This window comes from Urocitellus parryii, chromosome 2 (assembly GCF_045843805.1).
Source record: "Urocitellus parryii isolate mUroPar1 chromosome 2, mUroPar1.hap1, whole genome shotgun sequence".
NCBI classification, from domain to species: Eukaryota; Metazoa; Chordata; class Mammalia; order Rodentia; family Sciuridae; genus Urocitellus; species Urocitellus parryii.
Genome location: NC_135532.1, coordinates 32,168,285 through 32,240,373, shown reverse-complemented (window position 1 = coordinate 32,240,373; position 72,089 = coordinate 32,168,285). Strand labels below are relative to the sequence as shown.

General features: G+C 41.8%; 4 pseudogenes; all 4 read right to left on the bottom strand.

The window, feature by feature from the left end:
- Window positions 1–53,516: 53,516 nt before the first annotated feature.
- LOC144253338 (RNA exonuclease 1 homolog pseudogene) lies at window positions 53,517–55,238 on the bottom strand (annotated as a pseudogene).
- Window positions 55,239–59,595: 4,357 nt separating this feature from the next.
- On the bottom strand, window positions 59,596–61,317 carry LOC144253337 (RNA exonuclease 1 homolog pseudogene; annotated as a pseudogene).
- A 4,367-nt stretch (window positions 61,318–65,684) lies between these two features.
- LOC144253336 (RNA exonuclease 1 homolog pseudogene) lies at window positions 65,685–67,406 on the bottom strand (annotated as a pseudogene).
- Window positions 67,407–69,517: 2,111 nt separating this feature from the next.
- LOC144250010 (high mobility group protein B1 pseudogene) lies at window positions 69,518–70,216 on the bottom strand (annotated as a pseudogene).
- Between the last annotated feature and the right edge of the window lie 1,873 nt (window positions 70,217–72,089).

The following is a 72,089-nucleotide window of genomic DNA, read 5'->3' as shown; positions in this document are numbered from 1 at the left end:
ATAGAATATTTTTTTCTGATACAAGCATTTAAGGCTGTAAGTTTCCCTCTAAATATTTTTTAATGCAGCCCGTAAATTTTAATATGTCCTGTTTTGTCTTCATCCAGTTTTAAATATTTTAAAATTTTCATTGTTATTTCTTCTTTTACCTGCATGTTGTATAAAAATGTGTTGATAATTTTGAAATATGTGGGAGTTTTCCTGAGTTTTCTGTTGCTGTTTTGTTTTTCTTTTTTTTTCCCTTGTGGAAGTGTAGTCAAATTCCATGGTAGTAAGAGAGCATACTAATAATTTCAATATTTTTAACTGTTTTGTGGCCCAGCATATGCCATATTTTGGAGAACGTTATATGTGCATTTGAAAAGAAGGTGTACTCTCTAGTCATTGAGTGTATACACCAATTAATTGAGTTTTTTATAATATCCTTCAAGACCTTAAGCTTAGTGGTTTTCTCTCTAGTTGTCCAATTAATCATTGAGAATAAAGATTTTAGATCTCCAATAATTTTTGAACTATTTCTTTTTTTAATTCTCTCACATTTAGCTTCATTTAAGGTCTTTGCTGTGAAGTTTCTATATAATTGTTATCCTGATTGGATGGTTCTTTCCATCACTATAAAATGTCCTTGTTTATCTTTTGCGAGGTTTCTCATTGTAAAATCCATTTTGTTTCATAATATAACCACTCCACTTCTCTTATAATCATGATTTGCATGATATAACTTTTTCCAACCTTTTACTCCCAACATATTCATGTCTTTGAATCCTAAGGTATGTCTCTTATTACAGTTTCATTGTTCTATCATGTCTTTTTATTTAGTCTGACATCTGTCTTTTGAGTCGCATGTTCAATCCATTCACATTTAAAACTTAACACTGTGTTTGGGCTGATGTCTGCATTTTTATATTTGTTTTCTATGTCTTAATTTTCTTAATTTAATATTTCTCATTTAGTTCCTAATTTTGGAAAAAAATTCATGCATAATGTGTGCATATACCTAAAACCATTTTAATTCTTTTTTAATTTTTTACTAAATTGTTAAGCTATTTTCTTAGTGCTTGTTATGGAGATTTTAAAAATGTATTTTAATATTGTTCAGAACAATAATAACAATTTTGGTAAAATACAGATCCTTTGCTCTCATGTTTCTCCTTTTCCTCTCCCTTTCTTTATGCTGATATGTTGTACTATTATCTTTATGTGTGTTATAAACTCAACAACAGTGTTATAATTATTGCTTTATATAATCTTATGCCTTTTAAGAAGCTGAGAAAAATATTCACAGAATCTTTTGTATTTACCATTTCTGTCACTCTTCATTTCTCTGGTAGACTTCAGTCAGTGCATGATGTCATCTCCTTGCAGATTAAAAGATTTTCTTTACTGTTTGTTGTAAGACATTTCTGGGATTAAGAATTACTCCATTACAAACTGAGGCTGACAGTAATAGTATCTAAAAGGCGAAAGCAAAGATTGAATTAATCATGTATCTAAAGCACTTGGCACAATACCTGGTATGTAGTAATTATCCACTACAGATTATGAAGCTTTGGTCATGAATAATTGGGATCATGTTATTGGTCCTGTTTTTACTCTCCTTTCATATCCCAGTAGTTTCCAGCCTTTTGGGGAGGATTTTGTTTTCCCCATGCTCATTCCTGCTAGGTAGGTAATTTTTCTAACACCAATGCTAATACAAGAGCTGCAAAATTAAAAGTTATTGCCTGCCAATGGTCAAAGTTCAATGAACAAAGTATGAGTTCGGTGACTCATACATATGCAGTTCATCAACTGTATTCCTATCACTTTCGGAGCAATTTTTCTTTTTCTCTTTCTAGATTCTTTTGATCAGGAACTACAGAAGATAGGGCTCTCCTGGGCAAATGCAGAATGTTTACATGTGTCTCTTGTGCTCTGCTCTTGGAGAGGAAGTTACTCCTAGTGAATATACTCTTATTCTTGTTCATGATGAGGGATTTTTCTGTGACTCTCCTCCATTCCTTTATTCCATGCCGCTCATTCCTTCATGATTATTTCCTGCCTCTGGATACAAATATTTATGTCTCAGGATCCATTTTGTCTTGGAGCTGAACTTAGATTGTTTAACACAGAGCTTTACTGTTAGCTGGGTCATATTAGTAAATGTATGTTTATTTATATTTGTTAGTGGCATTCAACCATTCAACCGCTTACCATTGTACTGGACTTTGGCATAAAAAATAAAGCATAGCTAATTCAAATTTAAAACCTAATTATTTATTTGAAAGCATTTGTCCATAGCAGTGTTTCCTTTAGAGAAAACTGAATAAAGTAAACTGAATCAAATAAACATCTTCTTTGTGCTCTTGTGAAATTTATAATCTAACACAAATGTTGTCAATAATAATAATTATAGGCTATATTTGTGCAATGAGCACATGAACCAAGAAATCATTCTAAGTGCTTTGTATATAGTACCTCATTTAAAATGCAAAACAATCTTATGGCTTGGTACTGTTATTGTACCAATTTTACAAATGGGAAAAATATGTCTCAAGGAGTTAGTCCAAGGGAAGAATCAGGATAAAATCAAGTAAGTTTGACTCTAGAGCCTAGGTCTTACCTGCAGCAGTGTACTCCATAGCATCATAATCATAAACATTTATAGGGTACTTACTATCTAGCAACCACTCTTCTAAATACCATGCACAGATAACTCTTAATTTTGACCACAGGCCTTGAAAGTTGTGATGATACAATGCCCAATACCAATGAACGATAATGTTACAATAGCCACATGGTAGTAATTAGTGGGTCCAGGCTTATAAATAAAAAACATAAAATCTAGTAGTACAGAAACACCTTACAATCCCTGATTCTTCTAAGTACTGGGTTTAGGTAAGGAAGATGTAAATGTATTTTTCAATAATTTCTTTTTTTTAATTTTTATTGTTGGTTGTTCAAAACATTACATAGTTCTTGATATATCATATTTCACACTTTGATTCAAGTGGGTTATGAACTCCCATTTTTACCCCGTATACAGATTGCAGAATCACATCGGTTACACATCCACTGATTTACATATTGCCATACTACTGTCTGTTGTATTCTGCTGCCTTTCCTATCCTCTACTATCCTCCCTCCCCTCCCCTCCCCTCCCCTCTTCTCTCTCTACCCCATCTACTGTAATTCATTTCTTGAACATTTCAATATTTATTTTCTTCATTTTTCCAGAGCAGTTAAAGGTGGTAGGAAGCAGACTGACAAGGACAGTCACATGAAGTGATATTCTCCCATCTACTCAATGAGAGACTCAGGTAGATGCCACTAAGTAACTGTTGTTTTGCAAGCATAAGCTAGTAAAAGCACAGTGAATGCAAGAGCAGTATTTGTTAACATTTTTTTAGGAATATCTTTTTTTTAAAAAAAAAATGATTTTAACCTTTATTTTATTTATTTATTATGTGGTACTGAGGATCAAACCCAGGGCCTCACCCGTGCTAGGCCACTGAGACACAAACCCAGACCCTTCATTAACTTTTGATCTTAGCAGAACTGAATGAATGCAATTCATTAAAGTAAAAAATAAAGATTACATCATTACATATTTTCTAAATATTAATTTTTTAGTTGTAGTAGGACACAATACCTTTATTTTATTTATTTATTTTTATGTGATACTGAGGATTGAACTCAGGGCCTTGCACCCAATAGGAGGGTGCTCTACCACTGAGCCACAACCCCAGCCCTACATCATTATATTTTAAAAAGGAAATTATACTGGCCTACTGAGTTATTTAATTATGTATTTATTCACAAATAGCTATTGTAACCAAAAAAAATCATTCATTACTGGGGTTACTAAATTCAAATATAAATCTAGTCAAAAACAAAAATAACAAAAATTTTTTCCTTTGTTTCTAAATGAAAAGAACTAGCAGGAATGATCTAATTATCTTCCTATCTTCCAGTAAAGTTTACTAAGCATCATGGTGTACTGTAACAGACAGCAAAGATTCCCATGCTTCTTTCTAAATGCAGTTCTTCAGATTTATCAATTGAAATTGTGAGTATAATAAAATATCATATAATAGTGTACAAGCTTTAAAAGTGAGTTATCTTTTTTTTTCTCTCCATGGTAGAAATTATACTTCAAATTTAGAAGTTATCTGTGATTAGTTTTTAGCCATTTTCTGGGGGGAAAAAATCAAGTTTAAGTTTCCTGCATTTAAATTAATTTTAAAATAAGCAACTATAAGTGAAATTAACTGGAGAAAACTACAGTCATGTCCATAAAATATTAAACAGCATATTTACATTTGCTAAAGTTTTACATATTTAAAACAATATCCTAAGTAGGCAGGGAAAAGTGCTTAAGCATAAGTGAAACTTTAAATTATCTAAAAAAGAGTTTTAAAAGCTACTACTGGCTATCATATATATAAATCTTCCCCAAAATCTAAAAATAGGAATGTGCTCAACAGAACCCAGAGACATAGACAATGGCTCACTAAACTTTCCTAGCTAGGAAAATGTGACTTTCCCATACATCATTCAATGAAAAACAGATGGGAGGAAATTGGTTGCCAGAGAGAGAGGAAAGATATACAGCATGTTGTAATTATGAGCTTCAGATAAACAAGGGGAGGGAGAAGAATATTTTAAAACAAAAATGCAAAGCTTCTTCCACAAAAACTCTCTCTCCTGAGTAGGGCAAGCTAAGGACAAAATGACAACTTCTAAGGAACATTAAGTGCCTCTTGAATGGACTTTTTTCCCATATAGAACCTGTTCCCCTTCTTTTGGATATAACACCCCAAATCTTTTGCCACTCCTGGTGCTTGCGATTCAACAGTCCCATCCAGGTTCTGGGGAGGGACCATGTGATATATGTTGGACCAGTCCTTTGAGGCTTAGCAGGGCCCACCATGTCAGAAATGAGCATTCAAATAGGTCCAATGTAGAGTAAACCCTAGTGTGTGTATAGAAACTACCTTATATAAATACGGTCTTTTTTCTTACAGGTGACTGTAGGCCTAAAGCTGCTGGCAATCATACTGATAATGGGTGTAGGTAAAATGAAACCAATATACAGAGGAGCAGGCTGAAGAGATAAGCAATAGGACCTGATGATAGCATTTCATTTCTTTTTAAAATAATTTTATTTTATTTACTTGCTTTTTATGTGGTGCTGAGGATCAAATCCAGTGCCTCACTGGTGGTAGGTAAGTGCTCTACCACGAAGCCACAACTCCAGCCCACATTTCAGCTCTCTGATCAAATTGCTCCTGAAGCATATGATCCTCTGGAATTTTGAGTCATGTGAACCAATAAACTCCCCTTTTATGCTAACCCTGTGCAGGTTCCATTTTCTACCTGTCAATACCAGAAAAGTCCTTAATAATCAGAATCCAGAATTGGGGAAAATGTTGGAAAAACAAAAACCAGAGCTACTGCAGTATAAAAAATGCCTACTTCTATATTCGCTGCCATAATAACCTCCAAGAACCAAGTGTTAATATTCCCACCTCACAGAAGAGGTCAAGTGGCTTGCCCAGTATCATGCAGATGGTACCTGGCAGCACTCAAGGGTTCTGAATTCGCTTCCCATGCGCCTTTCACTTATAATTTTTGAATCCTCAGATAAAAAGACTGTAAAGTGCTCAGCGGCACTTCAAATACCACAAAAAGGCACAGTTTACACATAACTTATCTTCCTAGTGTTTCGATTATATTAAAATGAGAGAAAGGGTGTGAGTTACATAATAAAAATTATAAATAGCTGTAATATAGTTGAACCTTACCATGGAAGCCAAGCCCTGGGCCTGGAGCTGCTGAGCACCAGCCCAGGTGGGTGGAGCCCCAGCTCCCGGCACTGGGCCTCCAGAGTCACTGGGCCTCCAGAGTCAGCCTTGCCAGCGTGAGCCTGAGGCGCAGGATGCCAGGGCCAAAGCAATCCACAGAGGGTTGATGAGTCCTCGGGGAACCCCAGAGCCAGTGCAGACGCCCAGGCCCCGAGGCCCTGCAGACCACTACCCTCAGCACTCGGGATTAGAGGACCTCAACCTCCCACTTCACCCTGAGGGGCGGGTAAACAGAGTGGGGCAGACCTATGGGATTGCAGAGCTAACCAATAGTGTTGGCCCTTTTCTAAGCCATGATTGGCATAAATTTTAACCAATAGCATTAGTACTTTTCCAAACCCCTGATTATAAATATGGGCCAATAGTGTGACCCAAATTCTATAAAGTCCCTCAAAATGGCACACCCAAGCCGTAATTCCTGGAGGGCACCCTCTTGCTCCTGCCAGAGTTCTGTTTATATTCTTTACACTTGAACAAATCCTACTCTTTACACTCACTATTGCCTTCTGTGGTCCTGTGAATATCCTTCCTTGGATTCATGAGACAAGGACCCAGAAACAAGTTGCCCATGAGGCACAGGGGGCAAAGCCCATCATTTAGAGCTGCAACACACCACCCAAAGGCAGTGAAGAAGAATCAGGGCTGCGACCCTTGGAGCTAACAGTAGGCATACCCTACAGTGCTGTGATTAGCTGCTAACACTAAAAGGGGCTTTCTAAGCAGCAACAGAGGCCTGCAACTTGCACAGTTCCCATCCCCTAAAAGAACTGGAGAATCAAGTTTCACTTATGGCTTAAATGTTTTAAGTCCTTCCAAAATTCATGTTAAAACCTAAAGCCCAAGGAGATGATAGTAGAGGTAGGTCTTGAGGGAGGTGATTAGGTCCCGAGGGATCTGCTCTCGTGAATGGGATCAGTACCCTCCTTCTGTCTCCCTCCTTCCCCATGTATAAAAATGATTAATGAATGAAATCATTATATAATATTCAAATACATATTTTATCATCTACATAGAAGAGAGAACATGTTGATATTCACCTTTCTCTAACTTATTTCAATCACATAAAATCTTCCAGTTCCATTCATTTTGCTCCAAATAATAGAATAGCCTTCTTTGCATGGGTAAAAAATATGTGTGTGTGTGTGTATGTGCATGTGCATGTGTGTGTGTGTGTGTGTGTCACATTTTATTGTGATGGGCATCTATGTTGATACATGGTACTTTAAAAACTCTCATTGTAAGTAACAATTCTAAAACACATTAGTCTGTATTTATTATTTATGGGATTGCAAACATTATTTTCTGAGGGTTCTTCTTTTTTGGAGGGGTACAGAGGATTGAACTCAGGGGCACTCAACCACTGAGCCAAATCCCCAGCCCTATTTTGTATGTTATTTAGAGACAGGGTCTCAATGAGATGCTTAGTGGCTCATCTTGCTGAGGCTGGCTTTAAACTTGTGATCCTCCTCTCTCAGCCTCCCAAGCCACTAGGATTACAGGCGTGCACCGCTGTGCTTGGCTCTGAGGGTTCTTAATTCTTGGTTAACTTGCCTGCATTGCCCATAAGCTTTAATAACTGAACATGACAGTACACTGTGGTCACTTGAAAGATCTCCTGGGTTTCAAGCACATTCTTAGCAGCCCACATTAAGAAGTAGCATCCATATGTCATCCCTAGGTCATCAGGGTCAATCACTACAGTCAACAACTTAATATTTTTTACTTCCCCATCTATGATATGAGAAGCAGGATCATGAGAACTCTGCTTCTTAGGAATAATTCCCAGAATCAAATCACAAAAGTTGGCCTGCTAAGAGAGCTACTACTTCTGTGGACACAGTTACCCCATTCCAAAAAATAATTTTTTTACTGGCTTTTTCCTTCCAAGTTCTCTCGGGCCTCTGAGTCATAGGCTACTATCTCTCCACATTTACAGAACCTTTGAGAACTGTATTTGCAATGCCAAACATTAAGTGAATTTTTTTTCTAGAAGGCAAAATTTTTTAACTAAATAAATTGACTTCCGGGTTCTGGTCAGTCACATAAGAATCTTAGAGGTTATCACTCGATTCTAACAAGTAAACGTCTGAACAAACTGAAAAATAGCAGCTCTTTGATGAGAAATATGCAAGGAAACTAAAGAGCAAACTGCAAACCACCCCAGCCCCACAATCTGGGAAACCAACAGAATCACAACTTGCCAGAACAGAAACCCAGGAGCTGAACCTCAGCAGAAAACAGTTCCAGGGTAGGAAAATATAAACTGGTAACTGACAACTTGTTGAAGGCTCAGTCTGGAAAAGTGCAAAACTTAAAAATTACAGGGGTCTCATTGATAGGGAGGCTCCCACACTTTTGAGTTTCACCTCTAGAATCTTCATCTGTATTGTGGTGTAGATCTGAAATGTCCCCCTAAAGCTCACGTGTAAGGTGATACTGCAGTGTTCAAGAGGGTTCTGACCTCATCAGCGGGTTAATCCATTTGGATTACCAATGGATTACCAATTTGAAAGAATTTACCAGAAGATGGTGAAAACTATAGGTGGATAGGGGATAGCTGGAGGAAGTGGGTCAATGGGGACATGACCTGGGAGAATATATCTGTCCCTAGCAACCTGCTATCTCTCCCTGCTTACTGGCTTCCAGGAGTTGAGACATTTTCCTCCACCATGCTCTTCTGCTATGATGTTTCTGCCTTGGGCAACAGATCATGGACTGAATCCTCTGAACCCGTGAGGCAAAATGAATCTTACCTTCCTCTAAATCATCCTTGTCATGTATTTAGGTCACAGTGATGTAAAGCTAACAAATACAATCTGCTTCTCACAGTAGAGAAAAATACACTCATGTTTCCAGCTGGGGGATGGGAAAATGAACCATTTTGAAATATACAATAGTATTCTGTTCTTCTGAATAAGGTCTGCCCTCAGGAAAAGCTATTTAGTCAGAGTATAATCTTCCAGGGTTCCATCCGAACCTGACTGACTTGGCGGAAGTGATATAGCCAATTCTAGCCCATTGTAACCAATTTTGTGCCACCTAAATGGCAGAAGGAGATGAGAATATGTGTAAATGTCACCATCTACAGATACATGTTCTCTACAAAACTGAAACTTAATCTTCTTCTCTCCCACATTTTACCTCCACATTACTAAAGACCTCTTCACAGCAGTGCTTATTACCCTGTTCTCTAGGGAAAAAAATTACAGGGCATAATTTTTAAAAAAAATTTAAAGACAGACAACTGAATAGCACCATCAATCAACTGGATATAATGGACAACTATCAACTACTTCATCCAACTACAGAATATTACACATTTTTCTCAAGCTCTCATCATCTCATTCATGATGGCACACCATGTTCTGAGTCACAAAACAAACATTAACAAATAAAATAATATAAAACATGCAATAAGCTGGTGCAGTGGCACATACACACACACCTATAATCCCAGTGGCACAGGAGGCTGAGGCAGGAGGATTGCTAGTTCAAAGCCAGCCTCAGCAAAATCAAGGCACTAAGCAACTCAGTGATACACTGTCTCTAAATAAAATACAAAATAAGACTGGGGAGGTGGCTCAGTGGTTGAGTGCCCCTGAGTTCAATTCTTGGTTACCCCCCCACCAAAAAAAAGCAATGCCTGCTCTCAGACCACAAGGGAATGAAACTAGAAATCAATAACAGAAAGATATCTGAATAGTCCCAAAATGTAGAAATTAAATAACACCCTTATACTGAAAATGTTAGTCAAAGAAGAAATTTAAATATATAAATAAATAAATTTGAACTATATGAAAAATGACTTATCAAAACTTGTAGGATTCAATAAAAGCAGAACTTGAAGGAAAATTTGAATTATTGACTGCATATATTAGAAAAGAAAGATCTAAAATCAATCTAAGTTTCTACCTCTGGAAATGAAAAAGAAAGAAGGAAAGGAACAAGCTAAATCCAAAGTGAAGAAATAATGAAAATTAGAGTTGAAATTAATGAAGTTAAAAATACAAATTCAATAGAAAAACATCAACAAAACCAAAAGCTGGTACTTCGAGCATCAGGAGAGGGCGGGGTACCAGGGACTGAATTCAGAGGCACTCAACCCCTGAGCCACATCCCAGCTCTATTTTGTATTTTATTTACAGACAGGGTCTCACTGAGTTGCTTGGCGGCTCGCTGTGCTGAGGCTGGCTTTGAACTTGCCTCCCAAGCTTCTGGGATCACAGGTATGTACCACCGCACCCAGCAAAAGCTGGTCTTTGAAAAGATCAATAAAACCAATAAGATTCTAGCCATCACAACTAAGAAAAAAGAGAGAGAAGGAATTGCTAGTGTTAGAAGTAAAAGGAGGGGCATCACTACAGATCTCTTAAACATAAAAAAGAGAATCAAGAAATATTATCAATAACTCTATGTCCACAAATTTATAACCTAGATGAAATGTACCAATTCTTTGAAAGACACAATCTTCCCAATTTCATGCAAGAAGAAATAGAACATCTGAATAGGCCTGTACCTATTAAAGGAATTTAATCAAAAGTTTAAAACCCTTCAAGAAAAAATGAGTAAGAATAAATGGATTCATTGGTATATTCTACCAAGTATTTAAGGAAATTAGTATACCAATTCTCTACAATCTTTATTAGAAAATAGAAACAAAAATAATTCCTAACCCATTCCATATGACCAGCATGACTCTAATGCTAAAACCAGACCCCCCCCCAAAAAAAAATGTTACAAGAAGAAAACTACAAATCAATCACTAATGAACATAAATGCAAAAGTCCTCAACAATATTCTAGGCAAGCAAAATCTAAAAATGTATACAAAGAATTATACACCTTGACCCAGTACAATTCATCCTAAATATGAAGGCTAATTTAATTCGTGTTACCATAATACCAATGGACCACAAAATATCCCACAATCCTATCAACAAACACAGAAAAAGTATTTGACAAACTCCAATACAGATTCATAATATAAACTCTCAGTAATCTAGGATAGAGGGAATGCCCTCAACTTGATAAAGAACACTTACAAAAATCTACAGCTAACATAATATTTAGTAGTGAGAAATTCAAAACATTCCCACAAAGATAAGAAATGAGGCAGGGATGTCCCTTCTCTCCACTGCTTTTCAACATCATATTGAAAGTCCTGGCTGATGCAATAAGACAAAAGAAGGAAAGAAAATGTATATAGATTGGAAAGGAAGGGAAAAAAAACAACCAGCCTTTCTTCACAGATGATATGATGGTCTTTGTGGAAAATATGAATGTTGGAAAATATGAATGTATCATCAACAGCATTAAAAAAACTATCAGAACTAAAAAGAGATTATAGCAAGATTGCAGGATACAAGATCAATAGATAAGTTAAATGTGTTCCTATATACCAGCAAGCAACAAGTAGAACTTGAAATTAAAAGCACAATAAAATATACATCAGTACTCCAAAAATGAAATATTTAGGCACAAATATAAAAAGAACATCAATATGAGAAAATCCACAAAACTTATGAAAAAAATCAGAGAACCAAATAAATGGGGAAATAATCCAGGTTCTCAGAGAGTCATTATTGCCAAGGTATCAGTTCTTCCCTAATTGATCTCTAGATTCGGTTTAATCACAATCAAAATCCCAGAAAGCTGTTTTGTGAATATTGACAAACTAATTCTAAAGTTTATATGGGTAAGCAAAAGACCAAGAATAGTTTATACAATATTGAAAGAGAATAAAATAATTGGAGTTCTGATGTTACTCACCATCAAGACTTATAAGACTTAAAGTGACAGTAATGAAGACAGTGTGGTATTAGCAGAAGAAAAAAAAAAAAACAACTAAATGGGAAAAGAATTGAGAGTCCCGGAGTAAACCATCAAAAATATCTAATCTTTGACAAAGGAGGAAAGGCAATACATAGACCTATGTCTACATTACAAAATTATAAAAGTATTAGAAGATAACACATGAGAAAATCTATATGACCTTCAGTGTGATGATGACTTTTCCAATATGGCATTAGAGGCACAATCCATGAAATAAAGAATTGAAAATCTGGGGTTTATTAGAAATAAAAATTCTGCTCTGTGAAAGACAATGTCAAAAGAATAAAAATATAATCCACAGACTGGAGAAAATAGTTGCAAAAGGTGCATCTGATAAAGAACTGTTATCCAAAATATACGAAGAACTCTTCTTAAATTCATTTTTGTTTTTTATTAGTGCATTGTAATCATACACAATAGTGGAATTTGTTGTTACATATTTGCGTGTGCACATAACTATTTATAAAGACTCTTACAGCTCACCAACAAGAAAATAAACAACCTGATTTTAAAATGGGCCAAACTGCATCAAATAAATCAGACAAGCTACAATTAAAAAAAAAATCTCCTCCAAGATAAGGAACAAGATACTTTCAGTACTCTTACATAGTACTGAAAACTTAGCCAGAACAATTATAAAAAAGAAAAGGCACTCAAAGAGGATCAGAGGAAGTCAAATTTTCCCAACTTTCAAAGGACATTATTTTACAAATAAAAAAAATTAAAAAGCTTAAAGATGTCACACAAAAATAACTAAATAAACTATTAGGAACTGATATATCCAGTGTGAGTCAGCCCCCCTCACCCCCAAAAGCCAGCCCCCAGGTGAGTCAGAGCCCAGGTGAGCCAGCCCCACCCCCCAGGTGAGCCAGCCCCCAAGGTGAGCCAGCTCTGAGAGGAGCCAAGGCATGCTGATCTGTCATCCCATGCCTGCTGCAGAAGGCTGCTTCACAGAGCTGCAGCCCCATCCAATGACTTCAACCTTCCACTTGCTGACCTGTACAGAAAATGGAAGGGGACAGACCAGAATGGAAGCTGGGACTCAAGGGCTGACCAATAGCCTTAGTACATTTCCACACCCTAATCAGCATACTTCTTCCAAACCCTAACTGGCACAAGTTGGGACCAATTGCAATGACCCAAGTGTCACTTAAACCCCCAGAGTACAACACTCAGAGAGAGAAAACCTGTTGTTGGGTCCCCTCTTGCAATGCAAGGGTTCTGTACCTGTTTGTGTTCTTCAATAAATCCTACTCTGACATTCACTCATTCTAGGCTGTGGGTTTAGTTCACTAGAAAAGAACCCAGAAAGAAGAAATCAACAGGGAGTTGCTGGAGTCTTCTGCAACTCTGGGGGGCTTGGCCCCACCCTGAAGAGCTGCAACATTTCTAGGCTGTAAAGGCCTGTGACCTTGTGCAGACCCCCACCGGCCCCAGAAGCAGAGAATCCAGTTTCATCTCAAAATTCCTGTTTTAATATCAAATTGACAATAACAACCCCCCTCAAAAAGTAATAATATTTTTATGTACTAATAATGAACTTTCTCTTAAGGGACCAGAGAGCAGTAAAATTCATAACAGCTACAAATATGTCTAAGAATAACTCTAACCAAGGATGTGAATAAGTTCTACAAAGAAAATTACAAAACACCAATAAAGGAAATCAAAGAGAATATAAAAATACGGAAAGACATTCCATGCTCATGGATCCTAAGAATCCTATTAAAATGGTCATACTACACAACTTGACTTACAAATTCAATGAACTACCCATTAAGATAATAACATTTTTCACAGAAATAGAAAATAAAAATCCTAAAGATCCCAAATAGCCAAAGCAATCTTGAGCAAAAAGAACAAATTTTCATGTCAGGTATAGTGACCAACGTCTGAAAGCCCAGCTATTCTACAGGCTAAGACAGGAGGTTTGCTAAACGCAGTAATTTAGAGCATCCCTGTCTCAAAATAAAAGATTAAATTAAAACAGAGCTGGTGATGTATGCAGCTCAGTGGTAGAGCACCCGTGGTTTCAATCCTCAATACTGAAAAAAAAATCATTTAAAAGGAAGTAAAAACAAAGCTGGAGGCATCACAATACATGAAAAAAGTATTACAAAGTTCTAGTAACCAAAAGAGCCGGGTACTAGCATAAAAGTTACACATAGACTAGGAGAACAGAATAAAAAAAAAAAAAAAACAGAAATAAATCCACACATCTACAGTTAACCAGTTACAAAGATACCAAAAACACACATTAGAGAAAAGACAAGTATCTTCTATAAATGGTGCTGAGTAAACTAGCTATCCATATGCAGAAGAATAAAACTAGACTTCTCTTACCATATGCAAAAACTCAACTAAAAATGGACCAAAATTCTAAATATAAAACTTGAAAATACGAAAACCACTAGAAGAGAACATAGGGGAAATATTTCAAGACAGCAATATGACAAAGAGTTTTTAAACAAGACCCCAAAAGTAACAGAAGCAAATTACATAAGCTGAATTATACCCAACTACAAGTCTTCTGCATAGGAGAGATAACCAATAGAATGGGAGAAAATATTTGCAAACTATTCATCTAATAAGGGATTAATATCTAGAATATACAAAAAAATTCAAAAGCTCAACAGAAAATATGATCTGGTTATTCTACTACTGGGTATACATCCAAAGGAAAGGAAATCAATATATCAAAGAGATACCTGCACTCCTATGTTACTGCAGCACTAATCACATTAGTGAAGATAAGTTATGAACCTGGGCATCCATTAATTGATGAATGCACTAAAAAATGCAATTGATAAACATTGTGAAATATTCAGTTACAAAAAAATAATGAAATCCTGTCATTTGCAACTAGAGAGTATTATGCCAAGTAAAATAAGCAAGGCACAGGCTAGGGTTGTGACTCAGTGGTAGAGCACTTGCCTGGCACGTGTGAGGCCCTGAGTTCAATTCTCAGCATCACGTACAAATAAATAAATTAAATTAAGGTCCATCAATGACTAAAAATTTTTTTAAAAAAATAAACAAGGCATAGAAAGGAATATATTGCATGTCCTCACCCATATATAAAAGCTATAAAGGTCAATGTCATAGAAATTGAGAGTAGAAGAGTGGTTAGTAGAGGCTAGGAAGGAAAAGTAAAGCGGGGCTAGAGAAAGGTTTGACAATGGGTCTAAAAATACAGTTAGATGTCAGGAGTAAGTTCTACTTTTCTCCATTACAATAGGAGGGGAGATTCTTTTAGGAACTTATTATATATATTTGGTAAAGAACTGGAAGAAAGGAATTCATTTGATTACCTATGTCAAATTACATTTGTTACATTTTACCTCATAAATATGAACAATTATTATGTCTCAATGAAAGATTATTTTAAGTAGACCAAAGACTTTTAACACCTCACCCCAGATATATAGATGGAAAATCTGCATATGAAAAGATGTTCCACATCATATAACATCAGGGAAATAAATAAAAACAATTATGAGATATTACTACATATTTATTCTAATGCTCACACTCCAAAACACTGACACCAAATGCTAATAATAATGCAAATTGACAAGAACTCTCATTCATTGCTGACAGGAATGAAAAATGATACGGCCACTTTGGAAGATGGTTTGGTAGTTCTTAACAAAACTAAACATTACTCTTAAAATGTTTTCTGTCAGAAACCCAGAAATCATGCTCCTTGAAATTTATCCCAAAGAATTGAAAAAAATGTGTCCACACAGAAACATAAAGAATAGATATTTGTAGCAGCTATTCATAATTACCAAAACCTGGAAGTAGCCAAGATGAACTTCACTGGGCAAAAGGATAATAAACTGCCATATATCCACACAATGAAATATCATTCAATGTTAAAAGAAATGAGCCACCAAGTCATGAAAAGATATGGAAGGTCAGGTGTAGTGGCTCAATCCTATAACCCCAGCTGCTCAGGAAGCTAAGACAGGAGGATTGCAAGTTTGAGAACAGTCTCAGCAATCTAGTGAGACCCTAAGCGGCTTAGTGAGACCATATCAAAATAAAAAAAAATAAAAAACAATCACAAGTACTGGGGATGTAGCTCAGTGGTAAAGCACCCTGGCTTAAATCCCCAGTACCAAAAAAAAAAAAAAAAAAAAAAAGACATGGGAGAAATTTAAATACATATTATTAAAATGAAAAAATTCAGTCTAAAAATGCCATGTTATATAATATAAACTATATGACTAACAGGAAAAGGGAGAACTATAGGAACAGTTTAAAAAGTGTAGTTGTCAGGAATTAGAAGGGAAGTAGAAATGATCAGTGGAAGCACAGAAAATTTTTAGAAATGTTAGAGCTGTGAAACTACTCCATATGATACTATGATGTTGGATACATGTCATTATTCATTTGTCCAAATCTATAGAAAGTACAACAAGAATCAACACTAGAGTAAACTAGGAGTTAGAAGTTGGGGGTGACAGTGATATGTCAATGTATTTCATCAATTGTAACAAATGTATCACTCCCTTGAGGATGTTGTTAACAAAGGAAGCTGTTTATGTCTGGCGGCAGGGGATATGTGGAAAATCTCTGCGCATTCCTCTCAATTTTGCTGTAAACCTAAAACTACTCTAAAATAATTGTCTTTTAAATACATGTTTTAAAAATAAATGAAATCAATATATAAAAAGAAGTAAGTATGTCTGACTTTTAAAGGGCACGGCTTGCTACTAACTACCACATTTTCTTGCTATTCAAATATCGAAGTGAAAAAAGTAAACAGGCCATTGGAAAATTATATTCAAGTTCCTTAATCACATGGAATTATAATTGAAATGGCACATAGAAATGTCAGCTCTTGCAAGAGCCATAATTAATCTAAAACACATTGTTTTCTTCTCTACCGAATAATGAATTAATGGGTACACACACACACACACACACACACACACACACACACACAGCTATGCTAATTAGCCAAAAAGAATCATTCTTTCCTAAGTTTACAGAGTCTTAATAAAATACAAGACTTTCCACACTTGTTTTTTATTTTTTCCCCTGAAATGCAAATGTATGCTGGTCAGTTTAAGAACACTGAAAGAATAATTCTGACTATAGAATTCAAGAGATTAAGTCTGTGATATTTCTTAGATTTCCAATTTTAAAAAAAAATCAAATTTATGCTATAATGTATTTATCTAGGCTTTTATTATTATGTATTTCTTCCATGGATGTATTTTTTATACAGATGACTTAGTTCCAATTCATTCTTCCAGATCAAGAACAATTTCCATACACTATGTAATCTTATAAATATGATATGGAAAGTTGGTCAGCTCTGGTGCAGGTAAGAGAGCTCTACAAAAGAAAAATGCATATGGTGATGGAGAGAGAATTGTCCTGTGTCACTACCTGGAAATATTAGATATTGTGATTCTAGGGATCATACTCAGAAAAGCCCAATCTGAAAATTTTTTGTACCAATAGAATATTAGTAGATACAGAAAACTCAGAATTCACTTGTCATACTACCATCTTTTAACTCCTCTATTGCTGAAAGTTGGGGAAATATATAATATATATGGATACATGAATCTGAGTACCATCACATTCAATTACATGTTTAACAGGTGTGTGTTTCTGTATGCAAAAATAAAGAGAAGGTGACTAATTCTTGTTAATACAATTCATCATAATTAATGTCCTCCACCTACATAAATACAGGCCTCCACATGGAGGTCTAAAGCACTTTAGGACCTTCTCATTCAGAGCTGTTTATGGTTTCCTGATTTAATGCATCTTCCACAATCTTTATCTATTCAACAAATATTTCTAGAATGAAGTATACTCTGCACTTGGTATTCTCTCCCCCTAATCTGGTTTTCCTCTTCCCTTCCCATTCTTTCCTATCTAGATTCGCCATATGAAGAAAAGACCTGGTCAGTTATTACCTGGAGTGGGTTTCACTCCTGCCTCTTAGACCATGAACCTTGTCTTCAGGAATCGCTGTTGCCACACCAAACCTAACTCCAACCCCCAACCCTTGTCTCATGCCAAATTTCTATTTTTCTTTGGTAACAGTTTAGGGTACAAGGAGATGAAAGCAGTCTGTGTCATGATCAAAATACCACTGATGTGATGATAATTAAAAGTGGAGGGAGAAGCTTAATACATGAACTTCAACTCTAAAACTATGTAGTTTCAGAAATTTGAAAATGCCATGGAAACAAGGGAAGGAGTAACTTACATTAAACCCTTGCATTGGTATCTTCACAGAAACTGCTTAGGAATTAATCTTTCTAGTTAAACATTTACAAATTTATTTGGAGAAATAAATTAAAATTAGTGACTTCAGATAACAAGTAATAACATAGGACATAGAATGAAGATTCTAGAGGCCTGGTTCCAACCCAGCTTCAGTCATATATTACCTCTGTAATCCTGTAAAATGTTTCCTGTTTCATTTTTCTCATCTGAAAAAAAATATTTTTGTATTTGCCTCATAGTGACAACATCAATACTAAAATATTGAATACATGTAGATTGCTACAAATAATTACTAGCATATAGAAAGCATTTAGTAATCTGAATTATAATAATGTTTTCATTATAGCATTGAATTAAGTGTTGAAAGTTGGTAAGACACTGGATCAAGTTTAAAAAATACAGCTATAAAATACTGCACATTACTGTCTTTTTCAGATATCAAAATACCCTTCTATTTTGACTTTATTGAAAACAAATGTTTACATGCAAATGTACTGGATGAAGTATAGCACAGCTTACACACACACACACACACACACACACACACACACACACATTCCAAAAGTTGTGGAATTCAGCACTGCATTCTTTTAAAAAGTCAAGAGAGACTTTAATGGATTTATTGTAATGTTTTAGTTGTTTGTTTCAGTGTAGAAAGTCTGAATTTCTCCAAAGAATTTCTCGCCCAAGTAAATATGCCCCATGACACATGAATGACAAATGCATTTCATACTGCCGAAGATTTTTCTTTCCAAAAACAAGTTATCAACTGCTTTCAACAAATTCCCACAGGGAAGAAGAAACGCCACGCACGTGGTCAAGTTCATCGATTTTCACTTCTACCATTTAATTGCTCTGTGCTTGTATCTGGACTTACCACAGGAAAGTCTGATGCATGGAATTTGCTTCAAAGCTGAGAAGAGTGTATTCTCTTTTAGACTCTTTCTATACTACATAATTTCCTGGAAGGAAAGAAATGTGCAAAAGTGCTTTGTGGCAACATATATGGAATAGGGTAGGGGGGATGGAAAAAGAAAACATTCTCAAGAAGAAATAGAAGTGGCTGGGGCAAAACCCTCTGATAAATTTAACTTAATTTGAAATGCACATGTTGCCTATTTTTTTTTTATCGGTTTTCAGGGTCTAAAAGTGAGTGAAGAAACAAAAAGCAAATTAACTGAGTAGAAATGTTTTTAATTCACATATTCGCATCAAAAAATGTCTTGTGTTAAACTTTGAGGAAACTGACTCCCCCCACACCCTACACTTCCCCAAACACAGCCTGCCTTGTTATACTTACAGATTTTCAATCAATCATGTGTTTTTCGCCTGTATTGCCTTAGGAATATATAAGTTTTTAAACCAAAGGTATGGAATAACAAAATTCCTTTAATCTTAGAACCAAAATGTAACTGGAAAGAGCTTATTTCTCGGTCCCCAAGAATTAATGTAAAATCTTGATTGCTGTTTATATAAATCTACTCGAAGAGTCTCTACTCTGCCAAAATTCCTCCCTGGTTTTCTAAATATCTCCCTCCTCCTTGAAGCTAAAGGTCAAGTGAACACCTCATGAGAGCAGCTCAAGTATCTTGAGGAAACTTGTCCAAGATAGGTGGACTGTCAGGACAGGACATCCCACCATAAAAGTCTGTGGGAGTGCTGAGTAGGATAGGTTTTGACAAGACATTACAGCAATTTAGCCATAAACTCCATTGCCTGTCTCAGGAACTGGTTTAGTGTGGAAGTCAGAGATGGAATGGAAGTGCTCGGAAAAACCCACCAATATATCACACTGAAGAGACTCCTACCAAGAAGAAGGCCTCCCTGTTCAGTCAGTGCAACCCAAAGGAGAAAGAGCCCAACCAAATAAAAGGTGCTGTCTCTTTCCCTCTAACACATATTCTTTTTTTCCTAAACCCTGGACAAAGGAGAAGATGAGTTGGATGAAGAGACGGTACATGAAGAAACCAGTACTGCTAGAGTTGGGAATGTGTACAGAGAGGGAGAATCTTTGAATGAGGTATTGAGATTAAACCTTCAAAGTACCCTTGACTGGAGTTCTATCTAGTATGTTACTTAAGAACAAAATTCTTAGAGCTGAAAATCACTAAAAGGTTAAGGGATCTTGCTGAGCTGTCATTCAAAGGCAAGGAAGGGGGAAGTGGTAAAATGATTTGGAAGTTAGCGGTGGGTGGGGCGTAAAAGGAAGTCGTTTCCCATTTGTATACCACTAAGTACAGACCATTCAATAAACAGGTTAAGCTTAGAATAAGCATTCACTAATGTACACTGATTCTCAGTGCTCTAGAACCTTTCATTTAGACTTCTATTGTGTAGATAATTTCTTAAATAGGGAGGAAACATCTTGTTAGAACATTCTCTTCTCTGCCTTTAAAAAAAAAAAATTTCAGACTCTAAACTAAAGCACCAAAAGATTATTTGTTGACCTTTACATAAGCTATTTTTTTGGAAGTGGGTCACACAAATGAAATTCCAAGTTTGCTTTTTAAATGACAGAAAGCAATAATATTTAAACTGGAAGTGTTCTCCTTAGAGTTCATGCATTCTATATACAAAAACTTATTGAGATGGTCTTTGTAATATTTTCTGTAAATATTCAATTCACAGTAAATGCTTTTGTGTTCATTATTATCCAGAAGGAAATGCAACCTGAACAAAAAGTTTTCATTAATAAAATTCAAGTATAATAGGATTTCATATACTGTTGATAACTTTTGAATTTTTAGTTCTTGTCTCCCAAAGTCAAAAGAAAAAAAATACTTCCTGCTTCATTATTAGACTATGTCTCACCGTGTATTGTCAAGGGATTGAAGCCTAGTCTACATACACAGACAGACAGAAATATGATTTTCTGTGTTTTAAATTACTTACCTCATCTTGGCTCTCAAGTTTGCCAACTAAATGTATCCTGGTGGCTTTATTTGGAAAGAGTCTATTTAGAGTAATTACTCATTTCCAGATTTTTGCTTTCCCTTCAACTTCTCCTGAGTATAAGATAAACCCAAATGTCCTATTGGAAAAGGGCAAGATGTGTCTGGTCTTCATGATTTCCTCTGTTTGTGGAAATTCATTCCATTTGGTTAAAACATTGATTTCTGTTCTAGTCAGCTTTTTTACCACTGTGATCAAAAGACCTGACAAGAACAATTTAGAGGGGGGAAAGTTTATTTGGCGCTCACAGTTTTAAAGGTCTGTCCATAAATATCCAACTCCATTCCTCTGGGGCTGAGGTGAGGCATAACATCATGGCAGAAGGGTGTGGAGGAGGAAAGTATCTCTGGACATGACAATCATGAAACCCTGGGGTCGGGGGGTGTCTCTGCTCACCAGGGACAAAATATATACCCCCAAACACATGATCTCTTTCCTTCAGCCACACCCTACCTGCCTACCGTTACCAGTTAATCTACATCAGTGGATTAACTCGATGATTAGATTAAGGCTGGTATAAGCCAATCATTTCACCTCTAGACTTTTTTGCATTGTCTCATTTATGAGCTTTCGGGGAACACCTCATATCTAAACTATAACAACCTCTTTTCTCATTGTATCTGCTAAGGTATACCCAGGCCTATCTGGTCACCCCATATCCTGAAATAATATCTTCAGAGATTTGATTGCTCTTACAAATGGAACTTCACTTTGCCCCTAGTGCTGAAATGTGTGGCTGCAGGCCAATGCACCCACTATAGCTTTTAGGAAAAGGGAGGGGTGAATAATAATTCTCAAGCATATTTGAATTTTATTAAAAGAAAGTGAATTAGGAAGATGGAAATCCTAGTTTTCCCTAGGTGAGTAGATGATCTTCAGATTATTTGTGTCCCTGAGGGAATTTGTTGATTAAAAGAGTAGATTAAGAGTTCCTCTTTGATTATGTAGAGAAGATATCAGCCTTTGAAGTTTGCATGAACAGGACTGATGTATTAGAATCTGGAATTACCCTGAACTCTTTTCCTTCAAGAGATATTTTTTGAGTTCTAGGGTAGCACAAGAGCCTTGTGTTCTAGGCTGGAGATGAAGTAAAGCCTCCTGCCGTTTCCTGGTATATAGAAAGCACCAGTGACACCAGGTACTCCCTCTGTCTCCACCTCAAGACCTTTGCCTGGTTTTGAAGCTTCTTGAGATAGGAAACCAAAGAATTACACTCAAAAATTGTGAAAGCTGCAATTCACAGTCTTTTAGGGATAGGGCATGCTAGGCTTTCAATCACAATCCTAGTATGGCAATGTGCAAGGATTAAGGTCAAATCACAAGTTGGCTGTCTTCCTAAAATTGCAATCCAAAAGCACTTCAGGCGAATCCTAGATTGAAGTGATTCATTCCTCCTATTATCCACCTGACCAAATAAAACAAGTAGCATTTCTGGCTGAAATGACCAAATGGACATTCTGAATCTGAAAAGAAAAATATCTGAAATTTTGAACAAAAGGTTCTTAACAGCAAAATAGACCACAGAAAAATACAGATTTCCTGAAATCAAAGACAGATCAATCTGTTAAAACAAATATTAACACTCTATGCAGCCTAAATCATAGAAAGAGAAAAAACACAGAGCACAAGAGACAGTCAAAAGTTAACCTACCTACAAACTGATGTAGAGGAAAGGAAAAGAGAGAAATTGAGGCAGAAACTACATTTAAGAGATAACAGCTAGGATTTTTCCAAAACCAATAAAAGACAGCAATACACAAATTCGAGAAGCTCAGCAAGCTTTTGGCAAGACAAACACAAGAACAAAACACATCAAAGCTCATGATAGTGGGGGCTGGGGTTGTGGCTCAGCAGTAGAGCACTTGCTTAGCATGTGCAGGGCACTGGGTTTAATCCTCAGCACCACATAAAAATAAAATAAAGGTATTGTGCCCAACTACAACTAAAAAACAAAATATTTTTAAAAATCTCATGATAGTTAAACTGATGAAAACCTAAGGCAAATAAACATCTTTAAAACAATCAGAGGCAGCCAGTGTGATAGCTCATGCCTGTAATTCCAGCAACTGAGGAGGCTGAGGCAGGAGGATCACAAGTTCAAAGCCAGCCTCAACAACTTATTGAGGCCCTAAGCAACTTAGCAAGACTCTTTCTCAAAAATAAAATAAAATAAAATAAAAAGCAAAAAACAGAGTGGATGGGGATGTGGCTTACTAATTATGCAGCCCTGCGTTCAATCCTTGGTACCAAAAAACAGAAAAAAATAACCAAGGGGCACACAAATATACTTACAGTCTCACACCTCCAGGGGAGCAATAGTAAGACTAACAGCTAACTTCTCAATAACATCTTAAAATCTAGAAGACAATGGAGGAATAGTGTGTTCAAAAAGCTTAAAGAAAAACGCTAAGCTAGAATTTGTTATTTAACCGAATTATTCCCCCAAAATAAAAGAAAAATAGAACCAAGAGAATCTATCACCAAAGACCCACATTAAACATAAAATACTATTAAGGAGAATTTCAAAATGTTTTTTACTCAATACAGGAATTTTCTAGGAAATCCTTCCATTTTTTATAATGTGTATTTTAAGAAGCAGGATACCTAATTTAGTTTGCCTTATATGGCCCATAGGCCCTTTCTAGGGAGAGAAAATATTTAATCAGACAAGCCAATTTCCCACTTCAAATCACAAGCCAGAGTTTCCATACAGAAAAATATTGAGTAAAGGGCTGGGGTTGTGGCCCAGTGGTAGAGTGCTCACTTAGCATGTGTGAGACACTGGATTTGATCCTCAGCTACACATAAAAAAATGAATAAATAAAATAAAAGTACTGTGTCCATCTACAACTAAAAAAAAAAGTTTTTAAATCAAGTAATGTCTACTTTTAAATTTTTAAATAATAATAGGAACAAATTTTATACTTTGTACATTATATATTCAACAAATACATAAAGGAATACGTATTAATCTCTTGAGTGTTAGTCTAGACATTAAAAGCAGAAATTAAAGGAAATGCTTTGTAAAAAATTAAAGAGCAGTTTAGGGCTTACCAAAAATAAAAATACACAGATTCTCTTTACTAATGACAAATTCCTAAATAAAGTATTGATAGTATTCAAGTTTTATATTTAGGAACATTTACTATCCAATGAGTTAAGCAAGATATTGAGGTAAGAAGTAGATCTTTCTGCAAGTGAAGTTGGAGAAAATCTTAGGAAGAATAAATATAGCTCAAAGAGATTAATTGCCTATATTCAAACTCATATTTCTTTACAGAATTATCAGTTCTGTCTACTACCTAAAATAAGCAAATAACAGAAATAACAAACACATATGTGATATATATTATAAGTATGTCACCTCTCTCTCTCTCTATATATATATATATATATTTGAAATTACTATACATTTAACAAATGTGATCTTTTGAGGAGAAAATAATGGAAAGATAAAACCATCAGATGAGTTTCTAACTACTTAGTAATAGAAAGCCTTTAGAGTATTATTAATAATAAATTTAATACTGTTTCATTTTAGCCAAAGTACCAAAGCTGTTTTTTTATTTTCTAATTTTGAGATATCTTAAATATGAACAGTACCAAAACAAATATCTGTGTACCCACAACCAAGTTTAAAAAGATATTAACGTTTTGTCTCTTTTTTTGTTTCTCCTATTTTCATTTTTAACAATTAAATAAATGTTCTCCCTATGATTATCCTTTTCCTCCCTAAAATAGACACTGTTCTAAAATGAGTATGTTTTTACACATCAACTGCATCTAAATGTATTCTGAAACAATTTATATAATTAAGTAGGGTTTCTTAAAACTCTATATAAGGTACTATGCGAAACCTTTTGCAATATACTTAAAATAATAAGTTCAAGTATTTACACACTTTGAGTACATGGAGATTTAAGTTCATTTCATGGTTTGCATGGTGTTCCACCATAATGATAAACCAGTTTGTCAGTTCATTGACTAATGGAGAGTTAAATTATTTTCCATTTTTGCTATTCCAAAAGCTTATACAATGAACTCTCTTGGAGTGCATGTTTCCTTCTATAATTCCTGAGTGCTATCTTGGCTAGAAACACTTACTGAAAGTAGGAAGTGGACATTTCAACTTTATTGGGTATTGATTAATGGCTTTCCAATTTTGTTATACCAATTTGTATTCTTAATAGTAATGTTTAAAACTGAACCTGTTTCCCACAATGTTACTAAGTCTTTGAAGTACCTGCCATTATATAATATTGATTAATATGGAGAATATGAAAGACGATCTCATTAATCTTAATAGGCTTATTTGTTATTTGGGTTTCCTCTTCTTTAAATTGCATGTGTAGATTCTTTATCCATTTTTCTATTGGGTCATTAGTGTTTTTCTTTTTAACATGTAGCAACTCTTCATGAAGTCCTGAAAACAATCGTTTTTTTATTTGTATTACAAATAATTTTTTCCAGGAAAACAAATGAAGTATGCCGCAGGTCTGGACTGACAAAAGCCTTTACCTTCACTTGACCTTTACAATTTTTACTGCTGCAACTTTCCTAGGGGGAGTAAACTTTATCCCTGTTGCTTATACTGCCAGGCTTGACGCTCATTTTATATCAGAAATAGGACGTTGCAACACAACTACTTTCACTATCCCTTCTCTCTTGTCCCTATTCCTCAAAGTCTTTCACGGGTGGGTGTGACAGTGGAGCTAACATTTTAACCTACTGAGTTTCTGTCCCATTCAAGAAGAGGAACCACATACGGGTGGAAAATAATCCTGATGTTTTATGGTGTTCAACTTGCTGCTCTTTTTGGCATTAACACTCAAAAGTATCCACAAGCAAGGAAAATTGTTTCTAGCATTACTTCCTTATAGCTTTCAACCTAGAGTCCTTTTTCTTTTAATTATCAAAAAGATAAATTAAATTCTTTGTCTATCATTACAATAAGCCTGCCAAAGAGAAGAGATGAAGTCTTAACCTTTGTATTCCACCAAGGTGAGCTACAAATCATCCATAAACTTATAACCAAAGTAAATTTCTCAAAGTACACTGGGAACCAAGCACAGCACAGAGTTCCCATTCTTTCTAAACATAAAACATGTTAATAGACTACTTAAAATGTACCTCCACTGGTCAGATCCTTTCCTTTCTGATTCATAAGGTCTAATGAAGAGAAAAAAATAGAACTTCTGAAAAGAAAACAGACTAAAAAAAGAGTTCACCAAAATTGCAGCATATGAGATCGTTATTTAAAGATGAACTGCATTCCTACACACTACTGAAGAACAATCCACAATTGAAATTAAGAAAAAAATCCATTTATAATAACATTAGAAAGAATAAAATACTTAATATACTTAACAAAATATGTAAAAGACTTGTACACTGGAAAATGCAAAATATTTTTTAAGATGACCTAAGCAAATAAAATGACATTCTGTGCTCATGAATCAGAAGACTTAACATTATTAAAACAGCAGTATTCCTCAAATTGATCTATGGATAAACACAATCCCTACCAAAATCTCAACTCTTATTTTTTTTTCAGAAATTGACACATATGTCCTATAATAGAATTAGAAGTTTAGAAATAGACTCATATATTTATGGTGAATTGATAATTGAAAAGGGTGCCAATACAATTTCAACAAGGGAAAGAAAAGGCTTTTCAACAAATGATGTTGGGACAAGTGAATGTCTACATGGCAAAGAAGGGAGTTAGACCCCTATTTTATATTAAAACAAAAATTAACTAAAAATGGATCATAGGCCTCAATGTAAAATTTTTACAGGGAAACAGAATGTTTTCATGGATTAGGCAATGGTTTTTTAAATATGGCAAGAGAACTTAAAAAAAAAGGAAATTGGATATATTGAACTACTTCAAGATTTTAAAGGTTTTAAAGGATTCTGCCAAGAAAGATATATTTATCTCCTGGTCCACCAGTTGTCTGTTAGTTCATGGATATTTGCATTCATTTTGCCAATTACTTCAACATTAGTGAATTTTAAAAAGAAACATATCTTGCAGTTTCTGGAGATCAGGACTCCACATGCAGCTAGATTTCACTGTTTCAGTCTTTCACAAGGTTTGCTTCATCAAAGCATTGACGGAGGTTGCAGTCATTTCAGAGACACATCAGAGGAAGAGCCAACTCCAAGGCTAATCACTGCACATTGTCAAACTCAGAAGATCCACTTCCAAACTTACTCACAATGGCTGTTGGGCAGAGACATCAGTTTCTCACAAAATGGGCCTTTGCCTAGGGCAGCTCACAGCGTGGCAGCTGGCTTCATCAGATTGAATGAGAGCAAAAAACAGAGTAGGAAAGACAGGTAGGGTTTTTTATTTTTCGTTTTTTGTGGGGCGTTTTTTTTTTTTTTTTTTGTATGTTGTGAACTAATCTCAGAAATGAAAGTACACCAGTTTTGTCATATTTTACTAGTTAGAATTTAATCACTAGGAAACATACAGTTAAGGGGAAGGAATTACAAATGTCATGAATGCGTGAAGTAAAGGTCATTGGAGGCCTTTACTTCATGCATTCATGACTTGAAGTCATTAGATGATGACTACCAGAACCCTCTTTCCCATGTCAAGCACTAAAAAGCTGTCTATCCTTTAAAGGTGAGTTCTGTCAAAAAGAGTTAGTTGTAGATTTGAAATGAGTAAAAAAGATTGCTGGATGTACAAACTAGCATATCCTTCCAGGTGATGTCAGGCTTTTACTATCTTTGATCTAGTTTACAACTTGTACCTTCTGAAAAACTGATACTAAGGCAAACTCTTCCTGTCTTTACAAACGCAAATTGTGTCTTTGGAGTTATGAGATGGCATAGTTTAACACTAGAGAACACAACATTTGTTGAATAGATGACAAGTGGATTGATGTTTCGTAGTTCCAGCTCTTATTGTTCTGATTTGTCCATTGTATTTTTAAAATTCAAGAAAACTATGCAAAATTCTCTGCTTTTAAGTTGCTGATTTGACTGATGCAAGTATAATATTTGACATATGTTTTTTTTTTCCCCTCCTAAATACAATTGTCCCTATCAATGGCCAAGAACAAACTTCACCTACACCTCCAAACACACAGAGTACAATATAGAGCTGGATAACCAGATTTCACTATTTGTTTCTCATCTTTATTTGGTTTATCAGAAATTGGATGTGTTTTTCTCTGGGAAAAACAAAAATCAAGAGCAATGAGATCCATGTCTCCGAGCCTTCTAAGAATAATTTAGTCCCTACGGTTTCTGATAGAAGAAAGTTTTCCCCAAATGATTTATTCTTCTGGCAGGGGTGTTTCCTCTGTAGGACATGAAATTAGTTCTGAAGTATCATCAGCCACACCCCTAGATATCCATTCTGACATTTTGTACAAAGGCAGACAAAGTCACAGACACAACTTCCTGCCATATTGAAATGGCTTTTCCAGAATAAGGCATCTGTGATTTTTCTGATACATCAATCACACACTCACACTCCATAGTAGTTCATGATGAAAGAATGAACTCAGTCAATAAAAAGTCAATAAATACAATATAAACAATGGAAACATATGTCAGAGGATTCATTTTTCTTCTGTGCTTTTATTGGGTGTGAATATCTATGACTTGCACATCAACGTTTAATTTATAATATTGTCATTTTTTATGTTAGGAGGCTTTACTCTTCTCAAAGGGAGGAGGCATTATAAATACCTATTTCACTTTATAATAGAAGATTATATCTATCAACCTAATTTTAAGGAGGTTCCAAAATTATTTCCCAAATATCATTTCATACTATTGTTTAATTATATTTTGTATCAATACAAACTAATCATAATAATGACCTAATGACCTATGAAAACACCCTCTTGCATGTCCCCAAATTAATGAGGCAGCAGAGCCTCTTCCCTAATCCTGAATCATCTCTGGAATTTCTTCCCTTTGTATTTTTCCTTTTGTAATTTGGAAGACACTATACGTAGGAGGTATGAAAGTTTGGAGTACATAATACCTGTTTAGTCAGCTTTTTGCCACTGTGATCAAAATACCTGATAAGAACAATGTTAGAGAAGGAAAATTGTATTTGATACTCACCTGTCAGAGGTCTGAGTCCATAGATGGTCAACTCCATTTCCCTGGGCCTGAGTGAGACAGAATATCAAGGCAGAAGGATGTGACAGAGGAGAAAAGCAGCTCAGGAAATAGCACTGAGAAACAGAGAGACCTCTGTTCACCAGGTGCAAAACACATACCCAAAGATCCACTCCTAACAAGTTATCTCCTCCAGCCACACCCTACCTGCCTACAGTTACTACACAGCTCATCCCTATCAGCAGATTAATGCACTGATTAGGTTTACCACACAGCTAATCCCTACCAGCAGATTAATGCACTGATTAGGTTTATCACACAGCTAATCCCTACCAGCAGATTAATGCACTGATTAGGTTACAGCTCTCATAACCCAATCATTTCACTACCAAACTTTCTTGCATAGTCTCACACATGAGCTTTTGAGGACATGGAATATCTAAACCATAACAATACCTAAAACATCTGATATATGTGCCAAAGAAATCATCCCTGGGCTTGGCAATAAGCAAAAATGATCTCTCACTAGCATGGCCTTCTTCTTGGAGCATAATTTTGAAGAGGCAAGGGTGAAGATCCAAGTGAAATCAAAAGTAAATACCACCATCATGGTTTAGAAATGATTTAAAATTTAAATGCCTACTTTATATAGTTTTTAATGAATCCACCCAGTAAAGCCTTTTCCCTGGGGATACCATGGAAAGGAAAGAAAGGAGGGGTGGAGAAGAAGAGAAGAGAAAATGATGGTGTTTATTACTCATTATTTGGCCAAGTCAGAAAGGAAAATAGATTGCCATCTTTGTCTTCCACCCAAAGTACCTGCAAAAAGAAAGTGACTTTTTCCTCTTATCAATTAATAAATATTCCCACCAAAGAAGAAATGCTTCCCTTACTTGTTGGCTTAATAAGAGCACGAAGACTCCCTACCTCATCCTCCTTGCTCTCCTTGGCCTGCATATGTTTTCTCTTATTCTCTTTTCTGAAAGTAGCTTCAAGGGTGACAGTTTGATATTCCCTATCTTCATCTAATCTCCACTAATTCTTTTATTATATTATAACCATTATCACATTTTGATGTCTTTTAGAAATTAGAGATGAGGGCAATTTATTTGATCTTAATTGATTTGGTCTATATTTTATTAGTAGCATATTTTAAGACTAGAAAAATTTTTTAATATTAAAACAACCTGGTATACCTTTTCCCCCACAGAACCAACCTACGTGCCCTTCCACAGATGAATGATGAATAAAATGTGGTATATATACATGAGGGAATATTTCATGGCCATAAAAAGCATGACTTTTGCCAGTAAACAAATGGATCTGGAGACTATCATGCTACATGAAATAATCCAATCCCTCCGAAACAAAAGTCAAATGTTCTCTCTGATATGTGGATGCGAACACAACAGAAGTGTGGGGAGAACAAAAGTTCAGTGAATTAGACAAAGGGGAATGAAAGTAAGGGGAGGGTAATGGGAATAAGAAAGACAGTAGAATGAATTGGACATAACTTTTCTATGTTCATTGAATACATCACTGGTGTAAGTTATACTCCATGTTTGTATAAATATGTCAAAATAAACTCCACTGTCATATATACCTAAAAAGAACAAATAAAAATAAAACAATAACAATCTGATCATTTTAGGGAAATCAATGTCAAGATCTTAAAGATCATATGAACTTTTTCCAAAACTGATTCCCTAGGAATTCTCTTTTCCACCTCCATTCCCATAGTATTGTCCCATTTTTTCAAAAGAAAGTCCCATCTTTTCACTCACCCCAGTCTTATTATGGTGTCTTCATCCATGGTGTAAAAAAAAATATGTATAGTCACCAAAGTTCAAAATCTTAGTATTAGAACTGAGAAAGTGAATGACATTAACAAAAGCATAGCAAATTTTGCTGGTTTTGGGATTGGCTTGTTCTTCTTTTTCAAGGTTCTTGAGATGTAGCATTAGGTTGTTTATTTGGGATGTTTCTGGTTTTCTTGTGTAGGCACTCATTTCTCTATAAACTTTCCTCTTAAAACTGCCCTCATAGAGTCCCAGAAGTTCTGGTATATCATTATCCTCAACTGATTTTAAGAATTTTAAAAATTTATCCCCTGATTTTTTCATCACCCATTCATCATTCAAAAGTACAGTGTTCAATCTCCATGTGTTTATACAGTTTCTGTAGGGTTTTTGGTATTGATTTCTACTTTCCTTCCATTATGATTTGATGAGATGTAAGGAATTTGATCAAATTTTTTATTTGCTAAGAGTTGCTTTGTGGCCTAAAATATGGTCTATTTTAGAGAAGTTTCCATGAGCTGCTGAGAATAAAGTGTATTCAACTATTATTGAAATAATAGTCCATAGCTGTCTATTAAGTCCATTTGATTTAACATATTTTTCAGGTCCAAATAGTCTACCGAACTTCTGTCTGGATGACCTATCTATTGCTGAGAAGGTGTTTTGAAATAACCCAGTATCATTTTTCTGGGGCCTACTATGCTGATTTTAGTTCTTTGGGATAAATACCAAGGAATGTGCTAAATAAGTCCCATTCCTAGTCCTTTGAGGAATCTTCATTCTGCTTTCCAAAGTGGTTGTACCTATCTGCCAACAATGTATAAGTGTACCTTTTCCCCCACACCCTCAGCAGCAATTGTTGTTATTTGTATTTTTGATTGCCATTCTAACTGCACTGAGATAAAAATCTCAGTGTGGTTTTGAGTTGCATTTTCCTGATCACTAAAAATGGTGAACATTTTGATATATATTTATTGTCCATTTATATTTATTCTTTTGTGAAATGTTAGTTTAGATCCTTTGCTCATTTATTGTTTGGGATTTTTTTGAGGGGGGGGTGTTAATTCCTTATAAATTCTGGGTATTAATCCTTTGTTGGGTGAGCTAGCAAAGATTTTCTCCCATTTTGTAGGCTTTCCTTGCTCATGTTTCCTTTGTTATGCAGCTATCCCATTTATTGATTCTTGGTTTTATTTCTTGAGCTTTAAGGGTCTTATTAAGGAAGTCTGTTCCAGTACCAAAATATTAGAGTGTTTACAATGTTTTCTTCTAGCTCATAAATTTTCTTAAAGTTCTCCTCTGTGAAGATTTATATGTATTTTTATTGCTGCTCTGGCTCACAATGGATATATTTGCTTGTGACACTAACACAGCATTTGTCACACTGTACAGTATGGTCTATACAATGTTCCTATTAAATTGTAAACCCTGGAAGCCAAAGATAACACATTATTAATGTTCATATCTCTAATGCCTAGCAATGACTCTTAAAATACTAAATAAATGTTTAATAAGTGAAAAGGTAGGTAAACTACGGCATTTCTATTCCATATGATATACACATTGACATGGAAACATTTTGTTTTTAAAATAACATGCCAGAAAAGTAATTTATTTATTCATTCAATTTATTAATATATTCTTATAATGCTTCATTCATTCTGTTCCTCAAACACATTATTTTATAAACAATTTGTGTATCAGTAGCTTAATATAATTTTTTTTATTTAAATAGTGAACAAAGATTCCAGAGTTGCCAGTAATTCATAGTCTCAGCTAATTCCTATTTAATGAAATGAATTTTATCATCCCTAAGCAAAATAGCAACTACAGTGTTTTTAAAATATCTGGACTTTATTTTAAACCACTCAGATTCCACATACAAAACATTAACTATTTTATACTTTTTAAGTCCACAAATATATTAACTTATTGTAGATCATAGATTTCAAATATAACTCTTAAAATACATATGTACTAGCCAATAAAATCAATTCTTACTCAAAATATAAACACTATATTAAGATGAAGAAAAATTAGTCAAAAATAATTTTTTGTTCTATAACAATCTAAATATAAAATTTAATTTGTTCATACAACAACTTAGCCAGCACAGTCTAGAAAGAATAATCTTGATGAAAAAACAAAAAACTTCTTCCAAATAATTATTTTTTCCAAACGTATGAAGGCACATAGGCACAATCTAAGACAATGGATTTTATACCTAAATGATTTTCCACCAGAGAAATTGTCACTGACTCCAATTTTGTGATTTGTTGAGTTCTTCCAACTGCTCTTAAGTCCAAGTTGTCTGGAATAATATTCTGATGGTTCAAGGTTATATGAAGCTAGTCTACCTTTAATGTTTATGCCAAATGTCATTACTTCATCTCTCAAACTGAGCTGTGGAAATAGCTGGAATCATCTTATACACATCTGATGACCTGCAAACAAATGAGAAAAGCAAAACTATAACAGTTGGCAAAACTCTTCAAGGCTTTGTGACTCAAATACATCAATATGACTGGCCAAGTGTACCAATGCTTGCTTGTGAGATGTAGTGATACACAGTGAATGAGTGGATGGGTAGATGTTTACATGACCAAGATTTTGTAGCTGTTTTTATATACACAGTAAGTCAGTTCTTGTTATCCACAGATGCCATGATTGTGAATTCACCTACTTGTTAAAATTTATTTGTAGCCCCAATGTCAATATTCCCAGAGATTTTACAATAATTTGTGGACATGCACAGAGCTACAAAAAAATTGGCTGGACCTGAGTGTTAGGTCTCAGCTGAGATCAATAAAAGCTATGCCCCGAGCATGGGTTTGTGGCACATGCCTATAATGCCAGGGACTTGGAAGGCTGAGGCAGGAGGATTGCAAGTTGGAGGCCAACCTCAGCATCTTAGGAGCCCCTTAGTAACTTAACAAGACCCTGACTCAAAATGAAAAATAAAAAAGAGCTGGACATGTGGCTTAGGCTTAAGTGGTCCTGGGTTCAATCCCCAGTATCAAAAATCAATCAATCAATCAATCAATCAATCAATGCTGTGCCTTCTTATTTCTGTTCTCACACACAGATGACCAGAGAACAGAGATGACTGGAGTGGGGCAATGTAGTTTGAAAAGCTCCAGCTCTGGAGCCAGGTGGATGGGATTTGAATCCAACTGAGTGACACCAAGGACACTCAAAGAGGTGGCCAAAACATTGACTCTTCCATGAAAGAGTGTTCAACTGAGGCAATGGGCAGATATATACAGAGATAATCACAGTAAATATAACCACATATGTCCCCAATTATTAATGTACATCATAATCACTGGCAGTTGCCACAAAAGTATTTCTTTGTTCTGCATCCAAAAATTCTAATTTATACAGCCTGAAGGAGACCTAAAAATTCTATCTTCAATGTTTTCCAGGTAATTTTGATAGACACCAGAACTTGAGATTCACTGACAAGATTTTATGGAAGCACCAAGGATTACCAAAGCCAGCCTAGGACGGTCCATTCAAAGGAAGTGCAAATCGAGTTGTCATGAAAGACGAATAGGATTTACCAGATAAGGGCCAGGTGGAGTGTTAGAATTTCAAAAGACTGAGAACCATATAGTTATGTCAAGGTAAATTTAAAGACAGGAAGTGGTAGAGTGGACTACTAGATTCAGCTTTGAATTAGTTAATTAAGATGATATTTTTGAGGAGTTGGTCTAACTAGAGACTGTCTGGACATTACAGGGAGAGTTGCTCAGCTTTTCTTACCACTAATGATTTCTCTGATTTCTTACCCCATGTGCTCAATCCAAGAAAAAGCAATGTGTTAGGCATCCAAGAGAAGTACCTTCAGCTCATTGGCTAGTTCACAGACCATGCATATGGGAGTTTAGTCATCTCTATAAACAAGGTTTGTCCTCAACCTTTATCTTGTCTTCACTCCTAGTAGTTCATGCTGCAGGTCACCCCAATGCACCCATGAACACTTTTCCCAACAAATCTGCATCCCCTACCCTTGAGGGAAGTTTGGACATCTAGATCAGCCTCATTAGAAAACTTTTTAAATTTTAAAACATGAATCATTGGAAACACTTAAACAAAGCTATTGTTTTATTTGGTCCCCATATTTGGGGTTTTTAAGTATTGAAAAGAGAGTGCTACGCATACCTCACAGGGAAGGCATGTATTTTGGCTGAGTTCAGTCATAATTAATTCGAAACATACTGAATGCTCTGATCATTTGAACCATCTAGAAAAAAAATATATCAATTTCTTTGAAAGATGTGGCAAAAAATACAAACGAGATAGATATGTTACAGGTTATTCTTGGTCAATGAAGTGTTGATATATAGAGTTTGGAGAATTTATGAAGGATTTGTGTGTGTGTGTGTGGTATGTGTGGTTTGGTGCTTAAAAAGATTTCAATTTTTTTCAGAGTGTGCTCCATAAATGTGAGCTATTTTTATGCTGGTAGAGGACAGAACACATGTTCTATTGACTAATGGCTAATGCCAAAAGCAATTTTATGAGGTGTGTGAATTTATGTGTACCTAAACACGACCTGAATTATCTTCCTGGAAGATATTATGCTAATTATCCAAGTTATAACAAACAATGACTTATAAATTCAGAGTGCACTATCATCCCACATCTTTCTTGCTCTTGACCTTGATTCTTTTATAAAGCCTCCTCTAACTTCATCTCTACCCACACTATTCCTTCCTCTGAAACTCTCCGAGTCATTTATTTGTACTGTTTATTTTTCCCTTTCACATTATGTCTTCTAACCTAGAATCCAAATTAGAAGAATATCAAAACAGGAATGTAAACACACAGAAACATTCAGAAGCCAGGTAAAAGCAATTAGGATGGGACACAACTGAATCATTTGAACACCAGAATGGAGAAGGACTGGCAAAATGTTCTCCAACTCATCAACTTTACAGTCAATATGCTTTTTTTTTTTTTTAGTAGTAGGGATTGAACTCAGAGATACTTTACCACTGAGCCACATCCTCAGCCCTTTTTATTTTATTTTATGTTTCAAGAGATAAGGTCTCACAAAGTTGTTTAGGTCCCCCCTAACTTGCCAAAGCTGGCCTGCCTCAGCCTCCCAAGTCTCTGGGATATCAAAATAACGTAACCTCCCAAGACTCTACTACTATCAAGATAATGTAATCTCCATTTATCATACACTCACAGTCTCTCATGGACAGTAGATGCTCAATGACTATTGGTTCACTGGATGAATGGGACAAGGGTTAGCAAACTTTTTCTCTAAAAGATTGACTAGTAAATATTTCAGGTTTTGTGAGCCATATAATCTCTCTTACAAAAATACTCAATGCTGCTCTCATACTTCAAATGTAGCCATAGAAAATATGAGAATATCTCAGAGGCTTGGGAGGCTGAGATGAGAATCATGCATTCAAAGCCAGCCTCAGCAATAGAGTGAGGCCCTAAGCAAGTCAGTGATACCCTGTCTCTAAATAAAATACAACATAGGGTTGGGGGATGTGGCTCAGTGGTTAAGCGTTCATGGGTTCAATCTCTGGTACAAAAACAAATGTAAATAATGAGCAAAAACGTGTTTCAATGAAATTTTTCATGGATACTGAAATTTGGATTTCATATAATTTCACATATTATGAAATGCTTTTGATTTGTTTCAATAAATTAAACATATAAAAACAGATGGTGAACAAGACTTAGCTTGCCAACCCCTGGAATAAAATATGAATATCAGTTAAATTAAGCAATGAGATTAACATTTTAAATGGATGATGATAATTAAGTAACCATATTTTCTAGAATTTTACTTGAATAAGCAAGAGTATTCATTTGACTATCTACTAGTATTATACTGTGAGCATAAGAATCAGAGAGGGAAAATTGAATATACTATATTGGGTAGATATAATTTCATCTTTCTTTTGTTATGCCCTGTGGATTTTCATAAAATATTATACATTTTTTTAACTCAGTTTTGGATTCATTTAAAAGTGGACTGGAAAAAAATTGAAAAGGAAAGTATGCATTGAGGAAAAATTGATGAGGCGATAAGATGATGTAACCTTCTTGGTGTTACAGAAAATCACAGAACTATGCAGACTTGGTCCACTGCAAATTCATGCTATTTGACCTCATTTGGGTTCTTAATGCTACTTGTCAATCCTTTTCTTTATTCATTGCTTTTAAAATTCTTTTTGCATTCTTCATAGCAACTGTTTTAGATTTTCTATGCTTTCAACCTTCAGTCTCCTCACATCTCCCCCAGTAGAAGCAGATAACCCCTGTGTTTGTCATCCAATGGGTGCTCAGATAACTCTGCTGTCACTCTGTCCCTGTAACCTCATCTTCCTCTTTACCTTTAGTTTTTTTTCTTCTACTGCATGCAAAATCTGTTCCTTTTTTTCCTATGACTCACATCACTATGTTTTCTTTTCCACTATTTTTTTAAACCTCCTCCATAAAGTCATTCAATCTGTGATCTACTTGATCTCATATGTTTCCATTTTTTTTGTTCCTTCACTGGGTCTTTCTCCTCTTATAGACATGCTAAGTTCTGTCAGTCTTTAAAGTCAGAGCTTGTTGCATTGGTTGAGCTTTTGTTCTCATTGGTAGATGCCTTTCACTCATGCCTTAAGAAAAACTTACAACACAATCCACACCAAAATGAATGACCTCTTGGGATTTCCTCTAATTTAAAACTACTATTCAATCACTTTTGGGTTAACCATTTTGCATCTCAACAGTATGGTTTATACTTGATGCCTTTGCTTTATCTAGGATGACTTAACCCTTTAATCCTAGCAAACTGCTTTCTCTCTTCGCTCTTCTATAGAATCAACTCTGAACCATCACCAAGGGCTTTCCAAGGGAAAAATGCAACATATTTATATTAATAATGTTCTTCTTTTCTGTTATGGTTTGAATGTGAGGTGTCCCCCAAAAGCTCACATGTGACATGATGCAAAAAGGTTCAGAGGAGAAATGACTGGGTTATAAGAACCTTAACTAAATCAGTGATTTAATCCCATGATAGGGATTAACTGACTGGCAACTGAAGTGGTAGAGTATCGATGGAGGAAGTGGGAATTGGAGTATGGCTTTGTGTATATAGTTGTTATCTGGAAAGTGGACTCTCTCTCTTTCTCTCTCTCTCTCAGTGTGTGTGTGTGTGTGTGCCGAAGTCTGGCTGGGCAAAATAACCCAGAGTTGAAAAGCAACTTGAAGGTTGAAGTGGGAACTACTTTATTGCCAGTGAACTCAGTGTGAACTGAGCGAACTCAAAGTAGCGGGTACCCAAGGTAGCAGGAGCCTCACCTCTGCCGGATCACAGAGGTACAAATACCCAACTAATTACACACAGCTTAACTTAATTGACATCATCTAGACACAGCGTTCAGCCATTTAGGAATGCTCATCATCTTAATGGCTCCCTGGCATTGGCTCACAAACCACTCCTCCAAGCATACTGCCAGGCGCCATCTTACCTTGGTTGTGGCCCTCATCTTGTGTGTGCTTTCTTTCCAACATGTGAGGTGCTTCCCTATGCCACACTCTTCCACAATGTTCAGCTTCACCTGAAGCCCTGAGAAATGGATCCAGCCTTCTATGGACTAAGACCTCTGAAACCATCAGCCTTCAAATAAACTTTTTCTCCTCTACAGTTGTGCTATTTGGGTCCTGTAGTCATGGCAGCAAAAAAACTTACTAAAACACTTTATTTGTCTATCATTTTATCCCGTGATAAGTAATGAATTATTCTTGGAAATGTTTTATTCTTTCTCATCTGAAACAATGTTCCCTTCTTACCCCAGATTGCTCTTTCTCTGAAAATGTGCTGAGAGCCACAGCCGAGTCTGTATGGCTCCTGGGCATTTTGCCACAGTATTGATTGACAGGCGAGGCATTAATATCTCCTCTGCCGCTACTTTTGCGTTCTGGCGCTATTTTGGACTTCTTGCGCTATTTTGAGTTCTCACAGGGATTCCCCGGGAGTTCCCATTGGTTGGCGAAGTGCAGGAGGAGGGATTTCCCAGGGGAGCTATTTCCGGCTGGGGGTTCCTGGAGGAGCCTCGTGGCTTTCGGGAGGATTCCCCAGGAGCGTGTGTGAGGTTTTTTCTTGCAGTAAAAAAATAAAGTTTGTTCCTGCTTCAGTGGCTCGTGATTTGTGCCCAGCCAGACTGCGGCATTTGGCAGCCCGCACGGGGAACGTCTGAAGCTTCGGGGTAAGTGAAATTGCTTACCCCTAAGGGAAGGCAAGAGAATGGGTGACCATTTTAAAAAACAATATGTTCTTGTTTTGATTTGTTTTGTTTTTGTTTCAAGCTGCCTATCCCTAGACTTTTCTCAGGCAGACTGGGAAAAATGGTTGGCTCAAGGTTTGAAGTTGTTTGCCCCTGAGGAAGAGATAGAAATAGACCACAAATGCACATGTCTAGAAAATAGGAAAATTGATACAACGATTTTTTGTTCCATTTTTGTTTCATTCTGTTTCGTTTTTGTTTTGTGTTATCTTATTGGATTGCGTTATCTTTATAACAGATTAGAAATTAGTAAAAAACAAACTGAAAGAGTGTTAAATAAATTATTAGAGGTTCAAACCATGGAGAAAGACATTTTAGATCAAGCAAAAGAGAAGGTCTCTCAAGCTAGTCAGACAGAGGAAGAAAATTTAAAGGAAGAAAGCTTAGAGGAGAAACAGCTATCAGGGGGGAAGCAACAACAGGAGGCTGCTACTAACACCGATCTATCACCAGAGGGCGTAATTCAGCCAACAGCTCCACCTATGGAGATAGCTGAGTGGCCCTCAACCCCCTCAACCCCTGTAGTTGATAGATGGGATCCTGAGACAGGACCTCAAAGATTTGTATGCCCTGTACTTGAGCACGCAGGAGGGCAGCGAATTCACCGTGCGTTAGAGTTCAAAACAGTGAAGCAGTTAAAGGAGGCTGTAACAACCTATGGTCCTCAAGCACCCTTCACTGTAAGCATGGTCGAATCCATTACTAACTTGGACATGACTCCAGCAGATTGGGCTAGCATGTGTAAATCTGTGCTAAATTGAGGACAATATTTGTTATGGAAGGTTGCCAATGAGGAATTTTGCAGGGAGACAGATAGGCGAAATGCAGCAGCTGGTTACCCTCAAAGAAATCTAGACGTGTTGTTAGGAAAAGGACCTTATGAGGGTCAACGGCAACAAATTGAATATGATCCTGGCGTATACGCACAAATTGCTGTAGATGCGGTTAGGGCATGGAAAACTGTACAGGGGCATGGAGATTTACAAGGTCAATTATCTAAGGTAATACAAGGAACTAATGAACCTTACGCTGAATTTGTAGATAGGCTTATTCAAGCAGCTTCCAGAATTTTTGGGGATACAGAACAAGCAAAGCCATTTATAAAACAACTGGCTTATGACCAAGCAAATCGTTGCTGCAGAGAGGTCATTAGACCATGGAGACATGAAGATTTAAACACATATATTAAATTATGTAGAGACATTAATGAACAAGGACAAGTCTTGGCAGCAGTACAACAGGCTTTAGATGCCAGGCCAAAAACATGCTACATTTGTGAACAAACAGGACATTTTAAAAGGAGTTGCCCCATAGGAGGAAGGTTTAACAAAGTTAGGTATCAAAGGAATAGAACACCGGATATTTGCCCATGATGCCGTAGAGGGAGACACTGGGCTAATGAATGCCATTCTCAAACCACCATAGAGGGTACTCCGTTATCAAAAAATGGACAAGGACCAGGTGGTTACCCACGATATCATGGAGAAAGGCATCAGGCTCCATTGCCAAAAAAAGGACAGGGGGGCCCAATGCTCCGGGGCCCACGACCACAAATGTACGGGCCACTGGAGGAACCCAGAAACACCATGGAGGAACCCAGCAACACCATCAGGGTAGTGCCCAGGACACATTATCCATCAGATCTCTCATCAGACAAACCAGAGGGAGTGCAGGGTTGGACATCTGCGCCTCCGCCAGAGCAGTACTAACTCCAGAGATGGGAATTCAAATCATTCCCACAGGAGTAAAAGGACCTCTTCCCCAAGGAACAGTAGGCTTATTGTTAGGACGCAGTTCTTCTACGCTAAAAGGACTTATGATAAGTCCCGGGGTAATTGATCCCGATTATGAAGGTGAAATAAAAATTATAGCTAGTTCTCCAAAGGGTATATCAGTAATTTCACCAGGAGATAGAATAGCACAGTTATTAATAATATCTAGCCTACATGATAAAATTTCCAGTAGTACTATGGAAAGAGGTTCCAGGGGTTTAGGCTCCACAGGTGTAGATTGGGCTATGCTGTCTTTGAATTTAGATTCTCGCCTAATGCTAAAACTAAATATTCAAGGACATGAATTTAATGGGCTACTGGATACAGGTGCAGACCTTAGCATCATATCTCGTCAAGAATGGCCAAAACATTGGCCATTACAACAAGCCAATCAAACGCTTCGAGGCCTAGGAGTGGCAACTAATCCCCATAGAAGTGCAATGGTCTTAGATTGGAAGGATCCTGAAGGATGTCAAGGAACTATACAGCCATATGTATTGGATCATCTTCCCGTAAATTTATGGGGACGAGATGTCTTAGATCAATTAGGTTTGACATTAACAAATAATATCAATCAAAATGCACCCACTATTATGGCTAGACAAGGTTTTAGGAAAGGAAAAAGATTAGAAAAACAAGAACAAGGTATAGCAGCACCAATACAAATAGATCAAAGAATAAATAGACATGGACTGGGTTTTCAGAAGGGGTCACTGAGGCAATAAAAATCACTTGGAAATCAGATAGACCAGTATGGGTTTCTCAGTGGCCCCTGACTAAAGAAAAGATACCAGCAGCCCATGACCTGGTCAAACAACAATTAGCGGAGGGACATATACAACCTTCTGTATCTCCCTATAATACTCCCATTTTTGTCATTAAAAAGAAATCTGGTAAATGGAGATTTTTACAAGATTTAAGAGCCATTAATAATGAGATGGTTATTATGGGACCTGCTCAATCAGGGATTCCCCAATTGTCTGCTTTACCAAAAACCTGGTATGTTTTAGCTATAGATATTAAAGATTGTTTCTTTTCAATTCCAATTCATCCTGAGGATAGTCCACATTTTGCATTTACTATCCCTGCACTGAATCATGAAGGTCCTGATCAGAGATATGAATGGAAAGTACTCCCTGAAGGGATGGCTAACAGCCCAACTATGTGTCAAATTTATGTTAATAAAGCAATCCAGCCACTTAGAAATCAAAATCCTGAACTACAAATATTTCACTATGTGGATGATGTATTGTTAGCACACAAAGATAAAAACACATTGCTGGAATGTTATGCCATACTTACAAATTTATTAAAAAATTATAATCTAGAAATAGCAATAGATAAAGTACAATTAAATTTTCCAATTAATTATTTAGGAGTTCTATTATCCTCAACCATGGTCCGTCCACCAAAAATTCAAATACGAGTAGCTCAACTCAGATCACTTAATGACTTTCAAAAGTTATTAGGAGACATAAATTGGATAAGGCCTTATCTAGGCATACCAACAGGAGAGTTGGGACCTTTATTTCATATCCTAAAATGTCCATCAGATCCAAATTCACCCCGCATATTAACTCCTGAAGCAAGAAAGGCATTAAAAATTATTGAAACATATATGGAAAATATGCATTTGGATAGAATTGATATAAGTTTGCCTTTATTACTTATTGTACTACCAACAAAAAATATTCCTACAGGAGTATTTTGGCAAGATGGTCCGTTATTGTGGATACATTTATCTTATTCTCCTAACACTATTCTTACTAGGTATCCTGAGGCTGTGGGACAATTAATACTCAAAGGAATAAAAGCAGCAAAGGGAGTGTTTGGAATTTCTCCCAATAAAATTATTACTCCATATACTATGGATCAAATTGATGAGTTAGCTAATGAGTTAAATACTTGGGCAATAATCATGTGTAAATCTAATGTTTCATTTGATAATCACTTACCATCTAATCCTTTGTTGTCTTTTTGGTCTAAGCATCCTGTAGTTTTTCCAAAAATGACAAGAAAAACACCTATCATGAATGCTCCAAATATATTCACTGATGGGTCAAATAATGGTACAGCAGCAATAGTTACCCCTGATCAAACTTTTACATTTTTAATACCCAAACAATCAGCTCAAAAGGTAGAGCTTAATGTAGTTTTACAAGTTTTTGTGATGTTTAAAGATTTTGTATTTGATTTATTTTCTGATAGTCAGTATATAGTTAATGCTATAGTATCCCTTGAAGATGCTGGTAGGATTTCCCCTTCCTCTACTGTTTTCTGTTTGTTTTCTGCTATACAAAGTCTAATCTGGGACAGAAAAGATTCATTCTTTATAGGACATATCAGAGCACATACAGGATTGCCTGGAGCCCTTAGTTTGGGCAATGATTTAGCAGATAAAACTACACATGACATACATATTTTCTCTACACTAGAAGAAGCTACACATTTTCATAAAAGGTTCCATGTCAATGCTAATACTTTACAAAAGCGTTTTAAAATAACTAAGGAACAAGCTAGACAAATAATAAAACAATGTCAAAATTGTGTGACTTTTTTACCACAAGTTAATCTTGGAGTCAATCCTAGAGGACTGATACCTAACCACATTTAGCAGATGGACGTCACACACTTGCCAGAATTTGGAAAATTAAAATATTTACATGTTACAGTTGATACTTCTTCCAGATTCTTGATGGGCTCCCTTCATGCTGGAGAAAAAACTAAAGATGTTATAGCTCATTGCTTACAAAATTTTGCCACTGTGGGCGTTCCAAAATAGTTAAAAACAGATAATGGTCCTGGTTATACTTCTACCTCTTTTAAACAATTTTGCTCATCATTTGGCATTACTCATATAACAGGAATCCCAAACAATCCTCAGGGACAAGGCATAGTTGAAAGAGCTCATCAAACTATTAAAATGTACTTATTAAAGCAAAAAGAGGGTATTGGAAAGGGGTATATATCCCCCAAAGATAAACTTAAAATAACCCTTTTTACTCTAAACTTTTTAAATTTGGATTCATCAGGGCTTAGTGCTGCGGAAAGGCATATGTGTCCAAAAAATGTACATAAGCCTAAGGTACTTTGGAAGGATATTCTAACAGGACAATGGAAAGGTCCTGACCCAGTGATTGTCTGGAATCGGGGGTCTGTTTGTGTATTTCCACAGGGAGAACAGCAGCCGATTTGGATTCCAGAGAGATTAACTAAGGTCCTGACCCAGTGATTGTCTGGAGTCGGGGTTCCGTTTGTGTGTTTCTACAGGGAAAACAACAGCCGATTTGGATTCCAGAGAAACTAACCAAAGTGAATTCTATGGACCAAAACAAAAACGAAAACAAAAAAAGGTGATTTGACTCAAATCCATAACAGCTGATATCCAGAGCTCCAGTTTGGCTATTCTTACATCTACGACAGTGATTAACCAGGATGCTTTTTTCAATATTTATTTTATTATTGCCTTTTCCCACATCATAAAGTTCTATTTTATTTTTGAGCTCATACAGACCTAGGTTAATGTTTTTCTGATCAGTTTTATTTTTTGACTGTGGAGTTTTTAAACATTGCAATGGAGATTTCACCTAGGTAAAGCTACAAGGCCTTTACTATTGTCTTACGTGTTGTATGTTATGTGCCCACACTTCTGTTTTGTTTTGTATGTCTGTATGTGTGTATGTCCATATATCTTATATGAGGAGCACTCATGAATAAATGGATCCGAATTTTTTTTTTATTCATGTGATTTTATTTTTTTTTTATTGGTCGTTCATAACATTACATAGTTCTTAATACATCATATTACACGGTTTGATTCACGTGGATTATGAACTCCCCCTTTTACCCCGTATACAAATTGCTGTATCACATCAGTTTCCCTTCCATTGATTGACATATTGCCTTTCTAGTGTCTGATGTATTCTGCTGTCTGTCCTATTCTCTACTATCCCCCCTCCCCTCCCCTCCCCTCCCCTCCCCTCCCCTCCCCTTTTCTTTCTCTACCCCTTCTACTTTAAATCATTTCTTCCATTTGTATTATCTTGTCTTACCCCTCCTTTCCTCTTATATGACATTTTGTATAACCCTGAGGATCTCCTTCCATTGCCATGCAATTTCCCTTCTCACTCCCTTTCCCTCCCACCTCTCATCCCTGTTTAATGTAAATCTTCTTCTCAAGCTCTTCGTCCCTACCCTGTCCTTGTTTACTCCCCTTATATCAAAGGAGTCATTTGGTATTTGTTTTTTAAGATTGACTAGCTTCACTTAGCATAATCTGCTCTAATGCCATCCATTTCCCTCCAAATTCTATGATTTTATCATTTTTTTAATGCAGAATAATACTCCATAGTATATAAATGCCACATTTTTTTTATCCATTCATCTATTGAAGGGCATCTAGGCTGATTCCACAGTCTTGCTATCGTGAATTGTGCTGCTATGAACATCGATGTAGTGGTGTCCCTGTAGCATGCTCTTGTTAGGGCTTTAGGGAATAGACCGAGAAGGGGAATAGCTGGGTCAAATGGTGGTTCCATTCCCAGCTTTCCGAGAAATCTTCATACTGCTTTCCAAATTGGCTGCACCAATTTGCAGTCCCACCAGCAATGAACAAGAGTGCCCTTTTCCCCACATCCTCTCCAGCACTTATTGTTGTTTGACTTCCTAATGGCTGCCAGTCTTACTGGAGTGAGATGGTATCTTAGGGTAGTTTTGATTTGCATTTCTCTGACTGCTAGCGATGGTGAGCATATTTTCATGTACTTGTTGATTGATTGTATGTCCTCCTCTGAGAAGTGTCTGTTCAGGTCCTTGGCCCATTTATTGATTGGGTTATTTGTTGTCTTATTGTCTAATTTTTTGAGTTCTTTGTATATTCTGGTTATTAGGGCTCTATCTGAAGTGTGTGGAGTAAAGATTTGTTCCCAGGATGTAGGCTCCCTGTTTATCTCTCTTATTGTTTCTTTTGCTGAGAAAAAACTTTTTAGTTTGAGTAACTCCCATTTGTTGATTCTATTTGTTAACTCTAGCGCTATGGGTGTCCTATTGAGGAATTTGGAGCCCGATCCCACAGCGTGTAGATCATAACCAACTTTTTCTTCTATCAGATGCCATGTCTCTGATTTAATATCAAGCTCCTTGATCCATTTTGAGTTAACTTTTGTGCATGGCGAGAGATAGGGATTCAGATTCATTTTGGTGCAAATGGATTTCCAGTTTTCCCAGCACCATTTGTTGAAGATGCTATCTTTCCTCCATTGCATGCTTTTAGCCCCTTTATCAAAAATAAGATAGTTGTAGTTTTGTGGATTGGTTACTGTGTCCTCTATTCTGTACCATTGGTCCACCCGCCTGTTTTGGTACCCGTACCATGCTGTTTTTGTTACTATTGCTCTGTAGTATAGTTTGAAGTCTGGTATCGCTATACCGCCTGATTCACACTTCCTGCTTAGTATTGTTTTTGCTATTCTGGGTCTCTTATTATTCCATATGAATTTCATGATTCTTTTATCGATTTCTACAAGATATGCTGTTGGGATTTTGATTGGCATTGCATTGAACTTATATAGGACTTTTGGTAATATCGCCATTTTGATGATGTTAGTTCTGCCTATCCATGAGCAGGGTATATTTTTCCATCTTCTAAGGTCTTCTTCTATGTCTTTCTTTAGGGTTCTGTAATTTTCATTGTATAAATCTTTCACCTCTTTTGTTAGGTTGATTCCCAAGTATTTTATTTTTTGGGGGGATATTGTGAATGGAGTAGTTGTCCTCATTTCCGTTTCAGAGGATTTGTCGCTGATATACAGGAATGCCTTTGATTTATGCGTGTTGATCTTATATCCTGCCACTTTGCTGAATTCATTTATTAGCTCTAATAGCTTCTTTGTAGACCCTTTTGGGTCTGCTAGGTATAGAATCATATCATCTGCAAATAGTGATAATTTAAGTTCTTCTTTTCCTATTTTTATGCCTTTAATTTCTTTCGTCTGCCTAATTGCTCTGGCCAGTGTTTCGAGGACTATGTTGAACAGAAGTGGTGAGAGAGGGCATCCCTGTCTTGTACCAGATCTTAGAGGGAATGCCTTCAATTTTTCTCCATTCAGAATGATGCTGGCCTGTGGCTTATCATAGATTGCTTTTACAATGTTGAGGTATGATCCAGTTATCCCTAATATTTCTAGAGTTTTGAACATAAAGGGATGCTGTACTTTGTCGAAAGCTTTTTCTGCATCTATCGAGATGATCATATGGTTCTTATTTTTAAGTCTATAGATATGGTGGATAACATTTATTGATTTCTGTATATTGAACCAACCTTGCATACCAGGGATGAATCCTACTTGATCATGGTGTATAATTTTTTTGATATGTATTTGAATCCGATTCGCCAGAATTTTATTGAGGATTTTTGCATCAAGGTTCATTAGAGATATTGGTCTGTAGTTTTCTTTCTTTGAAGTGTCTTTGTCTGGTTTCGGAATCAGGGTGATGTTGGCCTCGTAGAATGAATTTGGAAGTTCTCCCTATTTTTCTATTTCCTGAAATAGTTTGAAAAGTATTGGTGTTAGTTCCTCTTTAAAGGTTTTGTAAAACTCTGCTGTATACCCATCCGGTCCTGGGCTTTTCTTAGTTGGTAGTCTTTTGATGGTTTCTTCTATTTCCTCTATTGTTATTGGTCTGTTTAGGTTGTCTATATCCTCCTGGCTCAATCTGGGCAGATCATAAGACTCAAGGAATTTATCTATGCCTTCACTATCTTCTATTTTATTGGAGTATAAGGATTCAAAGTAATTTCTGATTATCTTCTGTATTTCTGAAGTGTCTGTTGTGATATTGCCTTTTTCATCCCGTATGCTAGTAATTTGGGTTCTCTCTCTTCTTCTCTTCGTTAGCATGGCCAAGGGTCTGTCAATTTTATTTATTTTTTCAAAGAACCAACTTTTAGTTTTGTCAATTTTTTCAATTGTTTCTTTTGTTTCAATTTCATTAATTTCAGCTCTGATTTTAATTATTTCTTGCCTTCTACTTCTTTTGCTGTTGTTTTGCTCTTCTTTTTCTAGGATTTTGAGATGAAGTATGAGATCATTTATTTGTTGGTTTTTTCTTTTTTTGAGGAATGAACTCCAAGCAATGAATTTTCCTCTTAGAACTGCTTTCAATGTGTCCCATAGATTCCAATATGTTGTGTCTGTGTTATCATTTAACTCTAGGAATTTTTTAATTTCCTCCTTGATGTCTTCTAAAACCCATTGGTCATTCAGCAACCTATTGTTCATTCTCCAGGTGATGCTTGCTTTTTCCTTTCTTCTTTTATCATTGATTTTCAGTTTCATTCCATTATGATCAGACAAGATGCATGGTATTATCTCTACCTCTTTGTATTGTCTAAGAGTTGCCCTGTGACATAGTATATGGTCTATTTTTGAGAAGGTTCCATGTGCTGCTGAGAAAAAAGTGTAGCAACTTGATGTTGGGTGGTATAGTCTATATATGTCAATTAAGTCTAGGTTGTTAATTGTGTTATTGAGTTCTATAGTTTCCTTATTTAACTTTTGTTTGGAAGATCTCTCCAGTGGTGAGAGAGGTGTGTTGAAGTCTCCCATGATTATTGTATGGTGGTCTATTAGACTCTTGAACTTGAGAAGAGTTTGCTTGATGAACACAGCTGCACCATTATTTGGGGCATATATATTTATGATTGTTATGTCTTGTTGGTGTATGGTTCCCTTGAGCAGTATGAAGTGTCCTTCTTTATCCCTTTTGATTAGCTTTGGCTTGAAATCTATTTTATTAGATATGAGTATGGACACTCCTGCTTGTTTCCGTGGTCCATATGAGTGATATGATTTTTCCCAACCTTTCACCTTCAGTCTATGTACATCTTTTCCTATCAAATGCGTCTCCTGTAGACAGCATATTGTTGGGTCTTGTTTTGTGATCCAATCTACTAGCCTGTGTCTCTTAATTGGTGAGTTTAAGCCATTAACATTTAGGGTTATTATTGAGATATGGTTTGTTCTTCTATCCATATTTGTTTATTGATGTTACTAAACCTGATTTGTTATCCTCTTTGACTACTTTCCCCCCTTTACTGTCCAACCTCCCATTGTTGGTTATCAATGTTATTTTCCATTTCCTCTTCCTGTAATGTTTTGCCAAGGATTTTTTGAAGAGATGGTTTTCTAGCTGCAAATTCTTTTAACTTTTGTTTATCATGGAAGGTTTTAATTTCATCTTCTAACCTGAAGCTTAATTTCGCCAGATACATGATTCTTGGTTGGAATCCATTTTCTTTAAGCGTTTGAAATATGTTATTCCAGGATCTTCTAGCTTTTAGAGTCTGTGTTGAGAGATCAGCTGTTATCCTGTTTGGTTTACCCCTAAATGTAATCTGCTTCCTTTCCCTTGTAGCTTTTAAAATTCTCTCCTTATTCTGTATGTTGGACATCTTCATTATAATGTGTCTAGGTGTGGATCTCTTATGATTTTGCACATTCGGCGTCCTGTAGGCTTCTAGGATTTGGGATTCTGTCTCATTCTTCAAGTCTGGGAAGTTTTCTTGTATTATTTCACTGAATAGATTGCTTAATCCTTTGGTTTGGAGCTCTGTGCCTTCCTGTATCCCAATGACTCTTAAGTTTGGTCTTTTGATATTATCCCATAGCTCTTGAATGTTCTGCTCATGGTTTCTTAGTAGACTTGCTGAGCTATCTATGTTCTTTTCAAGTTGAAATACTCTGTCTTCATTGTCTGATGTTCTATCTTCTAAGTGATCCACTCTGCTGGTAGTATTCTCAATTGAGTTTTTAAGTTGGTTTATTGTTTCCTGCATTTCTAGTATTTCTATTTGTTTGTTTTTTATTACCTCTATCTCCCTGTGAAATTGATCATTTACTTCCTGGATTTGTTTGTCAATGTGATCTTTCATTGTCTGATTTTGCTGTCTCATGTCTTCCTTGAGACTCCAGATCATCTGAAGCATGTATGTCCTGAGCTCTCTATCTGACATTCCATCTGTTGCAGCTATTACCTCTTCTAAAGTTGAGTTGACCTGCATTGCCTGTGGTCCTTTCTTTCCTTGTCGTTTCATACCGCTGGCGTTTCTTTCTGCTTGGTGAAATTGTTGTGTCTTTGATATTTTCCCTCTATTTATTTATATTGCTCTTGTATAGTTGGAAAATCACTCTTGCAGGGCAGGTAGTGGTTGTGATCCTCCTCCAATTAGTGTGATCCATCTACCATGCTGGCAGGCCCTAGGTCTGCTTTGCTGGTCGGTCAAAGGTCCACCTACCCAGCAGGCGCCAGGGGCACCTGTGTCACTCCGTAGGTTGCTGGGCCTAACCTCCTGATGGGTTGCAGGTTCGCTTCGCTTGCAGGCACTGGGGGAGGGGCCGGTTCCGCCCCTCAGCAGGCTTTGGGCCCGCTCTGCTGGTGTTCACAGTCCCCCGCCTACCTGCAGACACTGGGGGAGGGGACGGGCCTTGCCCTCAGCCGTCCGCCGGACCTGTCCTAGTGGGTCCGGTCCGAGTTCCCCGCTGGCGCGTGTATCTGCTGTCACTTGGCTGGTTGCTGGGCCTGACCCGCCCGCCCGTGGCTTGCAGGTTCGCCTCGCTTGCAGGCACTGGGGGAGGGGCCGGTTCCGCCCCTCAGCAGGCTTTGGGCCCGCTCAGCTGGTGTTCACAGTCCCCCGCCTACCTGCAGACACTGGGGGAGGGGACGGGCCTAGCCCTCAGCCGTCCGGCTTTGGGCCCCCTCTGCTGGTGTTCACAGTCCCCCGCCTACCTGCAGACACTGGGGGAGGGGACGGGCCTTGCCCTCAGCCGTCCACCGGACCTGTCCTAGTGGGTCCGGTCCGAGTTCCCCGCAGGCGCGTGTATCTGCTGTCACTTGGCTGGTTGCTGGGCCTGACCCGCCCGCCCGTGGCTTGCAGGTTCGCCTCGCTTGCAGGCACTGGGGGAGGGGCCGGTTCCGCCCCTCAGCAGGCTTTGGGCCCGCTCTGCTGGTGTTCACAGTCCCCGGCCTACCTGCAGACACTGGGGGAGGGGACGGGCCTTGCCCTCAGATGTCCACCGGACCTGTCCTAGTGGGTCCGGTCCGCGTTCCCCGCAGGCGCGTGTGTATTCATGTGATTTTAATGGTTTAATTTAGATTGGGTAAACAGCTGTTGAAAATTGTTTTAAAATGTGAACAAATAAGGAGGTTAACAGATCTGTTTGTTTGCTTTCACCTTTCCTTCTCATTATATTTAATAATTCTGTTCAGGATAATGTAAATTGTTCAAAAAATTGTTTTCTTAATGCCTGTTGGAATGTTACATAATTTTTTTCCTAGCATCATTGCCAGAATTCCTATCTTCATCCCAGTGCCAGTGAAGACAAAGATAAAACCAAACTACAGCTTCTTCGGTAGCTATCACAACAAACTGTATAAACTGATGCATCAGTGAATAATAACTCAACAAGCAATGCTCAATCAAGGAGTCGATTTACTTTGGGAGGAAATGGACATATTGACAGATTCCTCTACTTTGAACTGCTTGCAGAACTTGCCTGGACTATGTATCACTTGTATGCATTGTGAACTATCTGTTGGTGCAGTGAATTGTGGTAATGCTGGCATCTTTGCTGATGGTGTCACCGGTAGTACAATTTTTCAAAGGAGCCCTCAATTGGCTTGGTGTCATGGCATTTTTCATCCTCCTCCCTTCTACTAGTGATGGTCTAAAATTTGGGGGCCAACAGAGGTGAGGCAAAGAACCTCACCCCCCCACTGGCACCAAGGCCAAATTTGGGGGCCAACAGAGGTGAGGCAAAGAACCTCACCCCCCCACTGGTGCAAAGGCCTATCCACAAGTATGGCTGTATGCTGGACCGGTAGTCAGTGACGGGTATGATCCGATTGCAGTGGTACCAACCTAAGACAGGAGGCTGACGCCTAGAGGTCAGTTCATTCGATGACGGGTAAGGACCATATGTTGAATTGGACTACCTAACACGCACAGTCCCTAAGCCACATTACCTGTTGTTTAATTAAACAGAAGGGGGGAGATGCTGAGAGCCACAGCCAAGTCTGTATGGCTCCTGGGCATTTTGCCAACAGTATTGATTGACAGGCGAGGCATTAATATCTGCCTCTGCGCTACTTTTGCCTTCTCACGCTATTTTGAGTTCTCACGGGATTCCCCCGGGAGTTCCCATTGGTTGGCGAAGTGCAAGAGGAGGTATTTCCCCGGGGACCTATTTCCAGCCACCTGGCTTTCGGGAGGATTCCCCAGGAGCGTGTGTGAGGTTTTTTCTTGCAGTAAAAAAATAAAGTTTGTTCCTGCTTCAGTGGCTCGTGATTTGTGCCCAGCCAGACTGCGGCAAAAATTGGTGTTCTTTAAAGTCATATCTCAGTCCTTGTCTTTTCTTTCCTATGTACCTACCTTGTTATCCGACCATATTTCATCTTATCACCTTTTAGCTAATGGTTCAAAATCTCCTTAGTGTAATTTTTGAAAGCTCCAGTGCTGTCCTGTGAAGATTTTGGTGAATACTTTATCTGAATATCTTTTACAAACCGAAAATTCAACAGTCTTAAAACTAAAGCATGAAGACAAAGGAGTGATGATGAACTGAAATTGATTTCCAAGCATGTCTGAATTACTTGGGAGAAACCCAAGACCAGAGAGGCTCAGGCACACTCTAGGCAGAATCTCCTTTCTCCACCACCTAAGCCTCCAAGGCTCCTAGCTGACTCCCAGTCTGGCCGACTCCCCCACATGCATCCCCTGTCAAATGCCAACAGAAGCAGAGAGACAAGTTTCTCATCCACCAAATTGTATTGGAGAGTGCAAAATCACACAGCGATTCGGGACAAATAGGCAAGGGGCCGGGTGGGATGGGAGGGAACCAAGGAAAGTGGAGGGGTTTTATTAGAAAAAAAGAAATGGGCACGAGTCATATGCAACCCATGTTCGTTGGCACTTGGGGCCATCGGGGATCTCCTCTGACGGGGAGTGGCGGCGGTTCCTAGGCCAAGGAGGTCTCCAGGTCCCTGTGGGCAATCGTCCAGGGAGCTTCTCTAGGAAGGAGTAAGACAAGCCGTTCCCTGGTATGGGTTCATGAGAGAGTTCTGGGACTGGCAGCGGTGTCTCCTCAGCTCTGCTCCAGTGGGTTGTCAGAGGCGAGACCCCCGCTTTCTCGGGGGGGGGGGGGTGGCATGGGGCAGGGGTGAAAGTTCACAGCCCCAAGAGGAAAGGCGGCCATGCCGTCTTGCTCCCCCAGCTGGAGGGAGGTAACTGTGGACAGCGTCAGGCAGGTTCCCTTTCCAAGCAACACAGCATCCCAAAGTAGGAAAGCACAACCCCAGGGCGGCCTCAAGAAGCCCTGCCTCAGCCCAGCCTCCACCCATTCTCCATCCCTGCATTCCACACAGAGGAGCAGAAGCCCTTCGGGTCTCTGGGGGTTCACGGAATGTGTGTGGGGGGGGGCGGGGGGGGGAGAGCAGTGGGATGTGCAGCTGGCACCTGGCCGGGAGGCAGTTGCAGTGGAGAGCAGTATCCAAGGAAGACAGGGACGGGGGAATCAATGGAAAGGGGCAGCTAGGGGTGAGTCTGAGCTTTTGGTTGTGGAGGCCCGAGTCCAAGGCGAGGCCAGAAGAGGTGCAGGAGAGCCGGTCAGACGGAGGGCAGGGGTCCCAGGGTGTCCTTGTGGGCGGAATCTTCTTGCAACTTCCAGAACACTAGGTGCATGCAGGCGCTGGCGTCCTCCCTAGGGCTGTGTCCGCTGGCGCTGGTCTGGATGCTGCGGCTGAGGTAGCGGGCCATGAGGCTGCGCAAGGAGCACTTGTAGGGGAGGCCGCGGGGATGCGGGAAGAGCACAGCCGTGTCCACCACGGAGTGGTGGATGAGCTTCAGGGCTAGCAGGTCGCACTGGAGGCTGTGTCCGATAAGGATGGTGTCGGCGCTGAACAGGCTCAGCAGGGCAGTCTGCACGTGGGGCAGCCTGGTGCGGCAGGAGGCCAGGTGGTCCTGGGTCACCCCGGAAAACCTGGTGTTGTAGTCGACGATCTGGTTGTTGGGCTTGACAAAGGTGTCGTAGACGACCCGCATCTCGGTGTCCACCACGGTGACGCGCGTCAGCTCCAGCCCGTGTGTGGTGTAGCACATCTCGCAGTCCAGGGCGTAGACTCCTGGGTGGGCGTCCTCCCTCAAGGGTTTCTCCACAGTCCTCACGAATCCTTGCAGGTCTTCCTTCCTGCCATCGCGGACGTGTCGCCTGGCCACCTCACAGCCCCTGGAGCCCGCAGGCGCCAAGCAGCAGGAGTAGCGGCTCTCCCAGCCAGCGGCCACGGGTCGGTGTTGGAGCCGTCCCCAGTGATAGCGACACGGGTCGGCGCTGACACAGCCGCCCGAGGAGGACACGGCGTACTGGGAGCCACAGCGGCAGCAGATCCTCAGCCCGTGCCTGGGCTCCTCCAGCGCGCCCAAGAGCAAGGCGGCCCCTGGTTTCTGCGGGTGGGGGAAGGGGTAGCCGTGCCCGTGGAGCTGCTCCTGGCTCAGCACGTAGTCCCGGAGGCGGCTGTACAGGGCTGCCCTGTGCAGACCCGGCACCGCGCTGGGCACCAGACCCCTCAGCTTCCTGAGCACCTCCAGGGCCAGGCGCACGTAGACGTCCTCGCTGGGGCTGCTGTTGTAGGCCATCTGCTCCTCGCTCCACGCAGTCTCCGCCGCCTCCTGGGGCCGCGAGAACTTGTGACACTCCGCCAGGAAAAGGCTGAAGTAGCGTTGGCGCAGGGCCGTGGAAATCCGTCCCTCTGAGGCTCTCTTCACAGTGGCTTTCCTGAATGTCCCCAATGATGTCCCACGACCTATTCGCCTGGAGGCCACGGTGGTGAGCTTGCTTTGCGCTCCTGAGAGCGGGCACATCCGTGGCCCACTGCTGAGCTCTGGACCATTATCAGACTGGCCGCTGCTGCTCCTGCAGGTCCTCTTGGTACTGGTGATGGCTCTGGCGAAGCCTGGGTTGTCTACCAGGAAGTTCCTCCTCCGCTTTTCCACGGGGGGCAAGAAGACGACGACTGGCCAAGAAGTGGAATTCTCGCTCGATGGCTGGGCTGGCAGCAGCCAGCAGCACTCTTTCCTCTGGGCAGGCCTGGCGCCAGGGTCACACACGTCCTCATTGGGCTTGGGCCAGCCCGGGGGCAGAGCCGGGCCCCTCCTGGGCTGGTCCGTCTTGATGACAAGAAATCCTGGAGCCTTGGCGCAGGTGTGGGCTTCCCCGGGCACGACACGGGGCCAGGATCCATGCTGGCTGGGCAAAGCTGCCTCCCTAGCCGCCCTCTGAGCTTCTGGGCACCTGGCTGAGAAGGAGTCCTGGGCGCTAGGCTTCCCGATCATGGTGTCTCCAAGTCCTGGAGCTCTCCCGAGTGGGGCTGCTCTCCTGGCCTGGCTCCTAGCAATGAAGGCCGGGCCCTGCCCCTCAGCCCTAATATAGCCCAGGGTGGGCGGGGAATCCCGGGTGGGCGGGGATTATCCCGGGCCTTCCTGTCTTTGTGTGCACCTAAGTCCATCACCTTGGAGCAAAACCACAGCAGCCTGAGGCCCCGCCTTTCACCTGTAGGAAAAGGGCGGGGCCTGAGTCAGAGAAGACCTCCTGCTTTCCAAGCTCAGAGCCAGGTTCTCTACCCTGAGCTTTTCCCAGAGAACTCACTACATTCAATCGCCCCCCGCCCCCCCCACACACACACACATACACACCCACACGGACCCACGCCCCGCACCCACCCACCCCCACCCCACCCCCCACCCCCACAGATTCTATAGCCTCCCAACCCTCATTGTCTCAGGAAGACCCAGGAAGAAAGTCCAGCTGGGAGAGTTGGAGTGCCCAAGAGAGCGCAAAGCACCAGGAGCCATGTGTCCCTAGAGTCTGCCATCCCTGGGGGCCTCTGTTTGCCTGAGCTCAGGCTTCTCTTCTCTCGTCTTCTCTGGGAGCCCTCGCTGGCCTGTGGACAACCTGAGGACACGATGTGGGCGGGATGCACTTTTCCCATGAACACGGCCCTGTGGCATACACCTAGAATCCCTCAGCCCTGGCGCACAGGGACACACCTGCTGCAGACAGGTGGGCTGGGAAGACCAGGACGCGAGCCCCTCCCAATCCCGACTGACACCCCTCCTCCTCCCTTCCCGACTTGACCTAAGGACCCAAATCCAGACTCTTCCTTCCCTTATATTTGTGTCTTAGGACTAGGACCCGTGTCTTCTCCCGTGGATAATATTGCTTTCTATCTTCGGCTCTGTTGCTCTGTTTGGCTTGGGGGGTGAGGGGTTGGATTTGGGTTGGGTGGTTGGATAAGGGGGATGGACGTCATTCCCACTCGACCGTTGAGCCACGTCCCCAGTCCTGTCCTGTACTTTCTTGACATCCAGGGTCTCCGTGAGTTGCTTGGAGCCTTGCCAAGTTGCCGAGGCTGGCTCGGAGCCCGCCTTCCTCCTGGGGCAGCCTCTGCACTAGCTGGGATTATAGGCGGGGCCCCAAAGCTCCCACCGGGACCCGGGCCTCTCTCAAGCTAGCTACTTCTTGCTATCCTTTGGAACTGAAGCTTCGCAAGTTCGCAGCCATCCTCAAACCAGAAAACACCAGGAACTTTCAGAAAGTCTCTGAGAAAGGAGGTGTAATGTGGCTAGCATCCCGGAGCATAGCAGAAAAACTGGGTTCCAAGGGATCTGGCTTTGCTCTCTTTGGTTTCCTCCTACTAGGCCAGTTTTCCAAGGGCAGGAGGAGTTGCACTGGGAGTAGCCCAAAGACAGGGAAGGCGCCCTGAGGTGTTTCAGCTCCCTGTCCTACTGGGAATCCTCCTAGCCTCAAGACACCACCAAAGCAACAGCTGGAAATCCCTGTTGATTCCCATGTGTTCTGTCTATGGGGTTTGGAGCTAGTTTACCTGGTCTCCCGGACCTAAGCCCTTGTCAAGATTTAGCAAGAGGGAAGAAAGAGCTCCAAGGCCGGGACCAGAAGCTTCCCGAGATGAGACTGTTTTCATGCCAGACTAGGGATAGGGTTTTTCCCGTCCCTTCGGAGTCACAACTAGTGAGAACCTCCCCATTCTCGCCTTCGCCATGCTTCCCCTTGGACTCCGATGCCCAAGCCAGAAACAGTGTGCTGGCCAGATCCGATCGTCTGGGGTCTGAAGGGAGGGCGACGGTGGCTTTGTTCCAAGAAATGCTTCCATTTGGGAAGATCGGGACGGGAAGAGATCTCACACCCATTTCCATCATTTCACTGCTCTTTCCCATGGCCCTAATTCAGGAAGAACTTTCCAGCCCCCAGTGTTGGAGGGACGAGGGTTCAACGTCACTGCTCTGAATACTGCCCAAGGAATGATACGTGAAATAGGAGTGAAACCAAACAAGGACCTTGGTAGGCAGGGGACAAGGGTCACTTGTGGGGGAGGTAGGCTCTGTGGCGTTAAAAGATGAAAGAGAGGTTTCATAGCGATGCCTTTCTGAGGGACAGGCTGCCACTTTACTCCACCGTTGGCACAAAGTTGGCTCTTCAATACTCAGTACCAGAGAGAGAAAATGGAAAGAGAGAGAGAGAGAGAGAGAGAGAGAGAGAGAGAGAGAGAAACAGAGAGAGAAACAGAGAGAGAAACAGAGAGAGAGAGAGAAATGAAGAAAAGAAGAAAAGATACTCTATGTGTGTCTATGTCTACTTGTGCAAATGTTAGAGGTGTGGTTTTTGTGAAAATCACCAGGTTGTGAAATATATTGGCCAGGGGATCCGTGAAAGTGAAGAATCTTCTGTTCAATGTTAATAATTCTTCATGCACCTGTGAAAGCTCAGTGCAGATCCGTTTTAAGTTGATTTGCCGACCAGGTCTATGAACAGTATGGTCTTCCTTCTAATTTGTCCTTCTAACTTGCACCGCACTGGCTCTGAGGAACGGAAGCACAGCCTGTGTTCCACAGTTGGTTTCTGTGCGGCTGAAACCTTGCTGTTCCAAGGTAGTCACACCCCAGGTGGGTACAGTTGAAACCCTCAGGTGAATCCTGAGTACCCCCAGGCAACGGGATGACCTACACCTAGAATCCCAGGGGCTCCGGAGGCTGAAGCAGGAGGATCATGAGTTGCAAAGCTGCCTGAGTGAGGGCAAGGTGACAGGCAAGTCAGTGAGCCCCTGCCTCTCCGAGGATGCCAAGGACTGGGGATGTGGTTCGGTGGTGGAGTGCCCCTGAGTTCCATTCGTGGTAGCCCAGAAAAAGATCATCCTGGTATCCCTAAACGATGAGCCCCTGCAGAACGGAGTGAGAGCGCTTTAGGACTGACATTTCCCTCATGAGTAAATGTCCACCAAGGTGCAGAGGATGAGAAGAAATCCCGTGGCCAACACCCGTGTGCCCGCAGCCAAAGGGCAGGAATTCTTCAGTTGTTGCCCACAAAGTGACAAGCCCCCGAAATCCTGTTGTCTCTCCCTCCCGGGAAGTCCATTTCCTGGGCCTTTGGCTCTGCCTTTCCCACACTTCTCTTCCCCATCCATTTCTTCTGTCCCTGCCCTGGGGCAGAGGTGGTCCAGAGAGCTCCCCCTGAGAGGGAAGACCATGCCCAGAACTGGCAGTTTCTGGGGGCTTCCGGAAAGTGGAGGGTGTGGGATCTCATCTGGTGAGGGCTTGGCTGGCTTGGTCGGGCCAGGTCGCAGGAGGCCAAGTAGGCTTGGAGAGGCCGATTCTGGAAGCCCCAGTGCAGCCCCGTCCCTGAGAGACCAGAGAGGCTCAGGCTAATCTCCTTTCTCGGCCACCTATGCCTCCGAGGCTCCTAGCTGACTCCCAGTCTGGCCGACTCCCCCACATGCATCCCCTGTCAAATGCCAACAGAAGCAGAGAGACAAGTTTCTCATCCACCAAATTGTATTGGAGAGTGCAAAATCACACAGCGATTCGGGACAAATAGGCAAGGGGCCGGGTGGGATGGGAGGGAACCAAGGAAAGTGGAGGGGTTTTATTAGAAAAAAAGAAATGGGCACGAGTCATATGCAACCCATGTTCGTTGGCACTTGGGGCCATCGGGGATCTCCTCTGACGGGGAGTGGCGGCGGTTCCTAGGCCAAGGAGGTCTCCAGGTCCCTGTGGGCAATCGTCCCGGGAGCTTCTCTAGGAAGGAGTAAGACAAGCCGTTCCCTGGTATGGGTTCATGAGAGAGTTCTGGGACTGGCAGCGGTGTCTCCTCAGCTCTGCTCCAGTGGGTTGTCAGAGGCGAGACCCCCGCTTTCTCGGGGGGGGGGGGGGTGGCATGGGGCGGGGGTGAAAGTTCACAGCCCCAAGAGGAAAGGCGGCCATGCCGCCTTGCTCCCCCAGCTGGAGGGAGGTAACTGTGGACAGCGTCAGGCAGGTTCCCTTTCCAAGCAACACAGCATCCCAAAGTAGGAAAGCACAACCCCAGGGCGGCCTCAAGAAGCCCTGCCTCAGCCCAGCCTCCACCCATTCTCCATCCCTGCATTCCACACAGAGGAGCAGAAGCCCTTCGGGTCTCTGGGGGTTCACGGAATGTGTGTGTGGGGGGGGGGGCGGGGGGGGGGAGAGCAGTGGGATGTGCAGCTGGCACCTGGCCGGGAGGCAGTTGCAGTGGAGAGCAGTATCCAAGGAGGACAGGGACGGGGGAATCAATGGAAAGGGGCAGCTAGGGGTGAGTCTGAGCTTTTGGTTGTGGAGGCCCGAGTCCAAGGCGAGGCCAGAAGAGGTGCAGGAGAGCCGGTCAGACGGAGGGCAGGGGTCCCAGGGTGTCCTTGTGGGCGGAATCTTCTTGCAACTTCCAGAACACTAGGTGCATGCAGGCGCTGGCGTCCTCCCTAGGGCTGTGTCCGCTGGCGCTGGTCTGGATGCTGCGGCTGAGGTAGCGGGCCATGAGGCTGCGCAAGGAGCACTTGTAGGGGAGGCCGCGGGGATGCGGGAAGAGCACAGCCGTGTCCACCACGGAGTGGTGGATGAGCTTCAGGGCTAGCAGGTCGCACTGGAGGCTGTGTCCGATAAGGATGGTGTCGGCGCTGAACAGGCTCAGCAGGGCAGTCTGCACGTGGGGCAGCCTGGTGCGGCAGGAGGCCAGGTGGTCCTGGGTCACCCCGGAAAACCTGGTGTTGTAGTCGACGATCTGGTTGTTGGGCTTGATGAAGGTGTCGTAGACGACCCGCATCTCGGTGTCCACCACGGTGACGCGCGTCAGCTCCAGCCCGTGTGTGGTGTAGCACATCTCGCAGTCCAGGGCGTAGACTCCTGGGTGGGCGTCCTCCCTCAAGGGTTTCTCCACAGTCCTCACGAATCCTTGCAGGTCTTCCTTCCTGCCATCGCGGACGTGTCGCCTGGCCACCTCACAGCCCCTGGAGCCCGCAGGCGCCAAGCAGCAGGAGTAGCGGCTCTCCCAGCCAGCGGCCACGGGTCGGTGTTGGAGCCGTCCCCAGTGATAGCGACACGGGTCGGCGCTGACACAGCCGCCCGAGGAGGACACGGCGTACTGGGAGCCACAGCGGCAGCAGATCCTCAGCCCGTGCCTGGGCTCCTCCAGCGCGCCCAAGAGCAAGGCGGCCCCTGGTTTCTGCGGGTGGGGGAAGGGGTAGCCGTGCCCGTGGAGCTGCTCCTGGCTCAGCACGTAGTCCCGGAGGCGGCTGTACAGGGCTGCCCTGTGCAGACCCGGCACCGCGCTGGGCACCAGACCCCTCAGCTTCCTGAGCACCTCCAGGGCCAGGCGCACGTAGACGTCCTCGCTGGGGCTGCTGTTGTAGGCCATCTGCTCCTCGCTCCACGCAGTCTCCGCCGCCTCCTGGGGCCGCGAGAACTTGTGACACTCCGCCAGGAAAAGGCTGAAGTAGCGTTGGCGCAGGGCCGTGGAAATCCGTCCCTCTGAGGCTCTCTTCACAGTGGCTTTCCTGAATGTCCCCAATGATGTCCCACGACCTATTCGCCTGGAGGCCACGGTGGTGAGCTTGCTTTGCGCTCCTGAGAGCGGGCACATCCGTGGCCCACTGCTGAGCTCTGGACCATTATCAGACTGGCCGCTGCTGCTCCTGCAGGTCCTCTTGGTACTGGTGATGGCTCTGGCGAAGCCTGGGTTGTCTACCAGGAAGTTCCTCCTCCGCTTTTCCACGGGGGGCAAGAAGACGACGACTGGCCAAGAAGTGGAATTCTCGCTCGATGGCTGGGCTGGCAGCAGCCAGCAGCACTCTTTCCTCTGGGCAGGCCTGGCGCCAGGGTCACACACGTCCTCATTGGGCTTGGGCCAGCCCGGGGGCAGAGCCGGGCCCCTCCTGGGCTGGTCCGTCTTGATGACAAGAAATCCTGGAGCCTTGGCGCAGGTGTGGGCTTCCCCGGGCACGACACGGGGCCAGGATCCATGCTGGCTGGGCAAAGCTGCCTCCCTAGCCGCCCTCTGAGCTTCTGGGCACCTGGCTGAGAAGGAGTCCTGGGCGCTAGGCTTCCCGATCATGGTGTCTCCAAGTCCTGGAGCTCTCCCGAGTGGGGCTGCTCTCCTGGCCTGGCTCCTAGCAATGAAGGCCGGGCCCTGCCCCTCAGCCCTAATATAGCCCAGGGTGGGCGGGGAATCCCGGGTGGGCGGGGATTATCCCGGGCCTTCCTGTCTTTGTGTGCACCTAAGTCCATCACCTTGGAGCAAAACCACAGCAGCCTGAGGCCCCGCCTTTCACCTGTAGGAAAAGGGCGGGGCCTGAGTCAGAGAAGACCTCCTGCTTTCCAAGCTCAGAGCCAGGTTCTCTACCCTGAGCTTTTCCCAGAGAACTCACTACATTCAATCGCCCCCCGCCCCCCCCACACACACACACATACACACCCACACGGACCCACGCCCCGCACCCACCCACCCCCACCCCACCCCCCACCCCCACAGATTCTATAGCCTCCCAACCCTCATTGTCTCAGGAAGACCCAGGAAGAAAGTCCAGCTGGGAGAGTTGGAGTGCCCAAGAGAGCGCAAAGCACCAGGAGCCATGTGTCCCTAGAGTCTGCCATCCCTGGGGGCCTCTGTTTGCCTGAGCTCAGGCTTCTCTTCTCTCGTCTTCTCTGGGAGCCCTCGCTGGCCTGTGGACAACCTGAGGACACGATGTGGGCGGGATGCACTTTTCCCATGAACACGGCCCTGTGGCATACACCTAGAATCCCTCAGCCCTGGCGCACAGGGACACACCTGCTGCAGACAGGTGGGCTGGGAAGACCAGGACGCGAGCCCCTCCCAATCCCGACTGACACCCCTCCTCCTCCCTTCCCGACTTGACCTAAGGACCCAAATCCAGACTCTTCCTTCCCTTATATTTGTGTCTTAGGACTAGGACCCGTGTCTTCTCCCGTGGATAATATTGCTTTCTATCTTCGGCTCTGTTGCTCTGTTTGGCTTGGGGGGTGAGGGGTTGGATTTGGGTTGGGTGGTTGGATAAGGGGGATGGACGTCATTCCCACTCGACCGTTGAGCCACGTCCCCAGTCCTGTCCTGTACTTTCTTGACATCCAGGGTCTCCGTGAGTTGCTTGGAGCCTTGCCAAGTTGCCGAGGCTGGCTCGGAGCCCGCCTTCCTCCTGGGGCAGCCTCTGCACTAGCTGGGATTATAGGCGGGGCCCCAAAGCTCCCACCGGGACCCGGGCCTCTCTCAAGCTAGCTACTTCTTGCTATCCTTTGGAACTGAAGCTTCGCAAGTTCGCAGCCATCCTCAAACCAGAAAACACCAGGAACTTTCAGAAAGTCTCTGAGAAAGGAGGTGTAATGTGGCTAGCATCCCGGAGCATAGCAGAAAAACTGGGTTCCAAGGGATCTGGCTTTGCTCTCTTTGGTTTCCTCCTACTAGGCCAGTTTTCCAAGGGCAGGAGGAGTTGCACTGGGAGTAGCCCAAAGACAGGGAAGGCGCCCTGAGGTGTTTCAGCTCCCTGTCCTACTGGGAATCCTCCTAGCCTCAAGACACCACCAAAGCAACAGCTGGAAATCCCTGTTGATTCCCATGTGTTCTGTCTATGGGGTTTGGAGCTAGTTTACCTGGTCTCCCGGACCTAAGCCCTTGTCAAGATTTAGCAAGAGGGAAGAAAGAGCTCCAAGGCCGGGACCAGAAGCTTCCCGAGATGAGACTGTTTTCATGCCAGACTAGGGATAGGGTTTTTCCCGTCCCTTCGGAGTCACAACTAGTGAGAACCTCCCCATTCTCGCCTTCGCCATGCTTCCCCTTGGACTCCGATGCCCAAGCCAGAAACAGTGTGCTGGCCAGATCCGATCGTCTGGGGTCTGAAGGGAGGGCGACGGTGGCTTTGTTCCAAGAAATGCTTCCATTTGGGAAGATCGGGACGGGAAGAGATCTCACACCCATTTCCATCATTTCACTGCTCTTTCCCATGGCCCTAATTCAGGAAGAACTTTCCAGCCCCCAGTGTTGGAGGGACGAGGGTTCAACGTCACTGCTCTGAATACTGCCCAAGGAATGATACGTGAAATAGGAGTGAAACCAAACAAGGACCTTGGTAGGCAGGGGACAAGGGTCACTTGTGGGGGAGGTAGGCTCTGTGGCGTTAAAAGATGAAAGAGAGGTTTCATAGCGATGCCTTTCTGAGGGACAGGCTGCCACTTTACTCCACCGTTGGCACAAAGTTGGCTCTTCAATACTCAGTACCAGAGAGAGAAAATGGAAAGAGAGAGAGAGAGAGAGAGAGAGAGAGAGAGAGAGAGAGAGAGAGAGAGAGAACAGAGAGAGAAACAGAGAGAGAAACAGAGAGAGAGAGAGAAATGAAGAAAAGAAGAAAAGATACTCTATGTGTGTCTATGTCTACTTGTGCAAATGTTAGAGGTGTGGTTTTTGTGAAAATCACCAGGTTGTGAAATATATTGGCCAGGGGATCCGTGAAAGTGAAGAATCTTCTGTTCAATGTTAATAATTCTTCATGCACCTGTGAAAGCTCAGTGCAGATCCGTTTTAAGTTGATTTGCCGACCAGGTCTATGAACAGTATGGTCTTCCTTCTAATTTGTCCTTCTAACTTGCACCGCACTGGCTCTGAGGAACGGAAGCACAGCCTGTGTTCCACAGTTGGTTTCTGTGCGGCTGAAACCTTGCTGTTCCAAGGTAGTCACACCCCAGGTGGGTACAGTTGAAACCCTCAGGTGAATCCTGAGTACCCCCAGGCAACGGGATGACCTACACCTAGAATCCCAGGGGCTCCGGAGGCTGAAGCAGGAGGATCATGAGTTGCAAAGCTGCCTGAGTGAGGGCAAGGTGACAGGCAAGTCAGTGAGCCCCTGCCTCTCCGAGGATGCCAAGGACTGGGGATGTGGTTCGGTGGTGGAGTGCCCCTGAGTTCCATTCGTGGTAGCCCAGAAAAAGATCATCCTGGTATCCCTAAACGATGAGCCCCTGCAGAACGGAGTGAGAGCGCTTTAGGACTGACATTTCCCTCATGAGTAAATGTCCACCAAGGTGCAGAGGATGAGAAGAAATCCCGTGGCCAACACCCGTGTGCCCGCAGCCAAAGGGCAGGAATTCTTCAGTTGTTGCCCACAAAGTGACAAGCCCCCGAAATCCTGTTGTCTCTCCCTCCCGGGAAGTCCATTTCCTGGGCCTTTGGCTCTGCCTTTCCCACACTTCTCTTCCCCATCCATTTCTTCTGTCCCTGCCCTGGGGCAGAGGTGGTCCAGAGAGCTCCCCCTGAGAGGGAAGACCATGCCCAGAACTGGCAGTTTCTGGGGGCTTCCGGAAAGTGGAGGGTGTGGGATCTCATCTGGTGAGGGCTTGGCTGGCTTGGTCGGGCCAGGTCGCAGGAGGCCAAGTAGGCTTGGAGAGGCCGATTCTGGAAGCCCCAGTGCAGCCCCGTCCCTGAGAGACCAGAGAGGCTCAGGCTAATCTCCTTTCTCGGCCACCTATGCCTCCGAGGCTCCTAGCTGACTCCCAGTCTGGCCGACTCCCCCACATGCATCCCCTGTCAAATGCCAACAGAAGCAGAGAGACAAGTTTCTCATCCACCAAATTGTATTGGAGAGTGCAAAATCACACAGCGATTCGGGACAAATAGGCAAGGGGCCGGGTGGGATGGGAGGGAACCAAGGAAAGTGGAGGGGTTTTATTAGAAAAAAAGAAATGGGCACGAGTCATATGCAACCCATGTTCGTTGGCACTTGGGGCCATCGGGGATCTCCTCTGACGGGGAGTGGCGGCGGTTCCTAGGCCAAGGAGGTCTCCAGGTCCCTGTGGGCAATCGTCCCGGGAGCTTCTCTAGGAAGGAGTAAGACAAGCCGTTCCCTGGTATGGGTTCATGAGAGAGTTCTGGGACTGGCAGCGGTGTCTCCTCAGCTCTGCTCCAGTGGGTTGTCAGAGGCGAGACCCCCGCTTTCTCGGGGGGGGGGGGTGGCATGGGGCGGGGGTGAAAGTTCACAGCCCCAAGAGGAAAGGCGGCCATGCCGCCTTGCTCCCCCAGCTGGAGGGAGGTAACTGTGGACAGCGTCAGGCAGGTTCCCTTTCCAAGCAACACAGCATCCCAAAGTAGGAAAGCACAACCCCAGGGCGGCCTCAAGAAGCCCTGCCTCAGCCCAGCCTCCACCCATTCTCCATCCCTGCATTCCACACAGAGGAGCAGAAGCCCTTCGGGTCTCTGGGGGTTCACGGAATGTGTGTGTGGGGGGGGGGGCGGGGGGGGGGGAGAGCAGTGGGATGTGCAGCTGGCACCTGGCCGGGAGGCAGTTGCAGTGGAGAGCAGTATCCAAGGAGGACAGGGACGGGGGAATCAATGGAAAGGGGCAGCTAGGGGTGAGTCTGAGCTTTTGGTTGTGGAGGCCCGAGTCCAAGGCGAGGCCAGAAGAGGTGCAGGAGAGCCGGTCAGACGGAGGGCAGGGGTCCCAGGGTGTCCTTGTGGGCGGAATCTTCTTGCAACTTCCAGAACACTAGGTGCATGCAGGCGCTGGCGTCCTCCCTAGGGCTGTGTCCGCTGGCGCTGGTCTGGATGCTGCGGCTGAGGTAGCGGGCCATGAGGCTGCGCAAGGAGCACTTGTAGGGGAGGCCGCGGGGATGCGGGAAGAGCACAGCCGTGTCCACCACGGAGTGGTGGATGAGCTTCAGGGCTAGCAGGTCGCACTGGAGGCTGTGTCCGATAAGGATGGTGTCGGCGCTGAACAGGCTCAGCAGGGCAGTCTGCACGTGGGGCAGCCTGGTGCGGCAGGAGGCCAGGTGGTCCTGGGTCACCCCGGAAAACCTGGTGTTGTAGTCGACGATCTGGTTGTTGGGCTTGACGAAGGTGTCGTAGACGACCCGCATCTCGGTGTCCACCACGGTGACGCGCGTCAGCTCCAGCCCGTGTGTGGTGTAGCACATCTCGCAGTCCAGGGCGTAGACTCCTGGGTGGGCGTCCTCCCTCAAGGGTTTCTCCACAGTCCTCACGAATCCTTGCAGGTCTTCCTTCCTGCCATCGCGGACGTGTCGCCTGGCCACCTCACAGCCCCTGGAGCCCGCAGGCGCCAAGCAGCAGGAGTAGCGGCTCTCCCAGCCAGCGGCCACGGGTCGGTGTTGGAGCCGTCCCCAGTGATAGCGACACGGGTCGGCGCTGACACAGCCGCCCGAGGAGGACACGGCGTACTGGGAGCCACAGCGGCAGCAGATCCTCAGCCCGTGCCTGGGCTCCTCCAGCGCGCCCAAGAGCAAGGCGGCCCCTGGTTTCTGCGGGTGGGGGAAGGGGTAGCCGTGCCCGTGGAGCTGCTCCTGGCTCAGCACGTAGTCCCGGAGGCGGCTGTACAGGGCTGCCCTGTGCAGACCCGGCACCGCGCTGGGCACCAGACCCCTCAGCTTCCTGAGCACCTCCAGGGCCAGGCGCACGTAGACGTCCTCGCTGGGGCTGCTGTTGTAGGCCATCTGCTCCTCGCTCCACGCAGTCTCCGCCGCCTCCTGGGGCCGCGAGAACTTGTGACACTCCGCCAGGAAAAGGCTGAAGTAGCGTTGGCGCAGGGCCGTGGAAATCCGTCCCTCTGAGGCTCTCTTCACAGTGGCTTTCCTGAATGTCCCCAATGATGTCCCACGACCTATTCGCCTGGAGGCCACGGTGGTGAGCTTGCTTTGCGCTCCTGAGAGCGGGCACATCCGTGGCCCACTGCTGAGCTCTGGACCATTATCAGACTGGCCGCTGCTGCTCCTGCAGGTCCTCTTGGTACTGGTGATGGCTCTGGCGAAGCCTGGGTTGTCTACCAGGAAGTTCCTCCTCCGCTTTTCCACGGGGGGCAAGAAGACGACGACTGGCCAAGAAGTGGAATTCTCGCTCGATGGCTGGGCTGGCAGCAGCCAGCAGCACTCTTTCCTCTGGGCAGGCCTGGCGCCAGGGTCACACACGTCCTCATTGGGCTTGGGCCAGCCCGGGGGCAGAGCCGGGCCCCTCCTGGGCTGGTCCGTCTTGATGACAAGAAATCCTGGAGCCTTGGCGCAGGTGTGGGCTTCCCCGGGCACGACACGGGGCCAGGATCCATGCTGGCTGGGCAAAGCTGCCTCCCTAGCCGCCCTCTGAGCTTCTGGGCACCTGGCTGAGAAGGAGTCCTGGGCGCTAGGCTTCCCGATCATGGTGTCTCCAAGTCCTGGAGCTCTCCCGAGTGGGGCTGCTCTCCTGGCCTGGCTCCTAGCAATGAAGGCCGGGCCCTGCCCCTCAGCCCTAATATAGCCCAGGGTGGGCGGGGAATCCCGGGTGGGCGGGGATTATCCCGGGCCTTCCTGTCTTTGTGTGCACCTAAGTCCATCACCTTGGAGCAAAACCACAGCAGCCTGAGGCCCCGCCTTTCACCTGTAGGAAAAGGGCGGGGCCTGAGTCAGAGAAGACCTCCTGCTTTCCAAGCTCAGAGCCAGGTTCTCTACCCTGAGCTTTTCCCAGAGAACTCACTACATACACTCGCCCCCCCACACACACACGGACCCACCCCCCGCACCCCTCACCCCCCGCAGATTCTATAGTCTCCCAACCCTCATTGTGTCATGACCCACTGGTCTGGTGCCAGGGTCACACACCTCCTTGTTGGTCTCTGGCCAGCCTAAGGGCAGTTCTGTGCCCCTCCTGGAAGGTTCCGCCTTAATGACATGAAATCCTGGAGCCTTTCAGGAAGTGTTGTGTACCACTTGCTTCTGTACTGGATAGAACACCCAAAACCCAGATTAGATGCTAAGTGTGATAAACTGCCCCCCTAGTCACCTTCCGAAGTTCTGAGTACCTCTCTGAGAAGGAGTCTTGGCCTGTAGGCTTTCTGCTCATGGTTTCTCTGGTTCCTTGAGTTTCTGTGGTCCTTCTCTCCTTGTGTGGCTTGTAGGAATGAATGCCTGACACTGTGTCTCATCCTTTTATAACAAGGTTGGGTGGTAATCCCTGAGAATCCAATCTCATCATGTTTGATCACATTTCCCTTGGGAGAACAGCTTTGCATTCCTGGTTTCATCCTATCAGCAAAGGTCTGGTGATTGACTCAAGAGGATCTCTTGGTTTTTTCCCTGGATTCAGGTGTGTCCTTAACTTTTCTCTCAGAACTCTCTGATACCCTCTCTCTCTCCCCCTGACTACCAGATTGGATAGCATTTCAATTATTATTGTCTTTGGACTTGAAACTGGGTCTCAGATAATTTTAGTGTCGAAGATAGCCCAAAGCATTTTTGCCCATGTCCCACATTGGCAAGGGAATGGTTACCCACCCATGGAAGGGATGGAATGGCTTCAAATTAAAAACTATGAAATTAAGATATCAGAAAATAAAGCAAAAAATGTGTGACCAGTTGAGTTGATAAGAAGTGTCTGGCTTTAACAAAGAAGAAGCCCTTACTTGCTTTATTCATTGTGGTATAGAGCAAAAGGGATTACAGGTTTAAGGCTTCAGTGGGAGGAGATCTTGTATCTGGGTGTGGCAGGGGTTTTGATTGCTTTCTGGCTAATTAGTACCATCCTTGGGGGCTGTGTTCAAACTTGATCTGTTAGCTAGATCAGGGTGCCAATGTGAACTGGGCATTGTTTTCTTTTTATTTTTGGTAATGGGGATTTAACCCCAGGGCACTTAACCACTGAGCCATATCCCCAGACCTTCTTATGTTTTATTTGAGACATGATCTCGCAAAGTGGCTTAGGGGCTCAATAAATTGCTGAAGCTGTCTTTGAAATTGCAATTCTCTGCCTCAGCCTCCCGAGCCTCTGGTATTACAGATGTGCACCATGGTGCCCAGATTTTTCTATGTTTTTTTTTTAATAAAAAAATTGTATTTACTTAGAAGCATTCAGAATGTCAACAAAACAGCTGCAACTTTTTTTTTTTTTTTTTGCAATTACAGAGTGGTATTCAGTTAACAGAACAACAATTATTTCGTATAAGCTGCATCAGAGACAACTGAAGATGAAAAACTACCGTCCCCATATATAACTAATTTGGGCTGTGCACCAACAAGAACCTGCTTTAAATTTCCATGCCAATTTACAACCCCCATACTGTACCAGGCAAGGTTAGTGGCTATTGAAAATACCACCAGGACAGGGCTATCTAAAGACACATTCGGTAGTGTGTTAACTATACAAAAAAAGACACTGTACAGTTTAAAAACAAATCTTACACAGCCTTACATTTCAATTTTTTCTTTAAAAGGAGTGAGTTGTGTACAGGGGGGTTAAATGCTTTATAGACAAGAAAAAAAACTGCGCTAGAACCAACTTATTCATCATCATCTTCTTCATCTTCATCTTCTTCATCTTCCTCCTCATCATCATCATCTTCATCTTCCTCATCTTCCTCCTCTTCCTTCTTTTCTTGCTTTTTTCAGCCTTGACAGCTCCCTTTTTTGCTGCATCAGGTTTTCCTTTAGCTCGGTAGGCAGCAATATCCTTTTCGTATTTTTCCTTCAGCTTGGCAGCTTTCTTTTCATAAGGCTGCTTATCATCTGCAGCAGTGTTATTCCACATCTCTCCCAGTTTCTTTGCAACATCACCAATGGATAGGCCAGGATGTTCTCCCTTGATTTGGGGGCGATACTCAGAACAGAACAAGAAGAAGGCCGATGGAGGCCTCTTGGGTGCATTGGGATCCTTGAACTTCTTTTTTGTTTCCCCTTTAGGAGGGATATAGGTTTTCATTTCTCTTTCATAACAGGCCTTGTCCGCCTTTGCCATGTCTTCGAATTTTCCTTTCTCTTTAGCAGACATGGTCTTCCACCTCTCTGAGCACTTCTTAGAAAACTCTGAGAAGTTGACTGAAACATCTGGGTGCTTCTTCTTGTGCTCCTCCCGGCAAGTTTGCACAAAGAATGCATATGATGACATTTTGCCTCTCGGCTTCTTAGGATCTCCTTTGCCCATGTTTAGTTATTTTTCCTCAGCGAGGCACAGAGTCGCCCAGTGCCCGTCCAGCTCTCACTTGCCCTGGCGCTGTCTCTATGGAGCTCAATGTACTGCAATGGCTGTAAGAGCATGAGCCAGACGCAGCCTCCTCACTCTCTCCGCTCTGTTCTATGTTTTTTTTTAAAAAAGAGTTGAAGTGAAAACAAAACAAGTAGACATTTACGAGAATGATATCAGTGCCCTGAACTTCTTCCTCCCATCAATCCTTCAAAAACAGAATCAACTTCAAAAGGAAGAAAGTAAATTAGAAGCTCCAGAGAAGCTTGAACGTGTGATGGTAGTAATGGCATGTGCTCTCTTGGCAGAGACCTGGATAAGCAAGCTTGATCCTATAAATTCCAAGTAAAAGAAAATCTGCTTTAGTGAACATGTGAGATGAAGGCGGTGTCCCTGCTTCCCTAGCAGGTCTCTCATAATTCTGGAGTAAAGTAGAAAAGCAGTATAATTTTCCTATCTCCTTAGCATTAGGGGCTAGGGGCCTTAAGAGCTTTCTCTGCTTAGACAAGAACACAGTGTATGAACTAGCTTAGTTAGAAAGCTTCTCCATTTGTACCTTTTCAAATTTTCATTGAAGAGACAGCTAAATGTCTCAAGCCCTCATCAATTCCTAGTTGGAATATAGTCATACCTTGCTTAGCACTAAAGCTAGTATTCCTGGACATGGAACCACAGCATCAGCACATCACGAGATTTTTTTTGTTTTTTGTTTTTGTTTTTGCTATTGGGTGTGTGTAATTGAACCCAGAGCCTTTTGCATCTGCTAGGTAATTGCTCTACCACTGAACTACATCCCCAGCTTTTCTTATTTTTAATTTTGAGAGAAACAGTTATCCATGCTGTCTCAGAACTTTCAACCCTCTTGCCTCAGCCTCAGGAGTAGCTAGGGTTGCAGGCATGTGCCACACACTTGGCATTACAGGGTTATTACAGCTTTATCTTAAAGAAGATTCATTTACTAGAATGTAACATTGGTTTATTGGACGACAGTTACAATCTCTTTGCTGTTTAGAGTTATTCTAATGGTGGCTTCAGGATAAAAGGTATTGGATAACTGGATGTCACCTAGAATAAATGACTGCTTAGGTTTGTGCTTTTAGTAGGACCCATGATTCTGGAAATCTGGTGAAAATACACTAAGTTTAGTCAAGTTTGTAAAGAATTGATATCTTTATTTTTATGTTGCCCTGAATCTGTGTGTGTTTGTGTATGTGTATGTATGTCACACACATATAACTCTTCATATATTTGGCTATTTTCTATCAAGTTTTAAGAATTTTTTCACTTGTTCTTTTCTTTTTTAATTTATTATTTATTTATTTATCAGTTAAGTCCTGCTGGAAATGTAGCTCAGTGACCAAGCAATTGCCTAGCATTTGGGAGGCCCTGGGTTTTATCCCCAGTAACACGGGAGCGGGGTGGTGTAGGGGCAGGAAGACACTGCCTATTCATACAGAATTGTTGAGTTGTTTTCTTTTTGTGAATAGCTTCTTATATTCTACTGAGTATTTTGTTGACTGATGCTAGTGTAAAAAGAAACTATTGATTGTTTAAGTTGAGGAAAATTCTTAGTTCTGAGTGAATTTTTATTCTCTTCCTCTGAATAATTCCTTTTAGGAAAAACATTTTCCATCTCTATTTTTCTTTTTCTTTTCTTTTTTTGTTGTTGTTCTTTTTTACTTCTATTGCAGACTTTATGCTGATTATTTTTCTTTATATTATCATTCATCTTTGAATGTGGCCAGCCCTTTCAGCCCTTTACTGAAAAAGAAAAGAAAAAGAGGGGCTTTGATCGAGGTGGGTTTTTTTTCCTCCTAACCAAGTATGCTATTTTCTTAGCCCTACAATTTTTCAATTTTTGACATTAAAAGGGTTGATATGACTCAGCAATG